The 72,089-nt window shown below is 35.5% G+C and overlaps 3 protein-coding genes and 3 long non-coding RNA genes across 13 annotated transcripts in view; 2 read left to right on the top strand and 4 right to left on the bottom strand.

The window, feature by feature from the left end:
• Window positions 1–2,850: 2,850 nt before the first annotated feature.
• On the bottom strand, window positions 2,851–27,738 carry LOC120347704 (phosphatidylinositol-binding clathrin assembly protein LAP-like). 7 transcript variants are annotated; one of them, XM_039417772.2, is made up of 17 exons: window positions 27,531–27,738; window positions 25,366–25,508; window positions 24,543–24,618; window positions 17,300–17,402; window positions 15,764–15,860; window positions 12,698–12,809; window positions 12,338–12,486; window positions 12,148–12,224; window positions 11,223–11,298; window positions 10,244–10,372; window positions 9,273–9,507; window positions 8,614–8,709; window positions 7,452–7,626; window positions 6,611–6,779; window positions 6,361–6,468; window positions 5,979–6,019; window positions 2,851–4,652 (listed from the first exon to the last, which is right to left on the bottom strand). In XM_039417772.2, the coding sequence occupies exons 1-16, from the start codon at window positions 27,658–27,660 to the stop codon at window positions 6,017–6,019; spliced, it is 1,878 nt and encodes a 625-aa protein (XP_039273706.1). In that variant the 5' UTR covers window positions 27,661–27,738; the 3' UTR covers window positions 2,851–4,652; window positions 5,979–6,016. The 7 variants fall into 7 exon arrangements, with proteins under 7 accessions (XP_039273706.1, XP_039273705.1, XP_039273709.1 ...); XM_039417771.2 differs by lacking the exon at window positions 5,979–6,019; XM_039417768.2 differs by lacking the exons at window positions 2,851–4,652; window positions 5,979–6,019 and adding an exon at window positions 4,660–5,630.
• A 3,893-nt stretch (window positions 27,739–31,631) lies between these two features.
• Window positions 31,632–37,857, top strand: LOC120347706 (uncharacterized). The gene is made up of 3 exons (XR_005570127.2): window positions 31,632–31,870; window positions 32,481–32,635; window positions 37,741–37,857. It is a non-coding gene; the product is annotated as an uncharacterized LOC120347706 (long non-coding RNA).
• Window positions 37,858–38,213: 356 nt separating this feature from the next.
• On the bottom strand, window positions 38,214–41,781 carry LOC120347705 (mitotic spindle assembly checkpoint protein MAD2A-like). The gene is made up of 5 exons (XM_039417776.2): window positions 41,411–41,781; window positions 40,890–41,039; window positions 40,063–40,201; window positions 39,382–39,476; window positions 38,214–39,167 (listed from the first exon to the last, which is right to left on the bottom strand). Exons 1-5 carry the CDS (start codon window positions 41,484–41,486, stop codon window positions 38,992–38,994), a joined length of 636 nt encoding a protein of 211 aa, XP_039273710.2. The 5' UTR covers window positions 41,487–41,781; the 3' UTR covers window positions 38,214–38,991.
• A 10,184-nt stretch (window positions 41,782–51,965) lies between these two features.
• Window positions 51,966–59,642, top strand: LOC120333093 (uncharacterized). The gene is made up of 5 exons (XM_078117618.1): window positions 51,966–52,470; window positions 52,666–55,429; window positions 55,493–56,152; window positions 56,353–56,886; window positions 56,979–59,642. The coding sequence occupies exons 2-5, from the start codon at window positions 53,003–53,005 to the stop codon at window positions 59,640–59,642; spliced, it is 6,285 nt and encodes a 2,094-aa protein (XP_077973744.1). The 5' UTR covers window positions 51,966–52,470; window positions 52,666–53,002.
• Window positions 59,643–69,792: 10,150 nt separating this feature from the next.
• On the bottom strand, window positions 69,793–71,272 carry LOC144429965 (uncharacterized). 2 transcript variants are annotated; one of them, XR_013479206.1, is made up of 3 exons: window positions 70,830–71,272; window positions 70,431–70,547; window positions 69,793–70,279 (listed from the first exon to the last, which is right to left on the bottom strand). It is a non-coding gene; the product is annotated as an uncharacterized LOC144429965 (long non-coding RNA). The 2 variants fall into 2 exon arrangements; XR_013479205.1 differs by having other exon boundaries at window positions 69,793–70,547.
• A 454-nt stretch (window positions 71,273–71,726) lies between these two features.
• LOC144429698 (uncharacterized) overlaps window positions 71,727–72,089 on the bottom strand; it is a 3,663-nt gene continuing 3,300 nt past the window's right edge. The window contains exon 2 of the long non-coding RNA XR_013479004.1: window positions 71,727–72,089. This exon is cut by the window's right edge and continues 2,387 nt beyond it. This is a non-coding gene — a long non-coding RNA (uncharacterized LOC144429698).

Genomic DNA, 72,089 nt, shown 5'->3' on the forward strand with positions numbered 1-72,089 from the left:
CTGTACTTTGAGATCTTTTTACCGTAGTCATTTGATAAAAAAAAGGTGTATGGTTTTAGTATGTAGCCCCAGTTTTATGAGATATTTCACACATCTCTTTGAATAAGGCTCCGAACAAGAAGTTACTCATACATCGACTATGCATCTTGGACAGAATTTTATTTCGTTGTTTATGGAATTATTGGATTAAATACAGGTATTGTACTAGAACGGTTCCATCTTCCGATAAAAAACTTCCCCGTAGCAAATCTCTAAACACATTTTTTGTCCTTTTTCATTGGTATGTGTGAAATACCCCATAAAAACATGGACTGGGCATCTAGAATCGAATAGTAAATTATTCAAATCAGTTCGAATCGCCTCCATCTTGTATTTTAATTGGTCGTCAAAGATAGGGGTGAAAATTACTCATTTTTTTTATTGAAGCTTTATTTTTTCTATGGAATTCTGACATATGACTTTTCTTTCTAATGAGTTATTGATGAAACACGTTTTTTATTGTGCGTGACACTCAGCAAACTGACTAAGTGATGGATTCGATATTCCTGCAATTTTTGTGCCTGAAGGACCCATCACAATAAAAGAGTAACATAATATCTTTCATGTATTCAAGATTCGATTGGGAAAAAATATTCCATTCGATTGTAGAATCATCAGGTAGGCTATTGGAAAATGCCCAGCCCACATATATATCACCAAATCTTCATCGAACGATCATGGCAAAAAGAAAATCTCGAACTACAGTGACATATCACCAGTCTGAGTCTGAGAGCATTGATGACAATGCGCCTTCCCCAATGCACCCCCATTGATAACGCATCATTCCAGATGGTCCACATTGGGAATGCCAACTCAAGTGTTTGTAATGCACTCCCATTGTTGATAATGCGCCCTAATGGAGGATATTGCGCCATTCCAAATGCACAATCATTGTCGGTAAATTCGCCATTCCTAGTTCAACTACTCATTGTTGACAATGTGGCCTTATTGTTGATAATGCGCCATTCCTAGTGCGACCCGCATTGTTCCCAGCGCGCTGTTGACAATGCGCCCTGGCCTCATTGATGATAATGCGCCACTCCTAACGCGACCACGTATAATTCCCAAACGCGCCCCCATTGTTCGTAAGGCATTGCTCGCAACAAGACTTTCAGGCTGCCAACCCCTTTTATAAAAATCAGCGCCGTCGTTTAGGACCAAGGCACGTTAATACAGCCGATCTCGCAAGTTTGAACAACGTCGGGATCGGTTAGTACTTGTACGGGTGAACGCTGGTAATACCGGACGTCGTAGTCTTTTCTTATTTGCATGCCCTAAAAATGATTTGTGCGATTCAAGTATTTCAATCCCACAGTTCTTTATATCAGTGGTTCCCAACCTTTCTACCCTGGCGGACCTGTAGAAATAAATTAAATGTACTCGCGGACCGGCAAAAATTGAAATGACCGGAACAGAAAAGCATAACATAAATTTGCGTAATATAATGGAGTGTCGGGCACTCAATATGCTTCTAGACAAAGAGGCACACTTAAAAAAAAATATATATCACACGAAAAAAAACTATCAAATAATGTGGCCAAAAATTGAAATGGGTGAAACAGAAAACAACCCCATATATTTGCGTAACGAAATGCAGTGTTGGGCACCCATTATGCGTAAGAAAGACACACATAAAACATCTGACATAAACAACACGTACAAGCGAAATCATGTACAAACATTATTAACTCTAGTGATAATTTTGCCGCTGTTTCGTTTCCAATATAGGATTGCAAACGAGGCCTCAAAGAAGTTTCTGCAACACGTAGCTCTTCACCGGCGTGCAGCCGATTTCTTTGCTTCGTTTTAATTAAAGCTAGAGATGAAAATGCTTTTTCGCACAACGCAGTAATTGGTTGAAAATATGGACAACAGTTCGATTGCTCGATTACTTAGCGATGGGTATTCGTTATCAAAAGATATTCTAAATTGTGACAGTGATTCTTTTTTTAAATCTGGACTGTAAAGTAGAATCACAAATAGTAATCAAGATTTTTCTTTTATATCGGGTTTATCATATTTATCCTTCTGTAGTTGATCGACGTCTCAAACGTATTGAAAGTATAATGACAAGTCGTCGGTAACTTGGCACCAGGATCAAAATTCTACTGTGCCTGCTCAAAAAAATGGGAAAAATCTCTGCGGTCCATGCTTTTTGCGCGTCTCGTGACCACCTGCAACAAGCTCATGTCTTACTGGAATATTATACTGTTCTTGACAGTTTTCGGGTTCAAACAAAGATATATGCATAAAGTTTTATGTGGATGGTTATATTAATCAGGAAAAGCACGCAGAACAGAAGAAGCGTGCGTGCCGATTTTTAGGTTTCCGATTCTTGCGAGATTCATTGAGCGCATTCGCGATTAATTGGAGCCGAAAAAGCGAAAAGTGTGATTACTCGGCGCCAAGATGTCGCATATGACGGAAGAGAACTTGCGTAATAAACCAACGCAACCTCGCCTTGGGTAAAGCGATTGAGACGACATGAAAACAACAAAACAACTAAATTTTCTTGCGGACCGGCACCGGCGGTTGGGAACCACTGCTTTATATGATGATGCCGATTCTTTGCTAAATTTCAACAGTATATTCCATTGAATTGAATAGACTTCCCACCAGTGGGACACTTGACAAACGGTTTTCAAAGCATCTCGGTGGTAAGATGTGCATCACTATTTCTTAGTCGAACTTGGGCGCGCCAGAGTTTTCATAAATGCTCATTAATTTCAATAATACTCCCCAAGTCAAGAGCCCTATTGGTTATTTGAAACAATCTCCACATATCAATCCATAAAGCAAATTTATCGAATGCCTGATGATTCTTGATAAATATATTTTCATTGTTAATAATTTATGATACATGGATAGAACATTGAAACGACTGCAACATATTATTCTTAAGTAGCCTCAATGGAAGTCGTGATAAAGGAGATAGGGATGGCTAATATGTTAAAATTTTCCTGGTATGAAAACATATCGATTGTCGATAACCTGCTGCTCCCATTTATGGAGAATACAGTACAGGCATTAGTATACCCTTAAATGAAAACCATAACCATTTTTCCTGAACAGCAATCGTGCTTGTGGTGACATAGATTAAAGAAAATAGAATAGAAATATATACAATGCAAAATTATAATATATTTTAGTTAGGCTTTATAAGAATTTTGCTTAGTCTGTTGCTTGATATGGAATGATGCATTTTCTTAGTTTACCACAATGTAACATTATTTGAGGAGGAAATCATTTGACTTCATGGAGGGAGTAAGGATCAAACCTGTTTCAATATTGTTATCATCCCCTAAAATAACTCCAATTTTGATAATATATCTTGGTATTCTAAATTTCTTCGAATTTTAGACTGTTTTACAATCTCTCCTATATAACAGAGAAATTGCTATACAGTGACTTATATCAATACCAAAACAATATTATTGAATACAATTCTGCTCAAACAAATTAGTAGACAAATATACATACAGAACTACCCCAACTGTCAGCATATGTCACAAAAATAACTATAATAAACAAATAATAAAAAACATCTACAACAATTCAAAAATCACTTGGTCAATGCGTTGAATCATGATCTACTAGAGGGGGGAAAGCTAGAATGGAAGTTTACCACTGTTTAGCACACCACTATCACAATATTATTATGAACATACATATACATACTAAAATGACAATATTAATTCATCATATTTATAACATGTCCATTACGATGAATATAGTATAAATATATTATGTCATAGCACCTATTCATTTGGTCAGCTTTTTTTTACTGACATGATCGGCTAGGTATTCTATCCTGCCAATATCTTATAAATGAGATTTGTTAGAAACAAGATGAAATAGACTACTAAACTGAAGCATGACAGAGCTCAATTGGAAAATAAATTTTCAACAACCAATGCTATTTACACAGTTAAACAGTAATCGAAATGCCTATTCTTCATCAAATTGTGATTCGATTCAAATTCAGTGTTTTGGTATAAAGAGTATAAATAGGATACTCTCACTGCTGACAAATATTTAAATATCAGACAGGTAAAATTAACTTCAAAAACTCATCATATTTTAAATGGTTGTTGAAAGGCTTTCGGTTATCATGGCCATATCATCCTCACAACTTATGAAAGACCTAATTACAAAAAAAACAGAAATATTTCAAATTTTCAATGTATGTATATATATTATCAGATTTGCACCAAACAGATCAACTTAGAAATAATTTTTTGGTCCTGGGATGTAGTTTCTAGGCTAATAGCAACAGTCTAAAAATTTGCCAATTCAGCTACTGTTGGATGGCCATATAAAACAAAATCGTAGGCATTTGTAACCTGTCATGTATTAAAAAGACAGGAAACAGCATTATCAAATTATATGTGGGTGAGGAATATGTTGTTAAAAACAAATATCTCAGTTTGTTTGTTGGGAAAACACACTTATTGACTTATGTGCCATTTCAACATTACTAAGCAGTTAAAAAGTATCACTGGTATATGATAATATAAACAGGATCATAAAATTATTAGAAAGAAATGTTTTAACGAAGCACGATAAAGCTCACAACAGCGCCATCTCTCAGTTGAATATCATTAGAAATTAATCTGCAAATACAAAAGTATAGAGGTTTGCTTAATATAATTTAATCAAGAAACTCAAATCATGTTATTGATATTCAATGACTATGATTCTTGTCATCAGGTAGCAGCCAAAGTAGATTTCAATGCTACTTTACTTCTTTATCATAAATACTTGATATTTATTTGCTTGAGGAAATTAAAGAAGTGTGAAGCCAAGTACATTCCAAATACATAATTTGACAGAGCAAACAAAATGTGCGAGTAAATGAAGAAAAAAAAAACAGGATTATCGAAATAGAGGTGTCAAAAGCTAGTTTGGAGTTCATGCACACCAAGTAGCAAAGAAAAAAGTTTTATGACTGATTCGCTCACACCCATACCAATGGAAAGCTCTGTGTTGTTAGGACATTACACCCCTTTGAGTTGGCATGCTTGTTCCAATACCTATATTAGCACCATACTTCAAAACGCTAATCATCAAAATCATGTTGAGAACAAGCGTGGTATTTAAAATATTCAAATTATGTAGAAGCAAAAAAGTAAGAAAATTCAATACTTTGTATACATGCAGGCAATTTGAAATAATAGCACTGAGTTACTTACAGGATGAAGCAACAGCGATGGCTTGCTATAAAGCTGGATGTTAAAGTTAAGACTTTATTACAACAACATGCCAATTACGCGATCCAATTATTAATTTAATAACTAATTACTAATAAAAAGTGAATCAGAAACCATTTTTGCGAATATCACTAGTAAGAGTTTCATAGATAGGTTTTTTGAATCATCAGACATTTGTTAGACTTTGTGAAAATAACAAGTCGATGAAATTTGCTTCTTTAAAATTATTTGTATATTCTAACATTCAGATTATATAATTTAGTCCAGGCAGTTTTTTGTCAACAAAAAGTGTTAGAACAGTCCTTTGCATAAATCGTCTAAACTTGTATGTGATGGCCCCGAAGATGTTGTGTCAGTAGTTGAAGATGATTTTGAAGAATCCTTATTGAAGTTTCGTGGTAAGCGTGAAAAAAGAAAGCACATGCACACAGCAAACGTTAGATTGAAGAAATTATAAAATCAACACTGTGAAATTGAAAATAATTGAGAAAAATTAAAAAAGGGGGGTTGATTGATGGTTCTAATTTCCTAATTGCTGTTTCTGCCTGTGTGATGCAGAATAGAGGAAGAATTAAACTAGAAATAAATTGTAATCAAGTATGATCATGCATATGCAATGATGCAATTTTTTTAAATATCGCAAATATGCAAGTTGTTAGTGATTAGTCAAAAGAATAATGCATACTGCTGGCATTCAAAAATTGCATGCAGTCTTAGAAATAAACTAACCTTTCCAAGACGATATTTTGTTATCATGTTCAGTAATGTTACTGTAAGCAAAATCACCATTTCATTTATTACAGAAATGCTACAATTCACAATATTAAAATCTTAAATCTTATCAAATTCCCAGCATTTAGAAAAAAAAAATTTAGGCCATGTCGAAAATACAGTGCACATGCAGTTTACCTTTTTCAGATAAATAGTGGCATAGTTTTAAAGATTGTGAAATTCCTTTTTTTTATACTTTGCTAAATTGTAAAGTTAGTCATGCCAGAACTTGAATTAATTAGAGGAAGCTAATGGCGCATTACACAAGCTATCGGAAAAAAAAAATCTTTCGCAAGCATGAGCCTTGCTATGTTTATCGATATTATGATGCTCTACTCACCATTGGTCCAAACGGATTATTAGGATTCAGTTGTCTCATATTCATTTGTTGTTGCATTCCCATATGTTGCCCGTACATATTTGGTTGCATCATAGGCTGCATACCCATCTGCGTTACAATGGTAACATGTTGAAAAATAATACTCAACTAGGTTATTGAATCAGGACAAAAAAAAATCAAAAAAAATTCAGTTATGAGAAATCATTATTAACAAACCCTAACAAATAAATTTTGCTGAATATTCACTGACCATTGGTTGATTATAATTCATTTGCATTGTCATCTGTGGCATCATTGCTGGTGCAGTGCCTGGCATTTGCATCGCTGGTGGCATCGTCGATGTATTAGTTAATTGTGGTTGAAAATTCATCCCTCCAGTGAGTTTCCTCTCTGACTTTGGCTGGAAGTTTTGATTTGCCCTGGAAATGAAAATCAAACCAGGATGACAAAAAAATGTTTGACCTTTAATTTTGAGAATTATATATATAAAAGTGCATATATTTTTCGGTTCCTACCTCAGGTGGGTCTCGGCAAGCAAAATTATAAAATATTGAAACAATGATCAAAAATGTTGGCCATTACAGTTACAAACATTTCTAACACATTTAGTTTAGTAGAAATTACAAGCAAGATTTGTTTGAGAATCTTAACTATTGCACCTATCTTTTGAAGGCAAATACATTATATTAGGTACTCCCGAAGTATGTGAACCAAGGTGGCGGACACTGGAACGTAGTATGTGTACCAGGTTAGGGTTAGGCCATAATTTTTTCCCAATTTTCCGTATTTTTAGTTCTATTACAAGTTCAGGGACTAGCCAAGTGACCCCTGTAGTATTTGTACCTGAAATTATGGCCTAACCCTCATACACATACTACTTTCCAGTGTCCGCCATTTTGGGAGTACCTTATATTGTCTTCTGTTATGTCATAGATATATTTTGAATATTACCGACTGAAACAAACTATTGGATATATTATATATGGACCACTTGGATAGGAATATCCCTATTTTGGCTTTACTATTATTACAAGAGATGTATGTATACAAATTTTTGAACAAATATATTTAGCAACATTAAATTCACTAACTTCATTCCACCAACGTTCAAATTAGCAACAACATTTGCGAGAGAAGAATCAAGATCACTTCCTACAGGTTGCGGATGTTGATTAGAAGTTGAATTCATTGTAATAGGTGCAGCCTGCACTTGTTGACCAAACACTGTTGGTGTCAACAAATCACCCTGGAATGGCAATGCATTACCTGAAAATATGTAAGAAAAGTATAAGTACATGTAGGTGAATATAATTATGTGAATATTCCCACCATTCAATTAGCCGTCCCACACTTTGAAGCGTAATTATGTTTTAAAATGCATCCATAATAAGTAATTCCTAGCACAAAAATCGATATGTTATATTATTTTAAAGATATTTTTGAAGAATTGTATGACGTTTACACAGTCCATGAAACATGCAGCTATGAGTGCCTCTCAATTTTATATGATACTGTATATTAAACTTGCAGTTTCCAATATCAACAAGCAAGTATGAGTGCTCTTGAAAACCAAATATGGAAGCAATGGCAACATTCGAAGGGCACCACATTGATCCAATTTGCAAAAAGAGAAAATGTCAAATCTTATCCAAAAATCAGCTCCATTATGGTATTCAGGCTCTATCTTGGGCCACAGAGAATCATATCTTGTTATGCGGTTAATTCTAACCAAAAGATCAGTCCAGCGTAAGGAGAGAATTTATCTCCAAACCCCAACATGTGTATTAACATGCATAATATTATTCCACTATTGGTCCTTTTGGGTTTTGGAAGAATTAGAGAGATTCCATAAAAATTTATATGTCAATGATTGCCAAGACCAAATAATTTACTGTTCTGAATACATTTTCAAATATGAATTCCAATTTGTCAACCTTATCCTAGAAATTAAATAAATCATTTTACAATAGATTATTATTTATAAAAGAGAAAAGTGAAGATGGCCTGTTTGATTGGTTTCACACTTATCAATTGTTAGATATGGTTGTATTGGTCTGAATATCAGACACCAATAAATTAATATCAAAATTTTTGGAGAATTTTGAATCCTTCACAAAATCAAAACTTCATTGGTCTTGGACATTCCTGAATTAACCGGAGGTATAATCCATGATTCTCTCATACACACTAATTTAAAGACATAAAAATATGCAAGATCAATTTTTATCAATAAAAATTAGTAAAATTACATACTGGAATCAAATGGAGTAGTAGCATTTGTTGTTGGAAAAAGATTTGGTTGAGATGTAACCATAGGTGGTGGCTGTGAATTGGACATTCCTGGAAACACTGAATTTGACAAAAATATGAGCATTCTTTAATCAAGAAGTATGATAATGATGTCACACATGCGAATAAATGGTGATTATGAATTATGATAAACAGTGATTATGAAAATCAAAATTGTAAATATATCCATCTTCATATGGATGGCAATCAACATTTTTTTATTCTTAAATAGCGGCATCTATCGGACAAGCGATGTTTTGTCACATTGGGGTCGTTGCTTGTTCGCTTATTCAGAAAAAAATCACAATATATCTATTAAATTGAAAGAGCAATGTATCTGAATTAGACTAAATAAGGAATATTTCATGCACAATCTGGTAGTTTAATATTCGTAAATAGGGATGATTGACACATTGTTTACATAAGCCGGAAAAATTGTGATTATATAATGATTGCCGTGGACAATTATTACACTTGGTATAGTATAATCTGTAATTTATCAATGTTCGCAGATTATAATTTTTTACATCAAGTCAAGAGACAAAATGGATTTCACATTACATCATAATCCAACAATAGCACAACCATATCAGTATATGTTAACAACATGACAACATACTTACTTTGGCTATTATTCATAGCTGGCTGAGTGAAAGCAGGCTGTGAATGTGCCTGCATTCCAAATGGCTGTGCGGCATCCATTTGCCCAAAGGCATTCTGCTGTGGAAATAATGATGTTTGTGTCTGCGGTGGTGGAGCAGAAAAACTATCTAGGTCAAATAGGCTATTGGAGGTTGTACTTGCTGAAGCGACTGTATCAGTAGACAGGAGATCAATACTGAAGGATGATGTCGTCTGCTGAGAGAATTTGATTGAATTAGCAGTGTCGTTTTTATCAGCATCAACTTTTAGGAAGATGTCTCGTTTTGGCACAATTTATTAATAATTTATATTTTGGTAAATAAAGTTCAAACAAACAAATTATCTCGAAACAGAAGAGTTGCATTGGTAAGCAATAAACATATAAAAAAAAAAGATTTTTGAATCAAGTCAACTGAAATTTCATTTTGCAGAAATTAATAAACAAGAACTAAAAATTGCAAATATTAACACATTGCATCAATTTGTCCAGCCATATATTGAGGTTTGATAAGAATTGTTGTTAAAAGACAGAAAGGATGCACAGAATTGAATTCGGAATTTTAAAATGAGTTTATCAATTTTGACTTTTTTGAATTCCAGACTATAAAGACAATAAACAGTAGTCTACCATAGTAATTAAACGTTTGGGTTAAGATAAGAAACCTTGAGTTTGCGCATATTTGTGATAGTTTAGATATTTCAAGTTTTACAATATCCATGTGTAACTGATAATTGCCCTATAACCTTGCATTCATCTATTTTGTTGAAAGTTGAAATATTTTAAATTGAGATAAATGACAATTTGAGCATAGTCAACAATTGCTAAAACCAAGGCAAATTACCTAAGTTTTCATCGAACCGTAACAAGGATTATCTACAAGGACATTAGAAATGAAAGGAAGGAAAGAGAAGGTGGATAAAAAATATAATCATTTTCTCATGTAGTTTCAACCTGTTGGGTTGTGGCAGGTGGTGCAACTGTGCCATTTGTTGTTGGCTTGAATTGCTCTTGTTGTTGCTGCGCCTCTTGAGTTCTTTGTTTAAACATTCTCAGTTGTTCTTCTTCTTCGAGTAAGCTGGCCTGATGCCAAAATTATATTGATTTGTTGCAAAAATAAGACAAAGAATGCTAAAAAATCAAGATGCAACCAGAAGCACAGATAACATACTTGTTCCTAAGTAAGCAAAAATTCACTGATCTATCAACTACGTAAAATGCATGCTCTACTGGAAATGAAAAAGCAAAAGAAATCATCATTAAAACAAAAATACAACAGAGTTATTTCTGTTTGCGTGGCGACATACTTTGCAATGAAAATTTATCTCTTTGTTATGTAAACATTTACTGAGATTCAATTTTATTTTCAGCATTAATAACTTAATTCATGACAATTCATACAATAGAAGCAGATTACCATTTTTGTTTTGTGTCTGAAATTTTCATGATTCAATGAGTAACAACATGAGATGAGTCATCATAATTTATCTCGGATAAACAATTTACAAAAAGCAAATAATTTCCCAAAATTTCACATGAAGCTAGTTTCAGTATGAATCAAAATATTTAGTATATAATTATAAAGCTATCAAATGGTTTGTCAACTTTCGCTCTTCAAACTATCAAAGAGGAATGGAAAACGTCAAGTATAATATAGATATCTAAATAATGGAAAATCTATTTTTATTTACAGCAGGATATTGGAACATGAAACAACAGTGAATGACTGATATGATAGAAATGCAATTACTACTAAGGTTACTACTAATCTACCCATTATAGTATACAAAATAATAAAAAAGCAATTAACTAAGGATGCACAAAATGAAGCTAAAATACGTATCTAGGAATACCACTTTCCAATAGTTCGAAAGTTCGTTGGATATCAATGAATCAAGCGAGTATGATTTCATGCAGCTTATTCATATATTACCTCTTTGTCTTTTTCATCAAATGAAGAACTAACAGCAGAAAATGCTTTCACTTGAGCAGAAGTAGCAGTTGAAGGTCTGAAACACATTATACAGGTCTAACACTCAATTGCTCAAATTAAATTAGTTTAATAACACTCAACAACAGATTTATATATCCAGGAAGGGTTAAAAGTGAACTTATGATCTGGAATTTGTGGTATTTGACCAACCTATAAATTTTTTGATCAAATTTTTATTAGCTTTTCAGTTTGCATAAAGACGTAAATAAAGTATTGAACCCATGTCCTTCAATTTCGACCAAACAAGTTCATGAATGTAACTTGAGTGCTGGGCCCAAATCATTATTTCACACAACAGCCAAAATATTGCAATTCACAAGTACGTTACAACTCTGAACAAGTGGATTATAAATCATTAGTAATCTTCCACAAAACATAATGTTTACAAAATCAATAAACCATAAGATTCAGTAATGAAGATCTTTTGTTCGATGAATAATGTCAAATAGAGAAGAGAATAGAAAATTCTTGAATAACTTGAGATCAACAATGTTTTTGATCCAAAAAATAAGTTTTCTTAAAAGGAATGATTTTTGTTCAATCTTTTCAAATGTTTTCTAAGTAGATACATAGAAGATTAATCAGCAAGGAACTACTGGGTGTTACAATAATTTTGAACATGTAAGCTTTCAAAAAAATTTCATTCCATTTTTTTTTCTATATACTACTTTTTTCTGCATGATGAGAATACTGAAAATGAGTAGGCCTATGTATAGTGATATACTGTAGTATTCAAATAGCATACAATATGATGTAGCAGTAAGAGTTTGAAATTACACATGGTCAACAAATTTATCGAAACATTACAATTTTATCATTACATCATTATAAAAGAAACACTTTCAACATTTAATGTGATACTCACTTTGATGTAGCATTTCCCTTTTTTCCGTCAAGTGTTGCGTAATGTTGCTCTAACGCATCTAATAGACTGTTGGGAGCCTACAATTTAATAAAATGCAGTTATTAACATTCTTGAAAATAAAAATGAAAAGTTGCTCATTTCGACTGATTTGAACAGTCAGAAAGATGTATTTGGATTTTGTTGAACTGACCTGTGTAAGATCTGGAATGTCACCTTTATCAATTCCTACTTGTTCTGCAACCTTAAGAAATTCCGAAACCTTTTCCATTCTTGTCAAAAACTTTTTGTAAAGATCAAGCGCTTCTTTGCAATGATGCTTCTTCATATCAAAGTATTTTTCTGTTAATAATAAATGGCAAAAATGAATAAAACATTTAATCATCATCATTATGCCTAACACAAGTTTACTTGATGCTCTAATTCAGGAATAAAAATAACTAAAAACAACAATCATATTCAGGTTCTATTAAAAGTCAATAGAGTTCAAACTTTACATTTTTAAAAATTTTTTCTAAGAATGTTTTGGAACACCTTTTTTTGGTATGCTTACCCAACAAATTGATAATTCCATCGTTGTAACAAGCAAATAACCGGATTAAGTCCTTAAAGAGCAGCATGAAAGCACTATTCACTACCCCGTTGGTTAATTCATTTGCACTCGCCTGAAACGTGAAGGGATTATATGAACTGTATGTGGGGAAATAGTGAATTGCTTTTACTAAAAAAAGGTTGAAAAAAGAACGTCGAAAAAGCAGAAAAACCAAGTTCAGAATATTTCTGTCAATAAAATTAATTGGACAAAATTCCACGAACACACTACCTTTGCAACCAAGTAATTTTTATTACAAGCATGGAAAATAATCTATACTATCTATTTCATCATTATATGAAATGGATTTACTTTTGGATGAAATCAATAAAATCAAGTGGATAAAAGGACGGTCATCTGAAGAGAATTTCAATGCGATAGTGTTATGTTTTTTGACATGTACTTGCGATCACACAAAAAGAGAAACCTATCTGCGCCGGGCATGCTCACGAATAAATCTCACCTTGTAGGCCGTTTTTAATCAATAGTCAATCAAAAACTATGCATGGTAATTGCCTTGGTAATGTCAAACGAGGTTGAATGAGAATGACATGTTACATTTCGCTGAGAAAATTTCAACATTTTGTTGCACTAAACCGACCCAAAACAACTTCAGTGAGCAATTAGGCCTATATAAATTTCTTCATGGATTTACTAAATATTGTACAAATCATAAATACGGTGAATTTGTTTTATTCATTATTTGTATGCCATTTCAACCATAACTGATTGGTATGGCTGCATGACATTTTTATGTTTGAATCTCGCAGGGCATTGTTCAGGGTAGCCTACGAGATAAGTTTTTTTTTATTATAAAAAATTTATGTAAACAACACAATTTTTGTCAGCGCTCCCGAAGTATATGTACCAATATGGAGGTAACTAATTTTGTTCGCCTATTTCACATCAAGTTGTGTAAAGAGGCTGAAACCTATGGGCAGGGGTTATATTCACTTGGCTAACACAGACAGTCCTCGAACCTATAATAGAACTAAAATAAGGAAAATCAGAATAAAATTATTGTCTAACCCTAACCCGGTACACATACTACGGGAGTACCTTTTTGTCAAATTCAATAATATTAAATTTTGAGTTATACAAGCATCCTTGTTCGTGAATTTAAAAGTTAAAACAGCTGAACTATTATCGATTGTTCAGCTCATCTCATCTTAAGTTTTAATAAAGTAATCCTACATTATCCATCTTACAGAGAATAGTAGCAGTTTGTAGAATATGATCATATTAGAGATTAATCATTAATAAAATCTGTTGAGCAAATCACGTTACTATAGAATATAAAATACCAAGCTTTATACATATTTATCAATGCATGGATTGCAATGAATAACATCACAAGAGATTGTTCAAATAATGCACCATTGCCCCGAATGGTTTAATAAATGACCACAACCATACCACTGTTTCTAATACATAATACATTATAAGATGCTTGGAAATAGAGGAATTTGAAGGGTATGTTTTTCTGGATATTAATTCTAAATTGCCAGTGTTTGTTTTTAATCGGCCAGCATTTAGCCACAACGTAATTTATGAAAGCATATACATTTTTGACAAATAAGAGCCAATAACAGATAATACTCTGCATAGATGCAAACTGTTTTACAAAGTTGTTTGTTATAATCAATCACAAATAATATTACCAATTAGGTGAATCCTAATTTGACATTCAATACATAAAATTGATTATGTCGTCAACATAAATCACCTACTAATGATCATATTAATCACTTTAATGAGAATGACACTGGTTGAAGAGTCCTTCAACATTTCACACATAGGCAAACTACCAAGACTAAAATTTAAACCACTGATAATATTCTATCAGATCATCAGAAATGAAATTGTTAGTGTGATCAAATACTGTAAACCCACCAGCATTGTTGAATCACTATATTCATTGTTCAATGTGATATTAAAAAAATAGATTTATTAACATGCATTTCAAGATCAACCAAAGATTTAGAATAAACCAGCTCGCCAATAGTACAATTCAATTGGATTGATATTAAATTAACATCAATCATTGAAGTAAAATTGAAAACAGCATTTGGGTCACACTTCCGACATCAAGTCATTCATAAATGTGCAATGATGTATGATGACCAGGGGTTGAAAATTCCAACTATAATAAGCTAATTTCTCAGATACTCATCACTAAAACTTCAATAAGTAGAAAGTGATACAAAATAGAATGACTTTAATTTTCGCAACACCATATATGGTTTAACCAAGTAAGGAAGAGACACACCTACTCTCCTCCCGCCAATGATAAATAATGTCCAATCACAGTCCAGAATTTTATAAATTACATCACAGAAATTTATTGATATGCATCAGCCTTCCGGATTTACACTATTAACATAAAATAGACTGGAAATTCTGTTTCCGCATGTGGTAGACAATACGTCATAAGTTTGATTTGAAGTTGGAAATGTCAGTGTGTAGTAGGAAACAGTCATGACAAATTACATCATTGTTTAAATAGACAAGAACCATGACTCAGGACAATAATAACAACTTAAACGACATATCCAATTGCCACATTCGTTTTAAAATATGTTACATTGTCACACTAATTATATCTATGATAGGTAATAAGTGATTTTCAAGATTCAAAACGAAACTATTACATGTCTCATGCACAATGAAATAACATAAAGTAATTTGATATTCATATTTCAGTTTAAAGTGACTATCCTGCTATATAATTGATGAATTAGTATACGACAAAATTCAATATTTTTTGATAAATCCAGAAATTGGTTAAATCATATAGAGCTAATTTAATTCTAGCATCAATTTAGAATATTTTAATATAAAAATTAGTAACAAGGTTGATTTTTCTCAAAATAATCAATAAAAGTAGAAAAACCAATTGAAAAACAAATTTCAAATTCACTTTACCTTACAATAAAATCCTATTCCTATTTCTTGTAAAAATTTGTAAAATATAAGTAGAAATGTGTGCTTTCTAAAACCATATTATTCATAAGAATCATTTCTTACCTGAAACTCCAGCAATGTATCCAACTGCAGCTGCAATGTTGGCAATGTCTTCAATAACTTCTCTGTTGCCAATGTTCTCAAAACCCCATTATCTTTACTGGAAAATAAAAAATATGGATATAGAACTCAAAAAGCTGAAATAGCTATGATAAACGCCGTTTATTAAACGATTATTATTAACAAGAATCAGCAGAGCTTTTCAAAGATAAACTCTTAATTTTTTTTCTTTTCTCAAATCGACAATGCTTTGTTCTGATTCCCCAAAATTGCCTAAATATTTCAAGGTAATACAGTCCAGCTACAATGAGCACAATTTGTCTGGTATAAGATATAAAATTTCATAGAAGACAGAATGGAAAATATATACAAATTGCGGGAAAACACTGAATAAAATAGTCATTTTCATCTTTTTCCTCCTTAGACATCAGGGATCAAATCTCCGGTTTACCAAGATCAATAGCTATATATCATTTTCATCAAACACAGTTCCTAATACAAAATATCACACTGTCAATATAAAATAGAGAAGCAAAATAATCTCAAACCTAAACTTATTTTGAAGGTTGTAATTTGTAGAAGCTGCTTATCAAATCTATTTTAATATCCTCGGGATATGCCTGACGCACTGATACATGATATCAAATATGTATGAGATTAGAGTAACAAATCGAGAATACGCATGCAAGCGTTAAAATGGACGAAAACAATATCATGAAACGACAAAAAAATTCAATCAGATATTGATGCATGTTGCTCTATTTTCTTGATAAGAATTGCTATAACTGAAGTGAATTTTCTAATTTGAAAAACAGGGCTGTACAGCGGTAGCCTGGATTTAGAGTTTGACAGGATTGATGTATTTATTTTCAAACTTCCAGGAGCTAGAAGTTATGAATTTTAAATTGTCCAGACTTCGTCAGAATTTCAGATTTAATAACAATGATAATCAGAAACAAAATTTTTGTTAGAAACTCAAAAAGCATCAATTAAGTTGGGGTTAAGCATTCTCACCATAAGACAATTAAAGAAAGCCAGTCATTGGCGTTAGGAAAAATGATACGTTTACACCATGAATAGACAAGGATGAAAAGTACTATAGTACTAAAATGGGTGGTCCAGAAGTATGTGTACGAATAGTCCAATATGAAGGTAACTCAAGGAAAGTAACATTTTGTTAGCCTACTTTACATCAAGTTGTGTAAAGGGACTGAAACCTATGGGCAGGGGGTATATTCACTTGGCTAACACAGACAGTCCCTGAACTCGCAATAGAACTAAAATGAGGAAAATCGGAATAAAATTATGGCCTAACCCTGGTACACATACTATGGGAGTACCCTATATTCATATATTGGATAGCCTGAAAGGGTGAATAACCATGTAAAAAAAAAACGATTCAAAACATGTATTTGAATTGTCTCAACAAGATATAATAATTTTATAATCACATCTTTAAAAGCGTACCATAAAAAAAATATTTTAATAGTCCCATTATTATATATAATATGAAAGATAAAATTAAGCTATTTTACAAACCCTCTCTTAACCCTTGTAAAATCATATGCAACTGTTCTGTATGATATTCCTTTCTGATTCAGATATTTTGCATATCTTCGGACGAATGTTGACATATCATAACCTAAATGAAAAAAAAATAATTGAATTAAATAATGATACAAAATTTGCAATAAGCAAAAACTAGGGAGTATATCATCACACAGGACAGAATGATTCTGAGTGACCATATCTAACTGGAACTATGTTTCTGGAACAGAAACACCATCCTTGTTCGGCGTATGCGACAGTATTTAGATTTAGGGACAAGTTTACATGATAAAACATGCAAAATGTTTTTATAACAATTGGTTCAACACGAATATATAAGCAAATTTTTTAGTAGGTATGTTTAAACACCAGAGATATGATTTACTAATTCTACTGTCATCAAAATAGCAGGAATTCATCCTCCTAGAATAGAAGATGAGATCGTACATGTTAAAGCGACTCCAAAGTATATTTAATAAATGTCTTAATTATACAGCGAATAAATGTCCAAAGCAATAACCAAAGTAACACATACAGACATAAACACCCCCAACTGAGCTGTGCTCCAGACTACCCCGTGCACATGGCCAAATCACCTTCACAGGTGGTTGGTCATGATCAGTCACCTGAAACTGATGACATCAAAGGTCATGCTCAACCACCTGGAAAAATGCTAGTTGCCAGAAATACAGCTAACAATCTCCCCAATTTCCAATTTCAAATAAAAGTTTAACATAATGCATTTAACAGTTCGTGTGAAGATGCTCCTTTCTTAGTCAAACAGTCTGCTAATTGTTGATCACTCGGAAGTTTCTTTATGCAGGAGATTTGATGGGATGAAACCATTTCTTTTAAACCATAAATGTCAATCCTGAGACGTTTCTCTGATACAGCTTTTGTCGACTTGATTGCATCACAAAGGCTTTGACTATCAGTACAACATTCAATGCCAAATTTTTCTGGTTGAACTCTTCCAGTCGTTAGTTCAGAGTACAACGCTGCTAATAACACCGCCATATCAACACCATCTGACATAGAGAGAGTTTCAGCAGAAAGTGTGCTTCTCACGACTCTTTTGATTCGCTTGGATTGCCAACATAAAGGTATTTTCCTGTTTCCACCACTCATGAATACAATATGGCCACCTTGCGTGCCCCCATCACACAAATTACCAAATGATGCATCGCTATAAACAAGAAACTTAACTTCATTGTCATGGAAAGCAGGAAATTTCAAAGTGACCTTTTGTGCTTTCAGTTGCTTGACAATTTTGTTAACTTCTATCACAGTTTTAACAGTGCAATTCTTTAAAGCAGATGTGAGTGTAGATGATGCAAATGATACATCTGGCCGAGTTTGATTTGAGACCCACAGTATCTGGCCAAGTAAAGATCGAACTTTCAAGACATCAGCTTCGATTAAAAGCTCACTTCCACTCTTAGTTTTCAATGAACGGATATCAATCGGAAGCAGTGACTCAATGTATTTGTGCTGGCTAAGTGTGATATCTTCCTTATCAGTCTTTAATTCAAGTCCTAAATATTTGAAACTTTCAGTATATTCCACTCCAACTTTGAACTGCTCTCTCAAACTCTTGATGAATTTGCCTTCAAATTCTTCCGAACCGCCCCACAGAAAGTCGTCCACATGCAAAGCGATCACCCCTTTTAAACCATGATCGAAATAATAGAATAAAGCAGGATCCACTACAGAGATACGAGCACCTAATTTTAGAAGCGTTTCCTTAACACTTTCGTACCAATACATTGAAGCATCAGTAAGACCATATACGCATTTCTTCAATCGCCACACAACATTTCGCTTCTGTATTTTCTGATTAGGTGGTTTGATAAAAATATCACGCTCAAGAGATTTTCCCTGCAAGAAGGCAGTTTTAATATCCATAGTTTTTGGCGACCATTTCTTTTGTGCAAGCAGTGCTAAAACAAGTCTGAGACTTTCTTTAGAACATGTTGGGGAATCTGTCTTCAATTCACTGAGACAATCTTCTTCAAAACCTCTAACTACTAGTCTAGCTTTTGGTTTTGGTCCATTGTCAGTCTTTTTTATTGAACACACCCATCTTGTACTTAACAATTTTTGGCCTTTACTTTCTTCCTCTGTGTAGACATCATTTTGCTTCCAGCTGTGCAGTTCCTTCATCTTTGCTTCAAGAAAGAGGTCTTCGTTAATCAACATCACTTGATCAACAATTGGTATTTCTTCAGCTGGTAAATCATCCATAATAGATAGATTCTCAACAGTGTCAAGATCAATGGATGTCTTTGTGCCTTTTTCAGATGAAGGTTGCAAATATTCAATATTATACCAGCTACTGTACTTTCCTGTTGCTTTACCAGCCCGCCCAAGTACTTTTGCAACTTTTTTATTGCCAGTTACATCCTCTTTGAATTCTACTATTTGACCACGTTTAGGATCTCTCTTCACAACAGGTGAAGCCGAGAGTCCCTCGTTATATTCTGAAGATTCATTTCCTTGATCAGTCTGTTTTAAATCTTCCTCGTCATCATCATCATAAAGCATCTCTTCTACTTTTACTTGTGCTTCATTACTTGATATCTGCTCCTCTTTCTGTTCAACTTTAACTTCTCTTTGTTTATCATGCATCAGCCTGCATTTATGTACACGTATAACCAGTCCGCCGTGCCTAAGGAATACTACACATCCATCAGCACCAATAACTTTTGCCGGACCTCTCCATTTTTCTGAATTCTCTCGCTTGTAATAAACAGTGTCTCCAGTCTCATAAATTTCATCGCCATGAGACCTGATTTGTTTTTGCAATGCTCTTCGAATTCGTTCACTACACTCTGATTCAAGAAAGGCTTTTCTCGAAGCATGAAGGGCATTGAGATGAGAAGCAACTACATCACTCATAGAAGTGCCATCCAACGAAGGAGGTTTGTTTGTTAGCAAAGAAGGAAGATTGGGATTCCTTCCAAATACCAGCTGATAAGGGCTGTAACCATGAACATTATGCAATGAATTCTTTGCATTTAGAGACCAGGAAAATGCTGTTTTCCAATCTAATGATTCAGATTCTCTAATTTTCAGCAAAATTTCAGTTAGAACAGAATTATGCCTCTCAACTAAACCATTGCTCCATGGACTTTCTGCTGCACTCGTCTTGAGTTCTATGTTGAAATTTTCAGCCATGTCACGAAAAACTGCATTGTTGAATTCTCCTCCATTGTCTGTGAATACTTGTCTTGGAGGTCCGTATATGCTTATCCAATGTGACAAAAACTCATTTGCTATGACTAATGAAGACTTGGAACTAATAATCGAACCAGAACTAAACCTGGTGAACATGTCGATAGTATGCATGTACCATAAATTTGGGCCAAGCTGATGGAGGTCTATGGCTATAACTTCGTTGAAATCCGTTGCACGTGGCAACCCAACACCCGGTTTTGGAAAAGGTTTCTTGTAAATTTTGCAAACTTGACAATTGTCTATAACTTTCTTCAACATATTTGAAGATAACTTGTTGAGTTTTCCTGAATTATTGATCAGTTTTGATAATCGCTCATAGGAAGCGTGACCAAATTGTCGATGCAACTTCGAAAGATCTTTTTCAGAAAAAGCTTCATTGCTTTCATTTGCAGTGATAAAAATCCTAGGAGTAGGTGATTTATTGTTATCGCGAAAAAGGCTGACACAGTAATACTTCTTATTCTCTAGAGTCCTAACTGGTTTATGAAACATTTCCACTCTGTTTTCTGCAAAGTCAATCACAGTATTTGATCTTCTCATGGAATCTTTACTCAATAATAATGGTATATTTTCATCAACCACATCACAAGAAATGTTGACTTTAGTGTCCCCAATATATCCCGGGATTTCTATGGAATACAATGAACTGACTTTTCGACCATCACCAAACCTGAAAACTCCTCCACTATCTTCAGTGTGAATCTTTTCTATTTCAGATTCCTCGATTCTTTGCAAATAATCAAGAAGCCAAATTTTCCCACATACAGTGCGAGTACACCCAGAATCTAATATTGCATATCCACATAGATCTTTGGTGAACGCATCCATGTCATTAACAACTGACATCACATTGCTATCTTCTGGAAAATGATTTACTTTTCGCTCCTGATGTGGACAGGAATTTTCAGAATGCATCCTTGAATCGCAAATCTGACATCTTGCTCTGGAATATTTTGAATTTCTAGGACAATTTCTTACCCAATGATAAGTAGATCCACAAATAGCACATTGACTGATAGAACCATCTTTTCTTATTGGATTTGTACCTGCTCGCCTGCCATGATTTTGTTGGAATTTACCAATTTTTTTCGAAAAATATGCAGTCTCTTGTTTCACTTCTACAGAAGACGATGAAGCTCCTTCACCAAATATTCTTTTCAGTGCTGAACCCATGGACTTATATTCTAACTTGTCCACTGCTGCAAGAACCAATTGTCTTTCTTTTAAAGCAAGATTTGTTCCTTTGAGAAGTTTACACGCCAGTACAGTGTCCGGTAATTCCATGCCAAATTTTCTCATTTTGGTGTTCACTATGTCAAATCTTGATAAGTAATCTCTGATGTTTTCATTTTCCAGTCTCACTAAATTCTCAAATTCCGTGTATGTTTCATACGTTCTATCAGAAGTCTCTCTCTCAAAAACACCATCTAATTTTACAAGTAATGTTTGCATTCCATCATCTCTGTTCAATTCCTCAGAGCTTATTTCTAGAGCAACTTCTCTAGCTTTTCCACATAAGCTCAATGTCACTGCTAAAGCTTGCTTTTTCTTGTCAAGGTCTGTAATTAATCTCCACATAGAGATCTCATTCTTCCATTGATCGTATGGCTTCTCTCCCGTCAGCAAAGGAGGATTCTTGTATCCTTGAGAAGTCATTGCACATCCTCTGCTACCATTTGTTAAAGCGACTCCAAAGTATATTTAATAAATGTCTTAATTATACAGCGAATAAATGTCCAAAGCAATAACCAAAGTAACACATACAGACATAAACACCCCCAACTGAGCTGTGCTCCAGACTACCCCGTGCACATGGCCAAATCACCTTCACAGGTGGTTGGTCATGATCAGTCACCTGAAACTGATGACATCAAAGGTCATGCTCAACCACCTGGAAAAATGCTAGTTGCCAGAAATACAGCTAACAGTACAGTACCTCAGGCCAACAAATAAATCGAAAAATTAAATTAACATAGTAGTTGTTGACTTTATTAATACCAGATCACAGTTCATTGAATCAAGAATGTTCAAAGTTCACGATACAAAAATTCCCTATGAGTCACTTTACTACTCAGCCCTCAGGGTCAAGGTCAATCAATGTTCATTGTTTAGCTATGTTACATGTTTTTATTTGCACCATCTATTTATAGAAATTCAAAACTCAATAATACAAAACAAGTTGACACATTACATTCTAACAGGAATTTGGAATAACATCTTATAATATCAACGAAAAAGACTGATAAACCCTCAGGCAAATCAAATCATATCTACTACTTATTTCTAGTGGTATTTCAGTGTGGTAACGAACATGTTCAGAGTGTAATCCGAGGAAGAAAGATAAGATTATCTGTAGTATACGCTTGGTGTAACAAACATATTTCACATTCTGCACATTCCATATCCCTAAAGATAGTAAGCTTCGAAAAGACCCATCTCAGCGATTCAAAAAACAAGCAATAATGTGAAACACATTTTTGTATGTTACCCTCATTAAAAACTACAAATGATAATGTTCGCTGACATAAAAATGGAAATAAAACCACTGGAAATTGTTTTTCTATATTTCTAGGTTACACAAGTTTACGTAATTTGACAAAAATTGTCATGTAAAATATGGCTATCATTTTCTTATTTCTTATTTTTCCCAGCCTGTGCTTTGACAAATATTTTAATGGAAAAAATCCAAGAAAAGCTTTTAAAATGAAGTAACTAGGGCTGGGAATTTCAGGGAAAACACTTTAACCGTTAAGCGGGTAAAACTAACCGGTTAACCAGTTAGCGCAGCGTGACGTTTCACAGAAAAATTTATAATTTAGCTGTTTACGTCACAATGGTTACAAAGCAATTTCGCGTGACCTTATTCTGGTATCGCTCAAAATTATTCACGAATCGAGATAGTTTCGTGATCGCTCTGCTGCAAGAGATATGCAGCGTGTGTAGGTCATATGGAAGTATTTTAGTAAAACCCGATTCCGTTATTAAATTTCATTTATGTGACAAATTTCCAGTGTTTGATGTGCAAATTTTACTTTGAGATATATAAAGAAAAACAGCATCAACTACGCACTTGTTGGTTGACATTAAATATCTGATTTTTGAAATAAAATCGTGAACAATATATTTCGACCGAAAACTGATTCATAATTAATTATTGTCAAATTTTTATAATCAGCAATCTTGGTATTTCAATTATTTTTCACATTTATTGGGTCCAAACCTATACAGTTAGCGATAGTCTTTTGAATTAAACGCTACAGAGATAAATTTGCGATGACGTAATCATTTTTGGAAGAATTGTACATTTTAAAGATGATTTGTACCTGTGAATCTGTGATGCCAGTTAACGGTTAAAATAAATTGTAAACGTTAACCATCATCGGTTAACCGATTAACCGGTTAACTATTCCCAGCCCTAGAAGTAACACAAGTGATTTCCCAATGTGGGAGACTATTCAAAATTGTATCACCACAGAATCATCCCATTGTCTATCTTGCTGTAAATTAATATCCAATATCCCTTCACACTTTCTCTAACAATGATTGTGCAATTTCAACTATTTAGTTATAAAGTGAATATTACCATTCAAGTAATGGGGAATCTAAATGTGAAAACTAAGCCCAATGAAGTATGGAGGATTCATCGTTGTCAAATTTTTGCCAAGATCACCGATTCAAAGATTTGTGTAATGGCGTTGGGAATGCATGCACACCAGTCAATAGAACACTCGTTAAATGTTGTAAATAATGAATCTTCAGTGCACAATCTCATGATACGCCTAATACGAGCATATTACATCAAAACTTCTGCCGATTCATCTAAATTGCATATAAATATACCGACACCCTACACAGAACACAGTTGTAGAGTTATGTATTGGGATTAGGATACACCACTGCTAAAATACTTTAATATTCAGATTTATTTGAAATCTGGTTCGAGAATATTTTATTGATTATTGTATATCAATATTCACAATTAGCACAAACGACTTACCCTGGACTCCTGTTTTGTCAATGAAATTCGCAAGATTAAATAAAGCATGGCGAGATGCCAAATGTTGAATAAATCGCTGAAAATAAATTAAAAACTCTCAGTTAGTTACATTGTTTTTGAGGTGTTCCATATAATCACTCAAATATATCTAAATGAAGCATTGCACAAGCAGTCACAATGAGATGGAGATAATGAGTTTGAAAAAAACAGAATATTATAAGTTAGGCATAGCCAACCACAGCAACTAGTATAAAAGTTATCATTATTATGCCTGATATTTGATGCTTTGTATATTTCTAAATTCAAAATCCAATTTGTAAATATAATAGTCTTTTAATATGCAATGAACTCAAAATATATATTTTTTTAAATATTTAAATACTGTAAATACCATACCATCTGGTTAATCAGGACTCTTTTATAGGCTTGGGTAGAAGTTATACATACTAACTATTACAGGTTTATATTTTGCAACAACCAGATGTTAACAATTAGGAGAGAATTTTAGTTTTTTTTTTTATATCTTCTTGCACATGAAATGCAATTGAAATAGACAAACTTTAAGTGACACATTTTCGAGCCGAAACTAGTGGTAACATGCGGAGCATTGTACATGTTGACGATGGTTGGATTGTATTACTTCCTGGGCAATATGTTCAAATAGAATCCTGGTTTGGCATTTCGAGGTTGTGGCGATAATGCCTATCATGTTGCAATGAGAATTCAGGGGGGAATTGAATACTTTCATATGCTCCAAAATGTATAAAAACACAGTTTTTTTAGCAATATAAAAACTATTTTCGTGAAATAAGATTATACACACCTCGTTGCCATAACACATTAAATGATGTGTTGTGATTAAACTTTTGAAAACGACAACCCATTTTCCAACCTTTGTTCTTTCGATAAGTAGATCTGCTAATTCGGGAATGTTGATATTCTGTTCTCGAGTTAATGCATTGAGGTCTGCAAAAAATACAGTGTGCAGTTTTCAATTGATTTAATATTTGATTGATGCGCAAAATTTACAATGTAATCTCTGGAGTAAAAGTGACCTCATGAATTGGAACACATTTTGCAGAGTTCCTAGAATGTACCAAAGAAGTTATATCCATCTAATGGTCATATGTCTTTATTCATGCATATTGGATCAAATTAAAATAAGCTTTCATTCAGTCACCGGATATAACCATCGTATGTTGACATCAAAGTATCATAGTTTACTAGGTGTAACCTAGAAAGACCTAAGGCGGGCAAAATACTGAGCCTGGGTAACATGATACCCAGCATAATTACTTTTGCTTATTCATGATATCTCAAAATACATGTTTTGCGACTGATCGTACATTCAGTGACGATCAGTAGTAATGTAAACAACATGTAGATCATTTAAAAAGCAGCTCTGATGAACAGGAACAAGTGAAAGTAATTTGTACAACAGGAAGCAAGAGACTGTCATATCTTGTAATCAGGTTTCTAGGGTTGATCATTTATATTTATTGCAGTCAAAGTATTAGTTATTCATATGGTTTTGAGCATAATGATGATTTTTTAACTTGTAATTGAGAATGTGTGACTAACATAAATTTATTTGAATTGAACCTTAGTTTGTTTTATTTATATAATGTGTTATAATTGTTATATTTATTAAATGTTTTTAGTTTCACTTTGATTGAAACTCTTGAATTGAAAAAAAACATTGTCAATGACTAAGCAAAACAAGAAAATACTGCCAAGCCCATATGAATCACATTAACGTGATTCTAGTACAATAACATAGTGTATACAGGTGATCATAACCATTACCGTCGCTACTAAAAAATGAATCAATACATCAATATGTCAATAGAGCATTTCTAGTAAATGGAAACGCATTAACAACTAGGCTATGTTGTGAAATTTTTCCTAAATAAAGTGTATGGGTAATTATAGTAAAGCATTATATGAATATAAATAATATTACAATGAAATATTATAAAATTTGGATACTTCCCAACTATTTGAATATCCATAGTTTGAAACAAATAAGATTCCATAATGCTTGGTAGAAAAATTATTTTTTCTTTGACACAAGTAATACAATACAAAGAATAAGATGACAGATGACTGAATAATTTATATCATGGCAGAAACACAGACTAACCCAGAATACCTTTGTCGATATTTACGACGACTTGTATTGTAAAAACGATATGTTTTCTTTCCTCAGGACAATTTTCAAACTATTATTTATCACAGGACGACATGGAAAAATGATGGAAAGTAAGACCGAATAAATCCAAATCATAGTTTATTCAAATCAAATATATCACAAATTTTTCATGTAGCAATTAAGAAACAAGTGAAACACATAAGTAATTCTCAATACTATAATAGAAAGTAGAGAAAATGAATAGAATGTTGCTTACGCATTGTTTCAGATAAAGCAAGCACGCTGTGCAACTTAACTTGGACTGATAATCTAACCGGTCAATTGATTAATTGATATTAGATGGGTAATGGTTTACAATAAATTTTGACCATTAACTATCATAACATCCGCCTTTCAGTAAGAAATTTCATTCTCCACAAGTTTGGTTTCAAGTCAAATGTTTAACACTGTTTTATTAACAAAACAAGCATAATTCCGAGATTCACATATAAAGTGTTTGTATATAAGTATAGGAAGGGCAAGGATCATAAAAGCTTTAAATACTATTTTTCAAATTATATTATGACAAAATGATATTTTAAACTGTCAATTCATTTGAAACAGAACAAACATTTTGGTTCATAAGCAAGGCAATGTGTTCACCCATCTTAACATTGAAAAAAAAAACTTTGACAATCAACATATCCTAAGTGTATCGGTATTAAGATGAAGAAATTATTAAACATAATATGACTGATATTGAATTTCATATAGAAGTTCTTAAATATAACACAATTTTTGTATAGAAATTTCCTGTACACAAAGGTTAACTCAATTCTAGGCGACATGGTACTTACAATCGAGATGCTTTTTCTTTGGTCCCATTATTTCATGTGTTGTTGCTTTGCATACACTCTTGGACATATCTGATCCAATGATGGTGTGTTGAGCAGCAGTAATACGATCCCCAATACTTTGTCCTGCCATTGTGAAGATTTCCTAACTTGACAATATCTAACCGAATCACTCACAATTTCAACTGAATTGGTTGGTGCAAAATTATTTACGACTGTGAACAAATATAGATTAAATGAAAAATAAAAATTATAATATGGAAACAATTTACTCTATTTGTTAGACAGAATGTATTATATCTTAATATAATTCCTGAATATCCGAAAGCAGATATTCCCACATGTTCTGAAACGAGGGTAGGCTTATGGAACGGGAGCCAGTCGTCCACTGGCAGGCCATGTAGTAAGTGTAACGTAAAATGTTACATTTAAAGAACAACATTTACAGTGTTACAAAAGCAAAAGTGGACAACAATAAGCCTCGAGCCAAAACTAAATTTGATTTAAATCTCAACAAATTTATTGAGTTATTTTTAGCTAAAACATCCAAATTTGAACTTAGTTTGGTCGTGGCAGCATCAGGCAGGCCAGATTGGATCAAACAACAGGCCGGATTTGGCCAACGGGCCATAGTTTGCCCATGTCAGATGTCAGTACTTAAATGATGGTGATAAAAGCGAATTCATCTATTACAATCTAAATTATTTATACAAACGAAACAGAAGCTGTTTTATTGGAGTACATTATTCAATATTATGCTTCATGCCAGTATGTTAGCATTATATCCGTTATTTAACTAGGAATAGAGAATAAAAGAAAGACGAGAATATCGGTCAGAGACCGAAGACTTATCGATCGAAAGTTAGGGGATCTCTCAAAAAAGAAACTGCGGTTTCAATTCGAAAAATTCTGCAAACGCGAACTGGATTGTTTCGATTAGTTTTCAGCCAATATTAAAAATATAGGAAACAATAGCCAACTCCCCACGTCGTTGTCGAAATACTACTCGAGGAAATACTTTTATGAAGAATTCTGCAAATCCGAACTGGATTGTTTCGATTGGTTTCCAGCCAATAGCCTATTTACCAATCCTATATTTTGTGTCAAATATACCGGCGCTAACCCGGGTTGAGACGGCTATCCAAACACAGCCTAGCGATATATTGGTGAGGAATTCTGCAACCCCGAACCTGATAGACAATAGAGGGATATGGACATTGCTTAAAGAGTAATTATGAGAAACGAGGTACGATCTCGCGGCGCGTATCCTTCGCTCTGACTCAATAGCGAGGAAAATTTCTTGGAGGAAACTTGCGCATCGCGACGACGTCAAAGTTACAAGAGGGATATGGACAATGCTTAAAGATTAATCACGAGATACGATCTAGCGGTGTGTATCCTTCGCTCTGACTCACTAGCGTGAAAACCTGCGCATCACACACACACACATTCAGCGTGTCTCAAAAATCACTCGCTTTGTAAAAATCGTTCTCTCGATTTGCAAAAATCCAGATCCCTTCATCACTAATTACCGGTAGTTAGTAACTCGCTAATTATACGACATAATTCATCCAAAATCAATAGGCTTTTGGTACGAGCTATGGTGAATGTACATGCAAAATTTGGGGCAGATTGAACCTCGCTTTCGTGAGATAGCGCGTGCATCTAACAGACAGACAGACAAACACACAGACAGACAAATACGTATCAACATACTTACCGATCTTAAGATCGATAAGTAATGAATATACCATACCCTTGCAAATGTTATTTTAAATTACAAAATACACATTGTAGGGACGGTGACACATTACAGTGAATGGTGACAAATATCTCTTTCATCACAATCACTAAACTGTGGAAAGTAAGGTCATGATAGACATCAACAAGAGTTAGGCTTTATTAATAAATGTCAAAATTGTACAGTGCATAGTCTACATACCCAGAGATGGGTATGAGATATTGATTTTAGTTCAATACTACTTGGCTTTCATCAGAAGTGCAATGGGTATGTAGCTAATTAAACATATTGATTACTTTGAATTGATTATTTTCATTGATATGTTGATCACATGGAATTAAATAATATGTTTTTCGAAGAAACAAATATTAATCATTGCAGTTATGTTTTATCCTTAACTCCTCGAGTTTTTATCCTTTTATTTTGCTAACTCATATAATTAACAATGACAGTAGCATCCTGTTATAAGTGGTTAAAAATTATGTCAGTAACACAAGTTATGGATGACTGCTGCTATAAAAAAAATTAATCTAACCGAGCTACATCGTTTCAGTATAAACCGACGATGGCTAACCTAGCTATGTCCCATATTGTCTCTACTAAAATGGCTATCTCATTAAGAGTCTGAAATGGGCATGAAATTGATTTTAAAATAGGGAGCGTAAAGCCGAGGATAGAAATGGTCAAAATGACTATTTACAAATAAATATTGATGGCAATTGGTGACTTGCTGCGATTTTTTTAATCAAATTTTGAGAAGCACAGCATGCTTTCTTACATGAAATGATTTTTCACAGAGTCTGAGCTCTGAAAATGAAAATCGACACGTCATTGAATGTTTTGAGCAACAGGAAAATCGTTATCCTCTAAAAACTCGGCCTGTTTTGAGTGGCATGTTCGTGGCGACTGTTTCAAAAGCCGTTGCACGGGGATTCCGAACTACACAACGTAACAAAAAAAATTGAGCGGTGGCCTTCGCAATTTTTACACCCTCTCTAAATTACGATTAACCAAAATCGGAGAAAACTATTCGAATACATCGCTAAACGAAAAAGATAAGGACATGCCTAGTAAATATATAACGATAATACCAACAAATCAAGATTCTGTAATAAAAAATAATTCTTAGTACAAAATCATGACTATGGCAACTTTATTTTAAGAGTCTTGCTTACACAAAATAAACAGACTGGCTCATACTTGATTGTAATTGATAGTGGTTGTTTACCAATAATTAATACGTTCGCTACAAAGTGCAGTGCCCGATGCGAACGAATAGCTTACAGTCTAATTATTTCTCAGCGAGTATGTTTTGGTACACTCGGCACTTTCAAATGAATATTTATTTAATGCTGTTCATTATCTATTTTTGTGTCCCAACGTTTACTTTTATTAATGTATAAAATGTGAGTTTTAATTTATTTAGCATATCGGTATTAAGGGGTTACATATATTTAAAACAGTTCGAAAAGCGAAAAATATATTGTCAAAATTCTTAAATTTCATTGTCTTGCAGTCTTAAGAGATGCCTGTTTGGTATCAAAAAAATCCAATGGTCATGTCGTAACATTTCTCAAATAAATACTGTAGATAGTAATACATTAAGCTACAATTTAGCTTTTTTTAATTTTAATCCAGCTATGTCAGTACTGCAGTATGTCGTGAGGAATTCCCACTATTCAGACTATTTGAATACCGTACCATTACTGCATTAACTATAAAAATAGAATAGGATTCGGTATTCTGGACTCAATTCATGTATTCTAGATTACTGAAATAGTAAATTATTCCATATTGCCCATCCCTACTGCCCTAGTAGCCACTTTGATTCACAAGAGCCAGAACTCAGGAACTCCCAGAACAAAACACTGCATGCGGCACAGGAGCCACAAGTTGCCCGCATGAGTGACCTTGTAAAATCTATATTATCCACATTAAAATGGGGGTTTCAAACTGTTTTATACTACAGAGCAGACCAAAATGATTGATTGTTCTAATATATTTCTCATCCTGCAGTTCTGTCATTATCATGTTACAGTGTTTTAGACAGGAAGAAAAACTTGGGGACCCTTCAAAGCATAAATAAGATAGATCCTATGGCAGTATGATGGTCAACAAACAGACAAATTACCACCGGTACGGTATCTATCTCCTGCCTTAACCTTAGTTGATATCTCTTTACCTAGCGATGTCTTTGTTCCAGTCGCCCATGTTCGTGATTCGCCAGAACATCTAGTCCAGTAAACCGAGTAAAGAATTACAACACCACTCAGCCACTAGGTGCGTCCGAGCTTGAAGGGTTGGAAGGACTTTGGGTTGGAATGGAGGGTATTCATTATCGCCGCTGAGCGTCGCCATTTTGTTTTTTATGTGGGAATGCGCGGGAAAGTACTGTCTTCTTCTACCCCGCGACGTTGGACTGGTTTGGGCTTTTCGATTGCAATGGCTGCTCGTGCGTCTGGTGGTTCCAAATTGCATTGCTGCGTACCGTTGTGTAATGGCGATAGCCGTTACTCACCAGACTTATCGTTCCACTCTTTCCCCAAAAATGAAGAGAGCGTGGATTCACAGTATTCGTCGCGATCCTGGTAAACATTTTCAAGTAAGTCAGTATATTGTGGCAAATATATTTTTCTTCTGGTTTTTTTAATTTTAGTTTTGATTCTGATTTTCTCTTCTCGCTTCTACTTTAGTTATTAAGCTATATCTATGCGGCTGTAGGCTATATGTGAGTGTATTTAAGGTGAGCACAGCCAGAGACTTTCTTTTGCAGTTTTAGCAACAATTAATTTACCTAATGATTTGGTTTCTACGAGACTGACTACATATCCTTCTTCTATGCTTTTGTGCCGGCGGATCGGTATGCATATAATGCAAGAATGCTGTAGCAAGAGTAAAGATAACTATCCTAAGTGATTCAAGAGTCTTGCTGTGAGTCTTAGTGTGCAGCAAGACTCTTGAATCACTTAATTAAATTAATTTAACTTCTGATTTTTTCAAATCTTAGTTAGGGCTCTTCTGATTCTGTAGACTAATAGGTGTTTATTTTGTCAATATCTTCCTGGTGTACTGATTATGGGAATCAAGCTAAACTCAATAACCAATATCATTATTAGGTGGGCATACATTGATTCCTTGAAGCCTAGCTTCACTTTAGTTGGTGTTATTTATTCAGTTCGTATCAGCTAGTTTATTTTGACTTATTAAAACAGATTACACCAAGCACGCGAGCTTTTGGCAACCATTTCAGACCCTAAGACATATATGAGAAGCCTTCTGGTCGACGCCGTTTGCACCACAACTCAGTTCCATCAAAATTTAGCTGGACAAAGTTAATTGCAGAGAGACCACTGCCAAATAGACTGGGGTAAAACAGAATATATTATTTTTCAAGTTAACCACCATACTAGTATAATAATAATAGTATAAGTATAAGTTTATTTCGACTCCATAATCAGCAAAACAATAAGAGGAATGGTAAAAATAAATAAATAAAAACTGATTATGAAATCAGGAGAGCGAACAAAGCCTTAGATAAGGTTTAAAACGTACAGAATGTATATAAGATGGAAGGTTTTGCCAAGAAGATGTGGTACGTGTTCACTCACCTAAAATAATTAAAATATTTCGCACACGCTCACACGCACCCACACACACAACCATATTAAAGTTATTAAGTAAAGGGAACATGAAAAATTACATACTGGTAGTTAATAAAAAATAAATGAATAAAAATTACTTGCCACACCATATTAATAAATTTATGATGATTGTATCAAACCAAAGTTAAAATTAACCAATTTGAAAAAATATTTTGACCCAAAGTCTAGAATATCAGGGTGGTCTAGATCTAGAATATCAACATTGTCGGCTCCGCGGGCCACAAAATTATTTTTGCATTGTTCGCGGGCCACAATAGTGCCAAGAATAGGTAAACTGTGCAATACAAAATAAACACTTTCATTGTGCAAACACATAGTTATAAGACATAGCCTGCTCTGGCTAATAGAATCCGCATTCGGTTCTTAGTTTTTTATGATGCCTATATTGTTAGCATATATTCCCGACCAAAAAGATAGAAAGCCAGATACTAATTTAGACTACCAAGCACATCATTCAACTTTGCTAGTTGCCTCACAGCTAGCCATAACACTAGTCAATTCAGTGCCATTAGAGATGTAACAATATGTAAAAATATTTTTCTGAATAATTTCATTACGAAATGCGATTTTTTGATTCTCTCCGAATGTGATGCGGGAATGTTTGATTATCTGGATAACCAACTAGTCTAACGACAGATCCTTCACTATCTAATGTCCGGATATTTTGTGACGACTAGCCGGATAATAAATAAGCACAAATACTGCATATGCTCATTTTTGTTTTTGATATTTTTAGTTAATTAAGTGGCAGCTGACATTTCCTAGAGAATTTAATAAAACTTATTCTCACACTTTTGCCTATATTTTAGCCATTCTTAAAATGCTGGAGTGAACTTCACTATCACATACCAACAACGCAAAAGCAATGTGATTATTGGACACGAAATGAACCTAAGAATGTTTCCCCAAGCATCGACTTCTTTGTTTACTTTGTGACATTGGCCAATCAGCAAGATGCAAAAAGTGACGTAACAATGCATCCGCTCAGACACTTTTCTCACTTGCACAGATTTTAAAGCGTGGTCGTAAACAATGCCTCGTTTTCGCATTTTTTAATTATATTCGTTAGCTTTGAGCTGTGTTTCGGACATTTAAATATAAATCAAATAATTCAATGATCACTTTGTCTTTCTAGAAGTTTCAGTTTAATTGCAGTAATCAAAAAGTAGTGTAAAAATTAGAGATGTACCGATATCAGTTTTGTCGCCGATACCGACCAAAAACGCCGATACTGATATTAGAAAAATGCCGATATTGCCGTTATTCCGATACCAATATTCCGATACTATGTATTTATCACATCAAGTGTGCAGGGCAGACGGGTTAAAAACAATGGTCTTTGAGCATTATTCATACTACACTTTATTCCAGATCGAAAAAGGGATATACACATGGCGTCAGTGTATGTGCACTGACGCTAGTAACATCGGTGTTCAATTAGAAAACTCGTAGGCAGGGATGTCCAATTTGAATTTAATATTAGTATCGCGACCTTCTTAGCGCCGCCGTCCACGTTTGGATTGAAAACCTTTCAAATATATTTTGTTCAGTGTTTTATCGTAATCGTGTGTCGCAATAAATTGCATTACCGACATTAAAAGAGTTCAATCAACGCCGACAAGAAATACCAAGAACACGTCGACGATGTTTTTGATTTTAATATTTTATAGTATTTTGCAATTATTATCTGATATTTCGAGATAGTGTGGGCGGCCACGGCAATAAATCTACCAGGAAATTTTGTAGTGGAAGAATTAAAATTAATGGGATCACAATATTTAATACTTACGATATTGATGGACTAAAATACACTCGCGCTGGACGATGAACATCCAGAATTTATAATCGTGCCAAAAAGTGCGTGTGCTGTTGATGAAGACTTTGATTCTACTGTATGATTTATAACTGGGAGCCGAGTTGCTCCATTTTTTTGCTTGTCAGTAAACACCCCAATTCCCAAGTATAAATACTGTAATTCTTATCATATATACTGTATTCGGACATTCAGTATCGAAAATATTTTTTAGAAAGTATTCGAAATAGTCAATGGTTGTGGCCATCTCTGCTCATAAGGTTTGGCTACCAGGGTGGTAAAATAAATGAATGTTTAGCCTACTTTTCTTATGAAATTGATACGTGCGCGAGATTTTGTGCCAATATACCGACATATTTTACATTTAACACATTAGAAAATCCACTAATATTTGAATGATATATTCACAATTACTATTTTTATTGAAATAAAATTATCAATATAAAAATTTGGCAGCGAAAATACCCAAATTAGTTGAGCGTTTGACTGATAAATAGCTAAAAACAGGTCAGAATCCTATTCCCGTTTCTAATCGCGGGGGTGGGGACGTGCATGGCTCATAGCTCACGATCCCTCAAAGCAATAAATAATTTAAATATCATTATTCAAACTGATTTTTTTGAAACATTCTTGATCATATAAAAAAGGTCAATATATCGGAAATATCGGTCTTCATTTAGCCGATACCGGTACACTACCGATACCGAAAATTTGGCCGACATTGCCTATACCGATACATCTCTCGTAGAAATAGCTTTGATAGACTAGGCTAAAAAAAATTAACGGTACTTTTAAAGAACAGATTATTTAATGCTATGAATCAGAATGATGGTTTGAAACAAATACCCCATTTTACAGGCGCCAACTCGCAAAACTATTCTCAAAATAAGCACCGAAAATTTTACAATGGTATAGGAAAAATTTCCCGAGGGTTAAAGGTCGGGGAAAAGTCCATTGATCGTATTTGGACACGTCAGTCGACATAACGATCGTTTCAATATTATGTTATTGTTCTTGTTTTTCTTCTTCTTCGTCATGATAAAATCGCTTTTCTCTTCGAATACTTGACCAATTGCTTTAAAATTTTTAGTGGTTAAAGATTGATTTTTTCGCCAGAAGGTTATCACTTTCACTTATTTCAAAAATTTCTGTGGACTTCAAGAGATTCGTTATTTATGTGTCAGAATAAAAAAATAGCGACACCCTGTGACGTGTCCTTACATTTGAGACAAAGTGACTATAAAAGTGTTATAGTCACTTTGATTTGAGCTTGGCTCTCTTGTTTATTTTGTTGTTATTGCTGCTTCTGTTGAAGCAGAAAGAGTATTTAGTGAATCTGAACTGTTCGTCAAAAAACTTTGGCCTCGTTAGCATGACTCCACCCACAATTGATGCGTTATGCTCCATAGGAAATGCATTGCAGAAACAGTAATAAATCCCGCTCTTCTAAAACCCTATGGCTACGACAACCTTTTGTCGCTCGCGGGCCAAATTAAAGGTTGCAAGTCATTGACGGCCGCACATATTTTTAGAAAGTTAAAAACCGAACGGATGGCCGATGAATCACACTTTCACACAGATCAAAAGTTAAATTTCAAGCAGCGCGCGAAGACTGACTATTTGAATATTTTCTGCGCCATTAAACCAATTGCACTTAGCATCCACTATTTTGCGTTTTGTTGCCATTTGTCTAAATATAAGGCTCATCCAACGAGTAATTGTGAATTATATACTTGTTAGGTTATATTATACTTTAGTTTAGTCTACACGTGTCTCACAATAAATTCTGTTGCGTAAAGATTATAATCGTCAAAACAACTGTTTTGTTACTATAATTCAGTGAAGCGTCGCGGGCCGAATGGGGCCCGTGGGCCACAGGTTCCCGACCCCTGCCCTATGGTGTAGCTTACACAGTTTCTCCGTTTCCACAAAGTGTACATATACATCGATTTTTAATCTTGTTAGTATTTTTTTGTTTATTTTGTTCTAAAATATCGCGTTTCTCATCAACTCCTGGACCAATTGCCTTGAAATTATCAGGGGTGAAAGATTATATTTTTCGATGAAAAGCTACCTAATATTTTTTATTTCAAAAATTCTGTGGGCTGTATGGGACTCGTTTATTGTGCGCGATGACGTTATCAAAATAACATGAGGGTGATGCTTCTCATTGTATGGAAATGAATACATGTTTTTCAATCTGAAATAATGCACACTATGAATAATGCTCACAGACTATTGTTTCAACCTGTCTGTCTTGTACCCTTAATTACATTGTATCGGAATGTCGTCTTTTGAATATCGGTGTATTTTTCGTTAGTGTCGACGAGAAGAGTGTTATCGGTACATCTCTATTAGGTAGTGCCTGCCTCTGTTGCTACGTAACAACAGAGGAAGACAAAACTTGCTGCTGTTTTCTTTACTTGCTGAACCTAGTTTAGCGAACATGGGAGTTTTTTTAGTATTTCGGAGGACTATCAGGCAGTGATGAGGGAAAAGAGTTGACATTGCCTATATATATTCTTTAGGCCTGTTTACAAACTTTAAAAAAGCATAACAAAGTACACATCATTGATTAAAAAATTGAGTTTTATTTGAAGACAGAAATTTTTTTCGTGTAAGTGCACCTTGAATTTTTTTTCTGATAATTTAGTGCGCGCAAACAAAAATCTTAGGAACCACTGACCTCGTTTCCAGCTCTGCCATTCAATTAGATCAAATGGTGAAAGTTGGATGACGGTATGGACATTAGGCCAATTGCTCTTGAACATACAGATAACATGTTTTGCTCAGGACAAAGTTTCAAAGTCAGAGTTCTATGTGGAGGACAAGAAATACAATAATAATCATTTGTCATAAAAGGAGACAACCGAAATGAAATTAAGAAAATTAGTGAACCAGTAATATAATAATTACATAAATTTCAACTAGTATCAGTATACATTATTTACTAGGTCATTAGAATGGTTATCAGTAACTTTTTTTGTTCTTTTTTAGGCGGTTGTATGAATACAGACACAACAAGCATTGAGAGTCTAATCGTTACAAATATTCGACAAGGATTCGATCGTCTGCTGATGTAGCGTTATAATTGTGAACACTGCTTTGTCTGGCTAAGAAGTTATTGAATGCTATTGAAAGGCAACAATTATGGAATCGATTTACAAATTATGTTTGTAGCATTACAAGGAGGTCACATCCAGTTAGTTTCAAAATCTTAAATTTCCATGCAATTGCTGCTTGAATTCAGCGCTCGTTAAAAGAGCAGACTTTTTCAGGTATAATGATTTTTCTCTCGCATAAAATATTCAATCAAAGACGCCTACGACGAGAATTTAAAATGTAATTCTATATTAATTTAATTGTGTTCAGTGTAACTGGCAATCTGCAAACACAAAAATGTGAGGAAAACTGTCGGAATATGTATTTTTGCGATCTGACAATCGCCGTTAGAAATAATCCAAGATCTATTGTAAATTCCCAGAGTACAATTTAATTCAGTACAATAAAAATACATAAATAGTATATCAAAAATACATATTCATCGCCTCGAAAAACAGCTTCTGGAGCGGTCGCCGTAACTACGTTTATTGCCATAGCCGGATTTTCTTGTTGCGCGTGTTGACCAATACATGCCCGATACGGGCAAATTCAAAATGTCTAGCTGTATTAATTTAATTGCGTTAATTCAAACTGCGGTCGCGTCGAAAAATATAATACATTACTACCATAAATATACCACGGCTATCCCCGGATAAAAATGTGGGGTACATTGCCCGATTATATCTTGTTCTGCTTCGTATTTTTGCAAATTTGATCAATCCCTGTATCACCGATAAAATTCCACGGAGTAAAGTTAATTTAGCACAATATTGATTGAATAATGAATATACATTACAATAATTATCTTGTATATTATCATATTTCAGAAAAAAACCGTGTAGGGGACCGTCGGTAGTGGAATTGATAATATTGGTACATCGAGCGCACTATTGACTGTTTCGATTTACGTGACAACGGCATGGCTATTCATTCAATTATAATGTGTGCGGTAGCGTAGGTACAATAAATTTTGCGATTTACGATGTCCATGAAAGCGTTCTTAATCTGTACCCCTGTCGGAACCCCCTGGCCGCGCAACTGGTCACACCAAATGGGAAATGGACAAAATTGTTCCATAATTTCAGTAGGAGGTTGAGCGCAGCAATAGTTTCTTCACTGTTTTTTAAAAAATTGGTGTTAGCATTTTCATCGGATGGTATTAAACTTGTATGACACAGCCCCCTCAACTTTATGAACTGTAGTGTTGAATGATCTCAGTTTCACTTCTTGAGAGTCGGTGATCAAGAAAGCACTGCTTTCCTCCAACTTTGGTGATATATTTTCAGCATCATGACTTGTGTAAAACAGAACATCGAAAGAACCTGTTTTGTATTGCAATTTAAGATTTTATCTAGCAATTGCATGTAGTATTATTACTGGTAATGCGTCTATCACTAGCCAGTGACTAATGAAGAATTTAAAAAGAGGCAAAGGAAGGATGTATCAAAAATGTGGGAACCACTGGTTTCCAAGGTTAGTATGTTGAGCCCAATTATGTTGATGTGAATATTGAAGAGATAATCAAACCAAACTTACAGACAGTTTCCAAGAGAGGCAAGAATGTAACCGTAGCTGTTATTTGTCTGATTACAGCACATATTTCTTTATGAATCTCTGCAATTTCCTTGGTTCTAAATCAATGCAATGAATAAATTGATATTTGAAAATTGAAACCTGATGGTATCTATGACTATATAATACTGCTGTTTTGATATAAATCTCAAAATAACATTTTTAAATGCTTGAATTTTCCAACTACTATGAGTTCACTGAATTTCAACAAAAGTGAAAACATACTGAATCACTGTATTTTAAACACTGGCTCACCGGCATATGAATATTATCCTGCAAACACATCTAATTGATGAACAGAATTTAAAATGGCAAATCCTACATTTGTAAAATTTTGTAACGACTCTGAAACAATGTTGTTGGGAGCGGGACATTGAAAATGCTTGTAACGACTCTGAAACAATGTTGTTGGGAGCGGGACATTGAAAATGCATTCATTTTATGATATTTCATCTCTATGGAATGTACACAAAAATGTCTGTTGGATGATTTGAATGTTTCCATGATTTTTTTATCTGATTTGGAATAAAAATGGTTGAAAGTCAGAGTCTTGAAAGATGAAAGGGCTTGAAGCATTGAAATGGGGTCTACATCTTTTTGAAGCAATAGGGCCATAAGTATAAATAAAATCAATATATGACCTACTTGTGATTCTTTTCTCCATCTTTAGAAGTTACTGTCTTGTCACAATCTATTTCAAACTGCCATCTTTCAAGTGGTTCCTTTGTGTCAACATCTTTTATAACGACAACAAGCCTGTTGACAACACCTTGTTCTAACCATTCTGTGCATAAAATATTATCATATAAGTTATCATATGTCAAATCCCAAGCAATATATGACATGGGGTTCGCCAGAATAGCATTCTTTTTCCCAGATTTCCATCAGATCATCTCAGTAATTTTAGGATTCTCAAATAACTATAACACGAAAAGTTTCATAAGGTAATTCAAACTACATTTCAAAGAGATTTTGTTAAAGAACAAAATTAAATACCAGAGTATATTGTCACTTATGGGCTATGGCCCCAGGCATATATCGAGCATAGCTTGGCTTTGAGTAACAATGAAACAACTTTTGAGAACAGGAAACAAGAAATTTGTTACATATAGGCTACCTAGCATAATATTTTGAAAGATCATTGAGATGAAATTGGACAACAATTGAAGAAATTTACATGACAATGGTAACAAAATAAATACTATCACAATTCTCAGATTCCAATTTTCTCACCTAGGATTTGAAATGCTATTATTTATGTTGCAAAAGTATGGCACTAAAAGGAAGGTTAATTTCCATAAGACACGACTATCAAACGTGACTAGCCAATTATTGTCTTCTATTAAAGTCTAAAGATATCAGATGATGTAAGTAATAAAAATTTCCTTATTAGATCACAAAACTGATTATAATAGTTAGCGAACATGAAAAATGAATCAGAAGTTGATTTCAAAATTGAATTTGGAGATCACCGGTTAATTGTGGACAAACATTTTCCTCCAAATATTCTTTAATCTTGTCATCTGTGCAAACAAGTATGGTCAGTCCATATTTTTTCTCTCTGGTAAACATTTCCGCTGGATATATTCCACGTTGATATAAAATGCTGTTGATTCCATAGTCTGAATTATAATCAAAATAGAGCATGCAATACGGTAGAAAATTCAGAGAGCCAAATCATTATTCGAAGGGGTACCATGATAATAACCAATAGGCTATATCAAAAACCAAGCTTGATCGCTTTTAATCTGCTATTGTAAATCTGTAAACATCATGGCACCATGTACTGAAAAAAAAAAGACTACTGTACATTCTATAAAATCCAATCAAATACAAGCTTGTACTGTGCTTCATGCACTACAGCATGGTGCTGACCTCGAGCCTGAAAGTCAAGTCTAGCATATCATAAACTGAAAATGCTGTGTCTAACCATTTATCTAGGTCGCTAGGATATAGTAATAACAGCATGAATCAATTAGCATGAAAAACTCACAGAAAAATTCGGAAACAATTGCTGCTGATCCTTTTAGCGTTATTTTATTCAGTGAAGCCTGTTGAGTTGGAGGCATGTTTAATTCAAAGTATCAGATTCTACACATATATAGACCAATAACTGGAAACAGAAACATATTAAAAACCACTTCGGAAAGGACACAGACGGCGATGCCTGGATGTGGAGCATCATGCTACTGTGCTAATCGTTAACTTAGCGATATTACGTTACATATATGGCATGGTATGCTTACCATGCACCCCTGTGCAAGAGGAGTAAGACATATCGTAATCGCTGGTCAGTTGTTCATGGCTTACGCAACACAGCAGAGGGGTTAGATGGGTGAATCTCACAAACTTGACATCCCGATTCAAGATTTTGTGCAGCTGTTAACAAGGATTTAAAAAAACGCTGGTGCAGTGAAAGTGGGAAATGTTTCTCCGGACAACCACAAATTCGTGTTTATGACATCCATTAGGCTAGTATTTTTCTCTATTTTGCTTTTAGAAGGGAAAAAATGAGCAGTCGAGAGGCTGGAGTATATATGATTGCTGTCCAATGACTTCTGGCAGGCATGCGAAATACACATTATGTTGGTCTGCTAAGTCAATGGGGTCTAGTGTAGTTTCGTACCTCAGGTACTTCTGGTTGGCATAGCATACTAACCCCCACATGACTGAGTCATCCAAAAATTACGTCACCACGACGTGATGAGGCCCTTCAAACTATACGAACTGTCATCCAAGACGCGCAGGCAATCACCCGAAATTGAACAAGCTATTTCTTTCGTTTTCTCATCGCAATGATCCCAATATGAGAGAGATCCCTGCCGTTAGTGAGTTTATTATCGTCAACGCAGATGCTATTTCAGGTGATCGTAGGTATATTTTGGCAAGCTCCATGACGTGATTGCGACGCAATTTTTGGATGGCCTAGTTAGGTGGGGTTAGGAATAGGATTGATGTGCAAATATCGTTATGCTACCCCCACAAGAAGTACTTGAAGTCGAAACTACACGAGACCCAACTCACGACCTTCATTCCGTGGTTTAGTGGGAAAATAAATTGTCCCCTACGAGCATTTTTTCGACACCAAGTTTAACACAGACTGGTTCGATAACTTCTTCAAACCAGCAGATGAATGTACTGGTATCAAACTATCCACTTGGTGTTGCATCATATACTGTCCCCAGCAGGGCCATCGGTCAGTCGGTGGTCCAGGATCCATAGGCGTTTATTTCCAAAGACCAGTACCACAAAAGGCAAGAGGCTTCCAGCAGCGGGTCCGCAAAACATAATTGATATTGAACTTTCGCAAATCATCTCCACTCTGTTACCGGTAGCTTGTTTCCTGCCACGATCATCACGAGGATTTGTTTGGCTGTAATTGAATACTGGAATAAGTTGGTTGGGGGTAAACACGCCGCTATTTTTAAATTTGGTTGAAATAATTTATTATTTCTTCTCAGCAAACATCTGCACTATCTCTTTTAATGTTTGAAGCGAGGATAATGGGATAACCCCTTACTTCAAACCTTGGATCAGTGGATAGAACCGTTCAAACTCTGCATCTGCCGACCCATCGACTTTGAACCCTGGCATAAATATAGGGTGGTCCAAAAAATCAGGGGTCTAGTATAGTTTAGTACCACAAGTACTTCCAGTGGGCGTAGCATAACGAATTTTGCATATGTTATTCCTAACCCCCACCTGACTATGCCATCAAAAAATTACGTCACTACGACATCACCATCACGTCATAGGACTTTTTAAAGTATAATTAAGATTGCCCGAAATGGCATATGCGCCGTCTATAACCTCCTCCTATCGGGATCGTTGTGGCGAGAAAACGAGAGAAATAGCTTGCTCGATTTCGGTGATCGTCTGCGCGTTTTGGACGACCATCTGCATACTTTGGTGGGCGACGTCGAAATGACGTAATTTTTCGGTGACGTAGTTAGGTGGGGGTTAGGATTGACATATGCAATAATTGTTGAGCCAGGCCAACTAGAAGTGCATGTGGTACTAAACTATACCAGACCCAAAATCAGAACCGAGTTCATTTGAAACACATTTTTGCGGTGACTCTGTAGACAGGTAGAGTGTAGACCAGGGGTGCCGAACTCGCGGCCCTCGAACGCTTAACAATTATTGATATATTTTGTAAGGTTTTTAATCTAAATGTAATACATTTTTTAAAACTTCCCAATTGAAATTGATTATCCACGCAGAACACGACAAATTACAGAAAGTAGTTTTGAAAAATTACAAATTTTTTTGTTTCGTTTTGACCTGATTATGGATACACCTCAAGCTAGCAAGAGAATACTTGAAAAAAAACAGTTCAGTGATTAAGAAGAAATGCAAAGTACATGAAGAAGGTGGCATTTATCTAAAAAAAGGGGGGGTTGCAATATTTTCAAAATTCGAAATCCAACTGTTTAATTTGTCACTTTTCTATCAGTACATTGAATAAATACAATATAAGTAGACATTATCAAAGTAAGCCCAGCAGTCAATATGACAAATTTGAATATCAACTTCGAAACATGAAACTGTTGCAGTTGAAAGCACAGCTAAATCAGCAGCAAACCTGTCTTGTAAAAACAGTTGGAACTTCTCAAAAATTTATCGTTGACAAGAAATACAGTTGCTACTAGAATTGATAAGATGTCCGCAAATTTAAAAGAACAAATAAAATTTGCGTCTGCTAACTTTGAATATTTTTTCTTATCATTCGATGAATTGTGTGATATATCAGGCACTGCACAACTTGCGGTCTTTATATAAGCTTGTGATGCTAAGTTACAAATAAGGGAGTAATTTCTGAATTTAATCAAACATTCTCAACGATGCAAATTAACCGATGGTCATGTGACCTCGTTACTAAGAATTGGTAGCCTACTGTAAAATCATTTCAGCCTGATATTAGTAAGCTGTTTAAGTTTATTCTGTATTTTTGTAGATTTTAGGTTTATATACAGGGAGTCCTCGACTTACGACGCAGTTCTGTTTCTGAGACTCGGTGTAACCCAAATTTCAGTGTAAGTCTGAACCTTATACTGTACAGTGGTACAGTGCATGAATTGCAAGTGTGCAACAGTGCAGTATCTTAACATCTTTTTTTTGCTTTGAGTCCATAACAAAGGGCAAAAGTAAAAAAAAAAACGATCAAACAAGTTACGAAAAAAACGACTTAAACAACCAAAATGACGTACAGTATCACTGGAACTGTGTACAGTACTGTACCATGTGACTGAAGCTTAGTGATTATTCGTTCATATTCGTAATAGTTCGCAATTGGTCACGTCGTGTACGATGTAAATAACGAAAACCAATGAGCCCAGAGCACTGATTTTCCTGATCACAATGATCCAGTTTATAGGCTTAGATATTACAGTACAGTATTATCTTTTATATCTGTATATGTTCGTAAAGTGCGTTCGTAACCTCGAAACAGCGTTATGGAGTGCGCGTTTGTAACCTCGAAACATCGTAAGTCGCGACCGTCATAACCCGAGAACACCCTGTATTAAGATCAAGTCATTTTTGTGTATGCATGTTTTGGATAGTTGTACAGTTGTATGTAAAAATTTATAATTTTTTGTAATAAATAAAGTAAATTGCAATAATAGTGCAAAGGAAAGAAATTATTATGAAAATGCCATTTGAAATTTAAGAAAATAGCAAAATTTTATTTGGCTGTTTAATTACAACACAATATGTATGATTGATTGATGTATCATAAAATAGAAATGCCCAAAGTATACCGTACATTATCAAAAACTGTTTTCGGCCCTTGGCACAATTCCCAATATACAATGCGGCCCTCGAATACACACGAATTTGACACCCCTGTTGTTGTTGTTTTGTTTTTTTTAAAGGTCCACGTTGTGGATTCATAACAGTTTTGTAAAAATAAATAAATGATGAAAAAATAATAATCATAGAACATAGTTACATATAATAAACAAATATATTCGTAAACATTCAGTATTATCCAGCAATTCATATTATTCCATTGTTGATTCCAGATAAAGTTTCCCATGTTTATCAGTAAATATACATTAATTTATATGTTTTTAATTTATAGCAGAAAAATAAAAATTTATACAATTAGTCATAGATTCTTACAAATTATGTCTAGTTCTTTTATAAAACTAGGATTATGTCTAAGTTGTTCTATATTTCTCCTTGCTAAAAGGGATTTTCTAATTCTTGTTACGACACTATTTACACTTGGATTAACATTTTCAAAAATAACTGCATTACGTTCTAACCATATTTTATATCTTGCAGTACACAGAAGAAGTATGACTGCATTACGTTCGACTAATGATAAATGTGAAAAACACTGATTATTTAGTTCTAGTAAAATACATGTTTTATAAATATTTTTTAACTCGCAATTGTTTATTTTTAATACAACAGAAAAAACATAATCATATACATTTTGTGTAAATGCACAGTTCCAAAATAAATGAGATATAAATTCTGGTTCTTTAAAACAAAGTACACATAAATCATTTCCAGTAATATGTCTAATCCTTGGTTTAACTTTTAGTGAAAGAATGTCCCACATAAGTTTATAATTGAAAGTTTTCATATTATTAGCCAATATTTTACAATGTATGTTTGAACAAGCTCCTTCCAAACTACCATCTCTAAGAAACACTATTCTGTCACCCCTCTTCAAATTATCAACTATTTTATTATAAATTATTCGATGTTTCCCTTGTTCTAAATCAGTTCCAGCAATGTTATATTGCCGAAGGAAAGTAATAATGGCTCCATAATATCTATTGGGGAAAAAGGTATGTGATACACTATTATTTACAGGTATTTTAAAAATAACACTCAGTTGTTGCCCTATGTTATATTCAATGAAATTATATACGGATTGTCTACAGTGTTCAATATTAGCATTAATTCTATCACAGTACCGGTATTCTATCACAGACACCCCTGTTGTAGACTATGTCTGTATGCTGGTACGGTACGGTATGTAACGCGAATGCTAACTTACCTTAGAAACAGCTTGGAACCCGACGACCGAATTGTTGATTGTTCAGTGAGACTGTTTTGATTTTCCCGGACAAACGCGGCCACTCTAATCACCGGAACGGCCAAGACTATTCAACCAGGTTGGTAAGACGAGGTATTGATTTGATCAATCAAACCCTCTGTATGGTACCATCCTGTTTAATTATGATTGATAAAATATATTTAGAAGCTTTTGAAAAAGACTTAACTAAAATTTAGGCAGTGACACTGGCTCCGAACATTTGCAAGCACGTACACTCGGACATATTCACAAATGGATGTTTGTCCCAATGAATATTTCCAGTCGCAAATATCCTCAAGAATACAAGATATCACGTTTTTAATAAATTTTCGATCATCTGAACGGTAATTTCTAGAAGGAGCCGCTATAGGCTAGCAGTTAGAATCGATGAACTGAAAAATCTGAATATGTTTACTATCCTTACCAATTAGGTTATATGTTTTCTCGAAATTTGGTCTTTATAAGCATCATAAAACAGGAAAATAACTTTTCTTTGCTAATATTTGTACAATAAATAGGGCACCAAAATTGTGTATAATGAAAAGTTGCGAAATACTATAAATGATTGAGTTGTGGAACTTATCAGTAGTATGACACAATTGCAAATAAGAGTATCATCAGGTTTGGGTGGATGTCAAATTGAAAGTAATATGATTAGAACAATCAGTCATTGGGTTTTATTAGTAAAATGCTTCGGTGGAATTTAATTATGTCAGATGCAAGAGATATGGTAAAATAATGAAGAAATTTTCAATGTTGACGGAATATCAAAATATAACACTAGACAGTATTATTTGCTATTTGGGTGAATATTGAATCAAATAATAATAGCAATTGTTTAATTAAATTGCAAAATATTGGCATGCAAAGATGAAATTAGACATTCTAGCAATTTCATTGTCACAAAACATTAATATAAGTATATCATATCATTGGCAAAATTAACTATACAGAACTACATATGCTATATGTACAAAAATATTTCACCCCGAGCATATCAGGAAACATTTTTTTTAAAAGGTTTTACTTTCTAGTCAGTGTTATTCAACGGGGAATACTATTTACCAAGTCAGATCCCGGGTACACAAAAAAACAAATGGTATACGATTGTTTACTTTGCTGGTATGGTATGAGTCGAATATACTCTATATCAGTGGTTCTCAACCGCCGGTCCGCGGCAAGTTTGCTGCCGGTCCGCCAAATATTTTCCAATATAAATGCATTGAGAGCAAATTGCAAAACACAAAGTATTGAAGTCCTTTAATTTTATAATTTATTCTTATCTCTTATTGATTCGTAGTACTGGTATTCGCCTAATAACCATTGAGGTGTTATATACACCTCAATGCTAATAACCAAACTTGGCAAGAGGTCATCTGCCCAGTTGAGGCCTTGAACGGCTGAATGTTCTTTAACTATGACCTCATAACGGCGCCTAACGTCATAACGAAGGAGTTTGATGGCACATAGTACGGTAGCTGATTGAGAACTTCGCAGTTCACAGTTCAATTTAGCGAGGTTTGATAGTAAAATGGAGGCAAACAGACAGCAAAGTGGTATCCCGTTTAAACAACAGTTTGTATTGAAGTTTTACCGGTCCGCGAACTGAAAAAGGTTGAGAACCACTGCAGTCTGTACTACAACCAGTTTTGTGTTTTTGAAACAGACGCAGTTTACATTCGTGAAAAAATGACGGAGAGATACACACGTCAATTTCTACGTTATTTGTCAAATTAGGGCACATATTATCTTTTGGCCATATATTTGAACATTGAGTTATGAAATCACTACCTGACATTTTTTTTACTATATGTTATTAAATATTAATTAATCTTTGTTATTTGTGGGGTATACGAAGAAAACAAAAATCTCAAGGTAGCTGGCTATATATACCACGTAATAAAAAGTTGCAGAACACTGACCTAAATATCTATATCAACCAATTACAACACAAATAATTATCTGAAACTTTGGAAAAAAACTATATGAAAAGCGATATAATCGCGATGGCATATAAAGATAAAAACGTGAAAAAGTTTAGTGATACCAAACATCAGATAAAGGCATAATTTAAACCAGACAAGCATGAAAAACAAACACTGTATAACATATAAACAAGTTGAAAAGCAGTGAAATTATATTTTGAAAATCTTATCTTCTTTTGCTCTCTTCTGATTGTTTTGTCCAGGTTTCTTACCCGGCGATGTCAGTACCGCGAATTCGCCACTACAGGACACTTGTATTGTTCTCCTCGTAATTAACCTGTTTTATAAAAGTACTAAACAGTTCATTTTTTCTTTCGGCCGAGAGAGCGAGCTATTGAAGAAATTCCATTTCAAATTTTGCAATTTCACTGTTATTATTTGTTTATGGTGTTGTATTATTCATTTTAATCATTGCTAGCCAGAATTTGGTTTAAAAGAGGAGAAAATTCGTTCTTGCAGATAATGCAAAATATCCAAAGACATTTTATTGCAGTAATTGTTTAATTCATCTTGTTTAATCGCGTATTCAGCCTCCGTATTAGAATTTATCATTTCAATTAACAGTTTTTCGATAGAATTTCTTTGAGCAATATTAACACCTTTGACATTCAATAAATAGTTTGGCAAATTTTGTTGGAGATGGTTTGCATATAAAATATGCGTGGAATTTGGAAACGAAGATGTGAACCTTGTGGATGGCTACCTCGTCGTCCGTGCCAAATATCAAATTGACTGAGTTCGGCAGGTGGTTGGAAAATATTTGAAACGCATTGGTGGTTGAGTGAGCGTGACGAAAAATGGGACCTAAAATATGTTTCTGACGACCGCGAGGTTTTTGAACACAGTTGAGGTAACGAAGAATTTACCAAGATTGTGCGTTTTATCAATGCCTAATAGTGTATGTCTCGTGCTGCAAAATCGTGATACGTCCATCAGCTGCTCAGCACAATATGCTTTTCCACATTGCAGCACTGAATGAAGGAATGCTCTCCAGTCTCCTACCATGAATAGAAGCTTTAAATATTGGCTCGCGACATTGTTTGGATTATGTAGTTTTTCATAATTGGAGCAGTGCGATTTACGGTTGTTGTATTTTATGTTTCGGACTTGTTTATAATTCCGTGGGACGTTTTGACAATATCCATTGTTTAAATTTTGGTGCATTACTTTTATGTAGATCAATTCTGTTATCTCTGAGTTCTTTGGCTGTGGAATGACAGCATCGTATTTGTACTTTTTTCCATCTCGCGTTCGTCGGCTAAATTGTCCCTTATATTTATCAAATTACTTTCTCGGCGGTGTAATAGAATTTGCTCGCCTGCCTTTCACACCACTCGCCGCAGTCGTCCACGAAGCTCTGTCGTTTCTCATCACCAAAAGGGTTTTGCACTACAAAATATAAGTTTCTTTTTTCCCTCCGGCACTGCAGCCAAAACTTTTGATGGAAGAGTACTTCGGATCATTTTCAAAATTTGCGTTTGTGGTAAATGGTTGTTTCCTAACTTTTCGCCGAGTTGTAGTTGTTTTTTGCCAATTGTAGGGTCTTTATTGTCACTATTTTGTTCTACAGTTTTTGGTATGGATTGAAAATTTTCACCAGACTGAAAAGTCGGACTTTCTTGGCAATGAATTTGTATAATTTCTGCCGGGGCGTTGTCTTCGTTTCAGGATACTAAATCAACAAATTCGGAGTTTGCAATATTTTTTCTTGAAAAAGATTAAAATGGTTGAGGATTAAATTCCCTTTAAAATAATTAGTGGACGACCACAGGATGCGCTACAGAAAAGCTTGCCGATCTCACACTTCTTCCTACGACTATTCTGTTGTAGGAAATTGCTTGAATATGGTCAAGCGCCACAATCGGCATTACCGATGTTAATTAAAGGTCTTTGGATTGTGGCGCTCGTTGAATAGAAATGGATCAGCTCAGAAAAATTTCCCATGGTGCAACCATCCTGCAACACATCCTTATAATTTGATGTTACTACCGCTAGGTCATTGCGTAGAACGAAGTCTTTTGAAGAGGAATCATACACTTCAGGATGCTGGAATAGTTCCAGAGTGGAAGCTAGTCTTATATTCATATGAAGATCCTCTTTCCCATATATACCTAAAGCGATAGCTCTGTAAAAACAGTTGCCATCAGCGGCCACTCGGCTTGGACTGTTTAATGCCAATTCGTTAGGTTGTAAACATTGTAATATTTGCACGGATGTGGCATTTTCAGCACCGACAAGGGTTAGGTTTCAAGTAAAAGAGTCTCTTGTCGCCATATAAATTGCGAGTGTGCCTTTCCATTGCTTTTTGCGATTTAGGGGCTGCATGCAGCCTTGTTTGAAGCGACTTCTGGATTGAAAATTGGAGTGCAGAAGAGTATAGAGTGTGTATGATTTCGTTCTCCTTTTCATTCTGCGTTTCCGCCGTTGTCCTCAAAGTCTTTATCAAACCTTTTCTGCAAGGATGTACCAGTGCTTTTAGGGCATCATTAGAAGCTGTCTGCTCCTCAACTTTGTTATGAAGATCGGATAAGTAGCTTTTTTTAAATTTCAAATTCCGCATTTATAAAGTTCTGACTGGCCTGCACAATCTGAATATCACGTTGAAAAGTGGCGTTTGTAGCTTGAGTGTCATTCATGTCGTCCATGAGTCAACCTTTTTTACAAGATTATCTGTCTGTCCAACGACTAACATACCGGTCTGTCTGAACATGGCCTCAAGCCGCTCAGCCATTTGCTGTGTTGTTTAGCACATGGCTCCGCAACCGGTGTGCCGCGAGACGATGCCGGGTGTGCCGCACAGGAATTGCAACTTTTCTCTTCTTTTTACAATATTTTTTTATTGTTTGTTAATTTTACGTTAGTCTACTACTCTACTCTACTAACGTAAATTTAACCTGCTTTTACGTTAGCTTGAGCGACACAAATTCAAATTCTTGACCCCCCACTGTGCATTTGTGACGTAACAAGGAGTAGGCCTATATGTCAAGCAGATATATTGTAAAGCCTATTGTCGATACAACTAGTGCTGAAATGTCAACGAAAGTATTACCCCTGCGTATTCGAAAAAATTTCTTTGAAGTAAGAAATAACAGAACGCTAAGACTGAAATTCAGCGAAATTCCACTTAATGTGTTTTGGATTTCAATTAAAGAAGAATATAGGCACATTTCCAATGCAGCTATTGAAATATTGCCCCAGTTTTGCACAACTTATATGTGCAAACAAAGCTTTTCCTCTTCATTACTGATCAAAAACGATAAACGATCCTGCATAAAAGATGTTGACGACGAATTTCGAGTTGCTTTTTCACGTATTGATCCCAATATAGAGCGATTGATTGTGCTAGTTAAAACAACCACAAATCTCTCATTGAAATATGAACATAAAACAAAGTTACACTTTTTTTTTCGTGTGTTGTGGTGTGCCGTCGAATTTGGCAAGTTATATAAGTGTGCCGCATGTTAGAAAAGGTTGCGGAGCACTGTTTAGCACAGACTCATTGTTACATCGAGAATCGCATTCACTTGATTTTTGTATTGACTTAAACATTGCGTCCGTTTAACTTGTGTAGTAATTTATTTGTTATTGTTGACGCCGTAATTTCCCTTGATTGACAGTGTGCTTCTACACACTTTGTTACGAAACAATTGAGAGAGTCTTCGTGGCAATTGCTTGCCCAGACATGTCTCGCTTAGACATGGATAGTTTCGGTAATTTGCTTTAGATAGCGCTTTACTTTTGCAGAGAATGGCGCTCGTTTCGTTGTAATTTGTAAATAAGTTAAACTTGTTCAGCGACCTTAGCTTTCTGTTTTGACTGTAGGACGATTAAATAATGTAGATTATGGCTGCCCACATAGACCTAATTTAGGGATATTTTGTGAGCATTAAATGGCCTTTTGTGATTGATTTTACAGTTATAGTTTATTTAATTGATTTGTTCGGATTTCATTGACGAATGATTTCATGTTCAACTTATGATAATTTAAGCCTGGAATAGCAGACAAATTCGGTATGTTATAATTTGTAACTCTTTCTGATTTGAAGGCTGCAAGTTATTCAATAGTAATATGGTTCGACTTAATAATTAACTATGTTTGATAATTGTGTTCATAAATTTGAGTAGGCTTTCTAAAGGCCGAATTGTGTATGATTATTTATTTATTGCAAGTATTTTGTATTGATTTGTTTTTACGTTTGTATTAAGATAACCGTGTCAACTGTATACTTCGAGTTGTGTGATTTTCTGGATTGAGGATACAAACTTGGGGCTTGAAAGACCGCGTTATTGAACTGTTAATAAATATCTAGTGTGCAGTCGGTGTCGTCCAGGTCACAAAGAACGGCTGTTACATTAAAGTTATCGAATTTCCGCAAATAAAGTTATAGAATTTATGCAAATAAAGTCATTGGATTTTGCATAAATAAAGTATCGTCGAATGCCGGCAGGAGTTCGGTAAATCGTCAAAATTGAAGAAATCATCCTAGTGTTGAACATTTAAACTTTTGTGTTTCATGTTTGATGAGCACTGTTATTGTACATTATGGATGCGCAATCTGTTTCGAAATCAAATTTGGAAGAGTTACGTGCTCGTATGAAGGAATTATATCAAGATGCTGAGAGACTTATGTCAGACTACAAAAATCGAGATTTGTTGAAATTGAAAAGTGCTGACATTGACAAACGGTTCACCGAGTATTCAAATGCTCATGAAATTCATGTGAGTACTTTACGTTCTGAAGAAGATCGGAGAAATGTCAGCGAATTTTTCCAGTGTGAACTGCGCGAGTTCCAAGAATTTAATGTGCACTTACGTGATTGGTTCAAAAAGAGTGACGCTGATGGTCATAAATCATCGACACATAGCCCTAAAGCACGTTCTATAATTTCTGGGAAAAGTTCCCGTCGTTCGTGTGCCAGTTCAAGTTCGAGTACTAAACGTACAGAAGCCATTGCCATCAGAGAACTTGCTCATGCTAGTATTTGGCAGCAAGTAGAAAAAGATGCCGCAAAAAAGCGAGAAGACGATGCAAAAATGGCAGCAGAGAAAATGAAATTAGATGCCCAAATTGAAGCTGAAAAGCTGAAACGCGATGCGGAAATAAGAGCTAGACAAATTGAAGAAGATGCTCAAAGTGGAACAAAGCGTTTGGAATTGCAGCATGCATATGAATCAGCCTGTATAGCAGCCGATGTATGGGAAAATGCTTCTCAGGGAGGCGAAGGTATGTCATTATATGAAAATACGTCTCGTTCACATTCACCTAATCAAAACCAAGAAGTACCAGTGAATGAAATAGGAGTGCCGGTATCTAAGCCTCCTGATGTGAGACCTAAATTGCCAGCATTAGATTTGTTATCACAATCTCGAGTCAGAATGGAAAATCCTGTACTAAATGTTAGAAGACCTGCTTCTACTGATAATGTGCGAGATGATGTGAATGTGAATATTCCTGATCAGTATGAATCAGTGAACCGACCGTACACAGAACCACACATCCCACAACAAAGAAACACACATGATCAATCGTCACCGAATGTGGAAAGTTTATTGGGCAATATGGCATCTATGTTGCAAGACGGAATTGATAGACCTCGACCTGAATTATTGCATTTCAGTGGAATAGAGACTGAATATGTCCGGTTTATCACTAACTTCAACTTAAATATTGATAGAAGAGTACATGATTCAAGTACAAAGTTGTCATATTTGGTACAATACTGCGAAGGTGATGCGAGGGAACTGATTATGCACTGTACAATGTTGCCACCCGATGAAGGTTATAAAGAGGCATGTGATTTGCTCAGAAAGACATACGGTCGACCAATGCTTGTGGCTAGAAAATATTCAGTAAAGTTGACTAAAGGACCATGGTTGAAACCTGGAGATAACGAAGGTTTGTTACGTCTTTCTCAAACATTAGAAGAATGTTTAGTCACTTTGACTCATTTGAAATATTTTGGGGATTTGGATAATTTTGATACTATTTTGTCCATCGTATTACGACTTCCTCTCAAGTTGCAGAACAACTGGGAAGAATCAGTGGCAGAATTAGATGGACAAGATAGAGAAGTGAGATTTAAAGATCTTGTTCGATTTATGAAGAAAAAGGCTGCGGCTGCAAATACGCCTTATGGAAAAGCCTTGAGAGCTCGAAGGGAGCAAGAACAGCAATATCGTTTACGATTTCAATCATCAAATAGGCGAAAGATTCACGCTCATTCTACTGCTGTGACTTCAGCTGTTGACAGCAGTGTTACCAGTGCAAAACATATTGAAAAGGGAAGAGATGTCTGTCCTGACTGTTTAAAGACGTCACACAAACTTGTTGACTGTTACAAATTCCTGCAGAAGTCACACGGTGACCGCTTGAAGATTGTTAGAAAGGCAAGATTGTGCGATAATTGTTTTGTATATGGTCATATGTCGAGAAATTGTCGTAAACCACCTGCTTGTACTGTTGACGGGTGTAGGTTGAAACATAATACTTTATTGCACAGAAGAGAACAAGAGACATGTACCCAGACAGAAAATGCTGCTGGTATAAATGAGTCAAAAATTGAAGCATATGCGACTTCAAAAAGCTCAGCAGTATGTTTTTTGAATATTGTCCCTGTCAAGATCTGCGCCAACAGGAGAGAAATAGAAACATATGCATTTCTAGATGAAGGTTCTACTGCCTGCTTGTGTGATAAGCGACTTCTTGATCTATTGAAGTTGAGGGGCAAGAAAACGCAGTTTTCGTTGACAACTGTGAATGCGGTACCAACATCACAAGATGGTTATGCGGTTGATTTTACTGTAAAATCACTTGATGGTAGAGAAAGTGTTGATTTATCTCATGTGCTAACTGTTGATAGACTGCCTGTTAAAGCTAATGAAGCACAATTTGATGTACAAAGTTATGCACATTTGAAGGGATTGAAGATTCCTACTCTGCCGTGTAAAGATGTGATGTTGATGATTGGGGTAAATGTCCCTAAAGCGTTTTGGACAATGGAGGAGAGACGAGGGAAACACAATGAACCTTAGGCGAAGAAATCCATTTTAGGATGGTCATTGGTTGGACCAGCTTTATCTCACGAGAGAAACAGTGATGTTCACATTCATTGCGTTCAAGTGCAAGAGGAAGACTTGCTGAGTCAGCAAATCAAATGTTTGTGGGAAAGTGATTTTAAAGATGTTTCACTGTCGCCTATTCCATCAACGTCTAAGGAAGACAAATACGCATTGCAATTGATGGAAGATTCAGTTGAGATCGTGGACGGACATTATCAGTTACCATTGCCATGGAAGCCAGGATGTCCTGATTTGCCAGACAATCGAAGTGTTGCGATGAAACGCTTAAAGTACATTGAACGAAAATTGAAGAGTGATCCTGTTTTGAAAAAGAAGTACTGTGATACTATGGAGAAATATATTTGTCTTGGATTTGCAAAACGTATCTCGAATGAATATAAAGTTGGCCGTAAAGGTGCAGTTTGGTACTTGCCTCATCACCCTGTGTTTTCTGAACAAAAGCCAGGCAAGGTACGCGTTGTCTTTGACGCTGCATCACGTTGTATGAATACTTCCTTGAATGACCAACTATTGAGAGGCCCGGATTCGGCAAATTCTCTACTTGGAACTCTTCTCCGCTTTAGACAACATGAAATAGCTATTGTGGCTGACATCGAAGCAATGTTCCATCAGGTGAAAGTACACCCGAAGGATTGGAATGTATTGCGATTTATGTGGTGGCCTGGAGGTGATTTGTCACAAGATCCGCTAATTGGAGTTTGAAGAAGACGGCTCAAGATCACCAAGATGAATTTGACGAAAAAGTTGTCAAAGGAGTTGAGCGAAATTTTTATGTTGATGATTACCTGAATGGCTCATCTACTGTAAACCAGGGAATTCATATTGTTCGAGAAACGAATAAATTGCTGGAGAAAAAAGGATTTCATCTAGCAAAGTGGAAAAGTTCCAATCCTGAAGTTCTGTCGGAGATTCCTGCTAAAGACAGAGCAGACACTGCGTCAAGTGTAAACTTAATACCTGAAAAGATCGATCGAGTACTCGGAATAAAGTGGAATATCCAAGAAGATTGTTTTGGATTTGATGTTAATGTGAAATCAAAACCCGCAACAAAACGAGGGATTTTGTCTGTACTCAGTTCGATATTTGACCCGATGGGAATAGTGGCACCTGTAATACTAAAGGCAAGGATATTGATGCAGCAGTTATGTCGAAATAATTATGGATGGGACGATGAAATATCGAATAGTGAAAATTCATTGTGGAACAGATGGCTTGAAGATATTCCCGGACTTGAGAATATATTCATGCAAAGATGTTTTGCGCCGTCTGGTTTTGGCAATATTGTGACTCGCTTTAGACAACATGAAATAGCTATTGTGGCTGACATCGAAGCAATGTTCCATCAGGTGAAAGTACACCCGAAGGATTGGAATGTATTGCGATTTATGTGGTGGCCTGGAGGTGATTTGTCACAAGATCCGCTAATTGGAGTTTGAAGAAGACGGCTCAAGATCACCAAGATGAATTTGACGAAAAAGTTGTCAAAGGAGTTGAGCGAAATTTTTATGTTGATGATTACCTGAATGGCTCATCTACTGTAAACCAGGGAATTCATATTGTTCGAGAAACGAATAAATTGCTGGAGAAAAAAGGATTTCATCTAGCAAAGTGGAAAAGTTCCAATCCTGAAGTTCTGTCGGAGATTCCTGCTAAAGACAGAGCAGACACTGCGTCAAGTGTAAACTTAATACCTGAAAAGATCGATCGAGTACTCGGAATAAAGTGGAATATCCAAGAAGATTGTTTTGGATTTGATGTTAATGTGAAATCAAAACCCGCAACAAAACGAGGGATTTTGTCTGTACTCAGTTCGATATTTGACCCGATGGGAATAGTGGCACCTGTAATACTAAAGGCAAGGATATTGATGCAGCAGTTATGTCGAAATAATTATGGATGGGACGATGAAATATCGAATAGTGAAAATTCATTGTGGAACAGATGGCTTGAAGATATTCCCGGACTTGAGAATATATTCATGCAAAGATGTTTTGCGCCGTCTGGTTTTGGCAATATTGTGACTCGTCAAATACACCATTTTGCAGATGGCTCTGCAGTTGCCTATGGAACTGTATCGTATTTGCGACTAATCAATGAAGATGGGAAGATTCATGTTGCGTTTCTTTTAGGAAAAGCTCGACTTGCACCCATCAAAACTGTTTCAATACCACGGCTGGAGTTGACTGCTGCCGCTCTTGCAGTCAAATTAGATTTATTCCTGAGACGTGAATTGGACTTCGAAGAAATAGAGTCGATATTTTGGACAGACTCAACTTCCGTGCTTTTGAGTATTAATAATACATCACGAAGATTTCCAACATTTGTGGCAAATCGACTTGCAAAGATTGAAGAGGGATCGAATGCTTTACAGTGGAGATATGTACCTACAGATTTGAATCCCGCAGATGATGCATCCAGAGGATTGTCGGTACTATCGTTGATGGATGAACGATGGCTGAAGGGACCATCATTTCTCCAAGAGCAAGAGGAACATTGGCCTAAACCGCCAGTACAGTTACCTGAGCTTCCTGATGAATTTGTAAGATGCAAGCCACGAGTTGTTGCGAATTATGTTTCTGAGTTTGCTTTGAAGCCATTGGATAAATTCATTTCATATTTCTCAACATGGTATAAATTGAAAAAAGCAAGTGCATGGATGATTCGATTCAAAGAATACCTTCATAAGAAGAAGAAGAAATATAAGTGCAATGAGAAACTTGAAGTTGAAGAATTGCGAGTTGCTGGAGACGACATTTTGAAATACATACAGAGACAAGAATTTGGCGAAGTTATTGATGCCTTGCTGAACGACAATCATAGTACAACTGGGAAACAAGTACTGAAGAGATTGAAGATTGCAAATTTTCTGCATAAACTCAATCCGATTGTGAAAGATGGCTTCATCAGAGTTGGTGGGAGATTGAGAAATGCACCGGTTGATTTCGATGTTAAACATCCGATTATACTTCCACATAAACATCATGTAACTGAGATGATTATAAGAGAACATCATGTATCTACACATCATTCTGGTATGGGGAGTACATGGACTTCTCTGAGACAACGATTTTGGATCGTTAAAGGAGGCGCTATGGTGAAATCTGTTATCAGAAAATGCATGTTTTGTCGAAGAAGAAGTTCACCTGTGGGTAAACAGATTATGGCAGATCTTCCGAAAGAAAGAGTCACACCAGGTGAAAGACCATTTACCTATGTTGGAGTGGATTACTTCGGACATTTTCTTGTAAAGCAAGGACGAAGTACTGTCAAGAGGTGGGGCTGTATATTTACATGCATGACAACTCGTGCCGTACACTTGGAAGTTGCATACTCGATGGATGCAGATTCATTCATAAATGCGTTAAGAAGATTTATTGCACGTAGAAGTAGACCATTCAAGTTCATCTGTGACAACGGTAGTAACTTCGTTGTAGCAAATAAAATCCTACGTAAAGAAATAGAAAATTGGAATTCAAGCAAAGTTGGACAATTTTTGCGTCGGGAGAATATTAAATTCCAATTCAATCCACCTACTGCTTCTAATTTTGGAGGATGTTACGAAAGATTAATTCGATCCGTTCGAAAGATTTTGGTTGCTCTCTTACACGATCAGTTGGTGTCAGATGAAGCTTTGGCTACTATTTTTTGTGAAGTGGAATCACAGTTGAATTCCAGACCCATCACTCCAATAAGTTTTGATCCGAAAGATGATGAGCCACTCACTCCAAATCACTTGCTGTTACTGAATCCTACAAGTAATTTACCTCCTGGCATATTCGACAAAAAGGACTGTTACACTCGACGAAGATGGCGACAAATTCAGTATTTAGCTGATCAGTTTTGGATCAGATGGACCAAAGAATACTTACCCACACTTCAGACACGACAGAAATGGACCTCTAAAGAACGTAATATGGAAGTTGGTGATATTGTGCTACTTGTAGACAATACTATACCCAGGGGGAAGTGGCAGACTGGACGTGTTATGGAAACTACACCTGATAAACTTGGAGCTGTGCGTCAAGTTACTGTGAAGACATCCAGGGGTTTATTGAGAAGGCCAATTGCAAAGTTGTGCTTGATTCATAGAGTTAATGAGTAAAATGTTTTCAAGTGTGTGATATCCTCGATGTAAGAAATTTGTGAGTAAGATGTTTTCACTGGGTTCCAACATCTGGCTGGGGGAATGTTACATCGAGAATCGCATTCACTTGATTTTTGTATTGACTTAAACATTGCGTCCGTTTAACTTGTGTAGTAATTTATTTGTTATTGTTGACGCCGTAATTTCCCTTGATTGACAGTGTGCTTCTACACACTTTGTTACGAAACAATTGAGAGAGTCTTCGTGGCAATTGCTTGCCCAGACATGTCTCGCTTAGACATGGATAGTTTCGGTAATTTGCTTTAGATAGCGCTTTACTTTTGCAGAGAATGGCGCTCGTTTCGTTGTAATTTGTAAATAAGTTAAACTTGTTCAGCGACCTTAGCTTTCTGTTTTGACTGTAGGACGATTAAATAATGTAGATTATGGCTGCCCACATAGACCTAATTTAGGGATATTTTGTGAGCATTAAATGGCCTTTTGTGATTGATTTTACAGTTATAGTTTATTTAATTGATTTGTTCGGATTTCATTGACGAATGATTTCATGTTCAACTTATGATAATTTAAGCCTGGAATAGCAGACAAATTCGGTATGTTATAATTTGTAACTCTTTCTGATTTGAAGGCTGCAAGTTATTCAATAGTAATATGGTTCGACTTAATAATTAACTATGTTTGATAATTGTGTTCATAAATTTGAGTAGGCTTTCTAAAGGCCGAATTGTGTATGATTATTTATTTATTGCAAGTATTTTGTATTGATTTGTTTTTACGTTTGTATTAAGATAACCGTGTCACTGTATACTTCGAGTTGTGTGATTTTCTGGATTGAGGATACAAACTTGGGGCTTGAAAGACCGCGTTATTGAACTGTTAATAAATATCTAGTGTGCAGTCGGTGTCGTCCAGGTCACAAAGAACGGCTGTTACACTCATCAATCAGGGTGGAAATTTTTCTATCATGTTCATTAATAGATTCTACCAGTAGGTATTTAATAAATAAGGAATCTGTTATACGGCTTATAGCTTGATAATACAAAAATGAAGTGCTTAAATTTGCAAATACACATTTGTCGCCTTTTGCTGCTTCGCAATCACTGCTGGAGACACCTGTTCTTCACTTTCTGTTTCGATCACGCTGTCCCACTGTGATTTCACAGAGAGAGCTCAATTGCTGCCATTATAAGTTAACTAACTGCAGAGGTGTAGCCCACGCCTTTCCTTTTCGCACGTTTGGTAGGAGGGAGTTACAGTAGGCAGTTTATTAAGTTATGCCATTCCGCTTCTGAATGCTGTTTTACAACGAAACAAGTGCACCCATCTCATTAAACTTCGTCATATACTTTAGTTCGTTTTATTCTTTTTCACTATACGGCGCACTGATTTTTTGTTGTGTGATCTTTTAATGTTTTATTTTTGTACAAAAAGCTGGAAATCATTAAAAAAAATTGCAAGGGGTCCGTCATGACTTTTTTTTTGAAGATCGGATAAGTAGCTTTTTTGTATTTCAAATTCCGCATTTATAAAATTCTGACTAGCCTGCACAATCTGAATATCACATTGAAAAGTGGTGTTTGTAGCCTGAATGCCATTCATGTCGTCCAGCATGTTTACAAAATTATTTATCTGTCTGTCTGAACATGGCCTCAAGGCTCAACACTCATTTGCTGTGTGACTGTGTGTTGTTCGGCACAGACTCATCAATCAGGGTGGAAATTTTTCTGTCATGTTCTTCAATAGATTCATCCAGTAGGTATTTTATACTCTCTTTCACAATTGCCTTCTTCAAATTATTATTAATTCTTGTTTCCACCAGATCCAATTTATACTTTAGTTGAGTGGTTCTCAAACTTTTTGGTATTGTGACGCCCTCCGAAAAATATGCTCAAGTTGCGACTCCCCGTGAAAAACGTCTCTATACCTTTCAATAAAAGGTTCGTTTTATTCAAACGAACAAACAAAACATAACGAAAGTCAGTGAAATCACATTTATTGGGATGGGCATATTCGCTTCTTTTTACAAATGTCATTAAACCTAGGTGTGAATTTCGAAAGAGCGCAAGTTTTTCCCTCTTAACATTAACCAATGAGCATATGTGCTCATTGCATTAACTCGAGATTGATATTTCGTCTTGATTACGGGCATGGTAGAAAAGCCTGCTTCACTTAAATACGAAGTCGCAAAGGGGATGAGAATGCGCAGCGCTTTTTTAACTGGCTGGTAATCTTCATCCAGGGAACTCCAAAAACTCATTAGATTTTCAGAATTAAACTTTTTTTTATAACACCATCGGTAAGATTGATGTAATTTTCTTTTTCGGTAAATGCAGGAGGTATAGGTTGGTTGAAAGGATCACGAATCCACTCATGATCAGATAAATCTTCAAGGAAGTATGACGCAAACTTTTCCTCGAGTATAGATAGATGTTCAGCAAATGTCGTTTGCACATGTGCCGGCAAGAACATATTCTACTTTGCAAGGAGGCTGGAGACAAAATTGAAGTGTTCGAAACTTTGATGTTCTGCATTCATTTCCGTGCACAATTTCTTGAAGCTTCTTGATTTCAATGGACGGGTTTTGATAAAGTTCATGATTTTGGTAACGACATCAAACGTACTGGAAAGTGCAGGACTTAGTTCTTTAGAAACCAACGCCTTCTGGTGTATCATGCAGTGTGTTCAGTTTGCCTTGGCGCATGCTCTTGTATTAGACTTCGTAAACTAGTGAGATGACCAGACATAGCCCGGCACCATCTGTACATATGCTGATGCAACTTTTCCAATCAAGATTGTTGGCTATTATTTTAAAAAGATCGACTCCCCGACACCCCAATTCAATTGGTCTGCAAAACGGCAGCTCTCCTACAGCTTTTTTGTTATCAAAGTTTGCAAAACGTATATAACCTAAACCTATTAAATGGGCACAACGATGAATTTTAGCAAAAACTAAAAAAATGGACAAAGCACATGCAACATATGCCACACTACAACTTTGTCTATAATTCTTTTTTTTTAAGTTTTTTTTTACTGGCGATCCATGAATTATATATTAACCATATCCTGCAGTTGAAGGACTGTAAATCAGCTTGTCGCATTCCTCACATTAATCAGACGTCTTTATGACTTAGCAGCATCTTTACTATGTCTGTAAAAGTAGCATTTTCTCTGAAAATCGCAAATCTTTATCATCTTATGAGGAGACGTAAGGTATTCTCCAAAACGAGATCTGGACGTGGATTTTTGGTGAATGGGATACAATCTGTCATCGAAAGTCAGCATCTGATTGCGTTATAAAACTTTGAATTTGGAATGCTCGCCTTCCATGTAAGAAGTGCCATGCAATTTGATTGTCACCTTCATCAATAAAATATGACATCGCAAGATAAGCATTTCTCAGTAGAAAACCCAATATTGCTACAAATTGACGGTGGACATAAAAGTGCGTTAACCACACACAAAGAATCTAAACCAAAAGAAACAATTCTCACATGATTATGAATGTTGATCCCAGCAGCAAAGTTTCAGCTACTTACAGTCTACGGATATTTCTAGAGTATTTGGTCTTTTTTTGGCTGGCCAGTGAGTGTAGTAGAGCAAGTAGAAATAAAATATTTTTGGTTCAAGTCTTTGTATCTGGTAGCCATGATATTTACTGAATCCACAGATCCTTGGACAGATACCCACTGCCTTCGCTGAAAGTCATGCTCAATGTCGGCTAGAAGTTGCCTGGAGTAGCCTATGTGCAGTTTTCACTGACATGATAGCATATAAGCTCTTCTCTTCTATTGCTGCTCCAGCACACTTCACTGAACAAAACCGAGACACCCGAACCTGCCCAATGTTCAGCCAAACGTAAGGACAAGCTGTTGTTGCACCATACTGTGACATTATTCTCTTGCCTTCATGCAACTGCATATGGAGGACAATCTCCGACTTTTAACGCATAGTTTTCGTTTACTAATTGGCCTTGGTGTTCTTATTATTTTAATCTTACCAATCAAATGTTTATGGAATGATTTTATCATACTTTTATCTCATCAGCACAATGAACATCTCCGCGGCTACAGCTTGATTCAAGCGGTTATTAGCACCATCCAGAAAGTCAACTATTTGTTGGTCTTTATTCTGACTAAACGAGAAATTGATATTACGGAGAATGGCTTCAAATTTGGACAAGAGTAAATACTTCCCATAACCCGGCTCTGGTAAATATTCAGATAAATCTTTTCTCCAATACATCCGACGCTCGGGTAGATTTAAGATTTCCATTAAAGTAAAGTATGCCGATTGTTACTATCAAATCCTGCAATGTGAGATCGAAACCATCCTTATTTGTCGCTGCCGAAAGCTGTTCCTTTATGAAATTTATTGGCAAACATTCAGAAGTACATGTAGCTCAAATGAGTAACTTGCTGTATCCTTAATGAAATTCCACGTTGTCCATAGGCTCTGTCTTCACTTCGCCTCTTTATACTCAAATGTCACACACAGTGTCATCATGTTGGAAATTCACTCCAGCTTTTTTAAAAACTTAAAACTAAGCATACCATGAATGCGTGTGATATTTTTAGGCAGAAAACTTGAATATCGTTCATTCGGTAGAATTTCGTTCGTCATCAAAATAATACGTAGAAAGCGATACATGACAGCATATTAGTCCATAATCATAGTGGAGAAAAACATCATAGGACAAATCGCTAATTTTAACGGGTTCTCAAACAGCAGTTAGTCACATCAAGTGCGAGAAAAAAAATGTTCTTATTTTTCGGAACAGATTAGGGTTAACAGTCTTCTGGTGACAATAGTGCTTCGAAATGATTTATAATGAGTGGAATATTTAGTTTAGTGAATCGTCGAATTACATGCCATAGTTAAAAATTGTCATGTAAGCTTTGTTTCAGAAAGGGGGTCGCTACATATTTAAATCTGGATCTATTGACTTGCCACCACACCAGTAGGTCACAATTTGGCTCTTCCGCTGGTTCACGCAAAAAAGCCTCGAATTGATCCTCGCTTGGGTTTTCCACTTCCATATTGTCAGTGTGATTTGTGCTCAACCGCTCCGGAGATTTAAATTCACTTGGAGATTTGAATTCCAATGCTGCATATGCTTCTTTGCGCTCGGAATAGGGTGTGACGAACAACAATAGCTTATAACGAGGATCCAAAGCCGCAGCCCGAATGGCCGTTGACTTCTGCCAATCACCAGTAAAAAACGTCAATCGTTCTGTTCTTTCACTGTGCTTTTGAAGTAAATGATTGGCGTAATGTCGCAACTTCCGATTTCCAGACGTTTTATTAATACGAATAAGGCAGGATACACCCATGAAAGCGATGGTAAGAACTGGACAACATCATCGTCGTAACTTTCTTGAATGGTTTCAAACCTTGACAAGATTCTGACATAGCTCCTAATTTTCATTGGTCAAGTTTAACTTTGCCGCCTCTTTTGGTTTGATTATATTTCTATCATTTAGCACAGCTCGTATACTCCACTGCAGTTTTTCAAGACGCTCAAACATGTCCAGAGTACTGTTCCATCGTGTGCTCACTTCCATTATTAAAACTGAAGTGAACTAGAAGAGGTTTGTTGCTGCTTTTCTCGTAGGACCGAAGTTGCCTTCGTAGAGTGTTTGAAGTAACAACACTAGCCGACTTGCAGCGATTGGAACATCAGAAATAGCGGGAACGTCCATACCAGATTTAAGGCATGGCTGCAGCGTATGGGCAAAGCAGAAGATCCAGCGTCTTACAGATGTTCCTTCCGTTGTCCGTCACTACGACTATTACTTTTTCGTCTTCGATTCGACGCAATTTCTCTTAATCTTAATGACAAGTTTTCAGCAGTGTGGGCCTCTGTCATTTGCTGGGTTGAAATGACGGCAGATAGCATCTTCCACTCGTTTGTTATCCAGTGGACGGTAAGAGTAATGTACAAGTCGGTTCTCAGCGATGTCCACATGACGGTCGTTATTGCAAGATGTTGGATGCTAGACAGCGTCAACTCAACTTTTTCTCGAGCTCTGGTGTGAATATCATTCGTAATAGGGGTGTACGTTTTTCTGTCCTTCACTTTGTGTGAAGTATTCAGACCCTTTATCAGCTTTTGGAAGCCTTCGCCATCCCCCACTGAGAATGGTCTCATATCTCTCCATATAAATTCGGCCGTCGAGTCGTATGCACTCTGGTGCTGTCAATGTCCTCGCTTGATAGGTTCTGATATCACATCGTACGGAACTGGCAGAGCTGGTAGATCCTGACCTCGGGTGATGCTGTTTTTCTTTGTGATATCTCAAAGTAGAAGTTGCACATAGAGCACTGAAAGTTTTGTCACATAAATGACATTTAATTTCAGATTCGGTTTTACCAAAGTACTTCCATATGTCCGAAGTGCGCTGCATATCTTTTGCAGAAGAGCGATCATAGAAGAGCTGCTGTATTTTACTGCTGAACAATAATCGAGCGATACCAAGACAAGATCACGTAAAATCGCTTTGAACCATTGTGACGTAACACGCCTAAATTGTAACTTACTACGTCAATCGCCACGCTGTGGTTAACCGCAATACCAACCACTGAAGAGAGTGAAATTTTGAAAACCCCATCAAGTCAAATAAAGACTCACATTGTTAGTGTTCGACCCCGTGTTAAGCTGAATTCGTCAATATTGTCCCGCAAATTTTAATGAATAGTTGCAAATTAATAATATGTCAAAATACACTAAATTGCCACATTCATGGTGAAGCAAAAATTACGGCTTCGAATTTTTAATAAGCATGAACTTTGTCGCCAAGGAAGAAATCATGCGGAGCATAAGACAAGCAAAATTTCATACCCTGATTGTTGATGCAAGCAATGATATTTCAACAACAAAAATGTCGAGATTGGACATTAAGTATTGCATTTTGGATGATTGTCACTTGATTCAGCAATAAACACAACAAACATGGACAAAGTGTATAAACGTTGGTAAGGCACGAAAACAATGAGAAGCTATTTGAGTTAAACGTGGGCTTTGTTTGCATTCCGATAATATATAATAAGCTACTATTTACTACATTTCACAAAGTTTGAAATAATCTAGGATTCTCTCAGTAAAAAAAAACATTTGCGCAGTGTTAAATTTTCTCAGAGGGAACAGTGGTCGTAAGCTTGTTTTCAAGTACACCTACTTCAATTAACTCTGAGCGTCATTTGCACAGCTGACGTTGGAACGTCGCCCTCACGTAACGGCCTGAAGTCAAAATTCTAACATCTCAATCTAAATAAACTTAATTTTGACTACACTACTAAACGTTTGTATGATTACAGATGCTCTTAGTTATAGAGGTTTTCTCGTCACTCGCCCAGTCACTACCACTGAAAACGTTTTAATAAATTTTCCCTTTGGGTTTTATTAGGATGTAGTCATTAGCGACGAAATGGGTGGAATTTGCCTGATAAGAAGAGCCTGTGATACATATGTTATTAAAAATCTTATTCGACGAATCACATTATTTTGTTCAAATAATGCGTTTTACCGAGTTTTATGAAGGCGAACGCGCATAACGGAGGCGTCAATTAATAAACAGAATTGAATAAGGATAAGAAAATGACGTGCTTGCATCAACACATTTAGGAAAGAAGGCGAATAAAATATTCTTTCGTCGACGTTTCTAATAGAGATGTTCCTGTATCAAATTTTGATTGATCAAGGGATCAATACCAATGTTTCCAATTGCCGATAAAATTTAGCCTAATTAACATCAATATATGTCCAATGTTCACGGGACTGGATGGATGAAATATTTGTCTCCCAACAGTCTTTACAGTCAACCTATAGATATCCAATAACATGACAAACCGCAATTAACGTTGTATGAAAATGAATATAAAACAAAAAACGTGATATTGGGCAAACCTTGGTTCGGTTCCAAGCCCATGTAATATAGAGGACTTGCACGGGTCACGTGACTTTGTTACTGGACGGCAATAAATCAAAAACGTCCATTTGGCTCCTGTCAGTTGCAAGTCGGATTAAACGTTTCCGTTTTGTTTGGCTGTTGAAAATGGTTATTTCGTATTGTTCCGTTGGCTGTACGTATATTATAGACAACGAAATGGATATTAAGTTTTATTCCACTGATTTCAAAAGATCCGGAACGTCGCGCAATGTGGATATCATCTATTGCCTATTGCAGTATTGGCAGAACTGCTTGGTGTCAAGTCCAGAAGCCATCTCACTTGTGTTTCACTGTTTGCGGACAGCACTTCGTTGATGGTGAGTGATAATGTGGTGATAGTGTGCCGTTATCAATTTATTTGAATATTCACAAGCTCCCTCATTTCAATGGAAAGCAGATGACAAACTACTGTTTGCTACTGTAGGCCTAGGCGTGGGCCTACTTGCAGTTGCAGACTTGACTTGTGTAAGACAGTACCGAATTAATAATCAATTGCTATAGGGTATTGTTTTCCTAATTAGCAGGTAATCTATTACTAAGTGTGAAAATTTGAATAGATAACTAAAGTTTAACACCATGGGGCCTGGAAAAAATAACCAGAATTCAATTGCATTCGCCATCTAACGCTCGCCACCGCATCCTCTGATCACCCTGGTAGTTTCACAGGTTTCAATCCCATGCGGGGATAGTTATGTGCAAGAGGATTGCAGCTCTACTCCCACCGAGAGTGGTTCACATGACCGCTGATCGGTTACGACCATTCCCCACCATCCAAGTCCATGCTTCTGAAAACAAATAACTGGCTCCCCCCCCCCCCCCCCCCCCCCCCAGATAAATCCTATCCTAATGGTGCTTGTACAACTGATCCAAAATGTCTTTTTATTGTCATTGGTGAAAGAGATATGCTACCCGGAATCAAATTCATTTACGACTAGTGGCTGTGGTGGGATATGGACATAAATTTCACACTCCTTGATCGTTAGATTTTATGAAAACTCTATCTGTATCCATTATCTTACAGATATGGGTGCGACCATGGAATAGATGGATGGCAAAGTATAAGTTGCAACAAGACCACAGTGGCACAAGACCTCAGCTCGCATGACTTGATAATACATCCTCAGTATTAGGCCGCGAGCCGAGGCTCTGAAAAACGCCTAGAAAGTGAGTTTCGTAGCGCACATCAGGTAACTACCTGAAAATGATTTTAAAATGTTTCTTAAAAATTCAGTAACAAATATTGCCTTGTTCCCACTTCCAAAAGTTGCACGTTTTACGGAAAAGACTCTTCTACTACAAGAAATATGTGCTACGATCTGTCCTATATTCTCTACATTTTCGGCAATGAACAATGACTTCAGCATGACGTAACAATTGAATTAAACCAGCTGTTAGCGAGCGGATGAATATTAGTTATTACTGCTTGACCTTGCGCTGAGTTGGGCAGGCTTTCCATAGCCCTGTTTAGTTATTATTAGTTAAGTTATGCTAAGACGTTGTTGAAAAATGTATAAGTGAGTTATTAAACACTTGTAGATCCTTACCACGGATATGGGCCGTGAGACGAAGCCATGAAAACGCCCAGAAAATGAGTTTCGTAGCGCACATCTGGTAACTAAATAAATTCTTCAGTTTTGTGTGAAAACGAACATAATGAACGCATTACAGCTTGTTCCACAATCCTAGTGCGAAATTGAATATAAGAGGTTCCCGGAAATTCAATAACCATAAGTTTACAACACATACATAAGAACTATGCAATTCGAGAGCCCTACAGCACACTAACACAAATGTATTCCTGTAATGTTTTGCCTGACCAAAATCGGACTTCCTCAGTCAATCATAATTTATTAGGTAGATTACGAAAAATATGGCATACATGTAACCAACAACAAAAAATACTTTAATTGTGTGACAGGAATCGGGAGTGACCTCTAAAGCAGCGACACCAACAACGCTGATTCACATAAATAAATTTTATGTAATAACAACAAGCAGTTTACAACAAGAACAGCATAAAAAGCTACATCCATTTTATAGAAGCTATCAAACGTATTTATTTTTAAGCAATGAAGTCACAAATTAACATCGTGAGCACGAAAACACAAATAAATCAGTTATTTCTCACTTGGAAATTTACCGCAAAAACATAATGTACATAACATAGTGAACAGAAATATTACAATTTACAATTAATCTTTTTTTAGTTTATGTGGTTATGTATTTGAACAAAGGCAATAATATTTCTAGAAACAGGACTACGACACTAACAAATGTCCAAAAAACAAAACAAATAAATGATACTTATTAAATCAACAGTAATATCTAATTCACTTTCTTCTGAATTGTTTTCGAAATCCACTCAAAATCCAAATCTCAAAAATCGACTTTTCCTCTATAAGTGTACTGTGATTTTTGCAAAATACAAAAACAAAAATCTGTGCAATTTAAGTTGATTTTGGCACACTTTCATAAATTATTTTGACTATTTTTCTTACACTTGCAGTTTGCCAACTCAAGAACTGATTTGAGGGCCACATGCTTCTTCAGTGAATCATTGTTGGGTGGAGAGTACAATCCTTATGTTTGACAGTGTTAAATAGACGTGCCCTGATATCATTTACATTCTTCATATCCTCTTCAAATTCCTCAGCTTTATTTATTAATGCCTCGTTAACTTCAAAAGATCTTCATAGTCGAGGGAAAAAAATGAATTGAAAATCTCAATGAAGTCTCCAACATGAATTTGATGGGCAGTTCCAATTGCAGAAAAGTGTTAAAGTATTTCAATATGAATACCCCATCTAAGCTGTTTGCAACTATTATGATTCTCATATACCTTTAAGCTTCAAGACTTCTTGTTTAATCCATTTTATAGCACTGATAGCAGCAGGGATCAGAGCCTGCGTTAGGTCGGATTGGTGGAACATTGCCGTTTTCTTTTGTAGTATAGTATCTAAAATGAGGAAGAAAATGATATTGGGAGCAGCATGAGTTTAAAAATACCCCTAAATACTAACTAATACCTTGAATACATTATCTGATGTACTAAATGAGCGTATATATGCTCATTGCATGTACTACAGTCCAGCAGTGTTTGCATACCATTGCCGGTACTAGACTATATCTACACTAAATTTTGATATATCACAGTCTGAAATGTCCTATGACAGTATGAGTATGGACTATAGACTATATTTTAAAACATCAACTGTTTGTATACAACTTGATTTCTCACCTCTCAATCGTTTCCAATGCTACCTTTCTTTCCACTCCGGCATAACTTATCATTGCTTCCCAGGTTCTTGTCGACTCTATGAATTTAGATTTAGACCAACCGAAATTTGTAAAATTGATTTTCTTCTCTTTCACACAACCGTGCATTACAGAAACAGCCATTCATTTCTATTTCCAAATATGCTGTGGCCTATATCTGTATATAGTAGTATAAGTCTGCTGAATAGTCAAGAAGAGTCATTAAATTAATCATAAACATTTCATGCAAGCCAGAAAATATCGTTGTTTGTGACATATTATTCTAGGTCTAGCCTTCCTTGGAGTTACCGCACCGTACCTATTTAACAACGTCTTATGAGCTAGTGCTCAACTAAAATTGCTATTTATGGTAAGGATATGCAAGTGTTTGATATCTTACCTATACTTTTCAACACCTCCTTAGAATAACTGAACTAATATTACCGGAAATGAAAAAAACTATGAAAAGGCCACTCAACGCAAAAGCGAGCAGTTGTAGTACATCTGATATTCATCCGACCACTGGGGATCCACCTACAGCTGACTAACTTGACTGTTACGTCTTGCAGAAGTCTGCGTTCATTGGCCCACGATACCGGAAAAGCAGAGAAAATAGGACAGATGGTAACACATATTTATTGTAGTAAAAGCGTCTTTTCTGTAAAACGTGCAACTTTTGGAAGTGGGAACAAGGCAATATTTGTTACTAAATTTCTAAGGAACATTTTAAAATGTGCGTTTTAAAATGTAAACCTGATGTGCGCTACGAAACTGAAAGATAAATGGCCTCGGCTCGCGGCCTATATCCTTTTATTAATGCTTATCGTAATGACAAAGTAACTTGTGATTACTGTGGATTGGTGTAGATAAAGTGTCAATTAGGCTTGCACGTAATTTACGGATTTACGGAATTATTTCGAGTTACGGAAGCGAAGTTACGAATTACGTAAATTCGTAATTATTGGTCGAGCGCTTTCGCGATTGAAACGAGCTCTCTTCAGAGCAGTCAATTCCGTCGATTGTAAAAAATTAAAGTTTGTTAGAGTTCCGGTATTCGCAGCCGTTTTTCTCTCTCTTGTTACGCAGACGGAGAAGGCATAACGCGCTGCCATTTACTAACCTATTATCAACTTATCTAGCATGGCAAATGTACATATTAAGCGTAGATATGGGATAGAATTGTGTTGAGACCGATGGACGCCAACACACCTGGTTTCAACTTCTTCGGGTGAAATGACTAAAG

Source organism: Styela clava, chromosome 11, assembly GCF_964204865.1.
Source record: "Styela clava chromosome 11, kaStyClav1.hap1.2, whole genome shotgun sequence".
Lineage (NCBI taxonomy): Eukaryota > Metazoa > Chordata > Ascidiacea > Stolidobranchia > Styelidae > Styela > Styela clava.

Excerpts from the sequence above, each read along its gene's own strand:
- LOC120347705 (XM_039417776.2), bottom strand. The coding sequence starts at position 41,486 with ATGCCTCCAACTCAACAGGCTTCACTGAATAAAATAACGCTAAAAGGA. Across the intron at positions 41,040-41,410 it reads AATTGTTTCCGAATTTTTCT|ACTATGGAATCAACAGCATT; the intron begins GTGAGTTTTTCA and ends ATTATAATTCAG. Across the intron at positions 39,168-39,381 it reads GCCTCTCTTGGAAACTGTCT|GTTCTTTCGATGTTCTGTTT; the intron begins GTAAGTTTGGTT and ends AATACAAAACAG.
- LOC120347704 (XM_039417768.2), bottom strand. The coding sequence starts at position 27,660 with ATGGCAGGACAAAGTATTGGGGATCGTATTACTGCTGCTCAACACACC. Across the intron at positions 12,487-12,697 it reads TGGAATTATCAATTTGTTGG|AAAAATACTTTGATATGAAG; the intron begins GTAAGCATACCA and ends TATTATTAACAG. Across the intron at positions 12,225-12,337 it reads ACATTCCAGATCTTACACAG|GCTCCCAACAGTCTATTAGA; the intron begins GTCAGTTCAACA and ends ATTAAATTGTAG.
- LOC120333093 (XM_078117618.1), top strand. The coding sequence starts at position 53,003 with ATGGATGCGCAATCTGTTTCGAAATCAAATTTGGAAGAGTTACGTGCT. Across the intron at positions 56,153-56,352 it reads TCGAAGCAATGTTCCATCAG|GGAATTCATATTGTTCGAGA; the intron begins GTGAAAGTACAC and ends ACTGTAAACCAG. Across the intron at positions 56,887-56,978 it reads TCGAAGCAATGTTCCATCAG|AAGACGGCTCAAGATCACCA; the intron begins GTGAAAGTACAC and ends TGGAGTTTGAAG.